Below are 70283 nucleotides of genomic sequence, written 5' to 3'. Positions count from 1 at the left end.
TCTGTACTTCAGGCATTATTCTTTCAGGCATGTATATTCTTGGCTGCAGAAGATTAAAGCAGACATCCTACCAGAAAAAGATTCCATAGGTATATCTAAACTAACTTTGTAATGTAATCCAGGGAATTATTCCTATCCATTCAAGCCATTAGTCCAGAGAGACACAAATCCATATGATTCATGGCTGGTACCCCCTAGAATACACTGTTGTCTGCTTGCAGTTGACTAGTGTTTGGAATAATCCCTGACTCAACACTCAACACCTATACCATGTTGCCATACCTGAGCTTAATTCTTTACCTACTGAAGTCCACAACACTATTCCTTACCCATGCCCAACTTCTTGTTTCTAGCATATTAGGCACATCACACAGCCTTTTGCTCTCCAATTTCACCACATGAATAGGCAGGTATACATGCAAGTCAAAACTTTTGTCATTTTTAGTTTTCATTACTTCAACTGGAACTGCTCAGAGCTGCACTTATACAATCCACCCCACCATGTCCCATAGGCAGCCACAGAGAGACTTCTACACTAAGGAACTCCTCAAATGTCTGGTAGGCCAGGGTAGCTACAGCACACTGCTACAAGAGAAGGCCACCTTTTTGGCTTGAAACATTCTAATTATTTTCTTACTGTTCTTTAAGAATTAGTATCTTTTTATACTGTGCCAAAATGAACGAGAAAATGGCTTTATTGCTCACTGAAATATGTTTTTGCAGCATAAAGCTCAGATGTGCACTGTTGAAACCCTAAAATGGCATGTTAAGGTACTAAACCTGCTGTGATACCATTGAGAGACTTAAACAAGAAAAGGAAAAAAGATCTGGAGTAATTCACTCTACGTTACTTATTGTAATAGTTATTAGAGCTTAGAACACAGATTCTCTCAAGTTCAGTTTAAAAGGACAACTAGAACCTTTGGAGTAACATAATATGGATGATCTGGGAAATGAACCTGGAAAGAAACAATCCAAACTGAGAGTATAATTGCCTCAAGGGAGTTACAGCCACTGACCAGTTAGCATGGACTGATAGGCATTGTCAGAGATGGAGAAGATGTGTGGAGGGGCCTCCTGGCGCTTCTTGCCTCGGTAGGCCAACACCACCTCCGGGTTGTACACCGGCAGCCACTTGTAGGGGTTGACAGTGACGCAGAAGAGACCCGAGTAGGTCTGCGAGGAAGGGAGACAGCACGTTGGCTTCCACTTAGCCTGGCAGAGCAGTTCCTCCTAGCTGCCCAAAGGAAGACTGCTGCTGGTACTTACGTAGATCATCCAGGCTGCATAACGCTCTTTGAGGTTGTACAGCACAGCGGGTTCGTGGAGGTGGGTCATCATGGCCATGTCCTCGATTTTATCATACTTGGGAGGGTTCATGGAGAAGATTTGATCTTCCTTCACAGTCAGAATCTGGCAAAGAAAAGAGAGATGCATGTATGTCAGCTAAGAGCTGAGATTGAGAATCAAATGGCGTCCTTCAGCCTTGTTTTTCTCTCACCTCTCCACCTTCAGTCTGGACAGTGACCTTCCCTGATTCCCTACTCTGGATTGTTCCTTTCACAAAGGATTCCTTAGGATGCACCACAAAGATGGATGTCTTGGCATCAAAAGGCTTGTTCTGGGCCTCGATTCTTTCCTCTTCTGACTTTCGGAGATATGCAGCTGCTTTCCCAAAGACGGCCATCTCAGTGTCCAAAGGCATGGCTGCAGTTTATTTGGGCTATGCCTGTAGAGAACTCTGATGGGCAAAATGTTATTTCATGACAATACTGTCTTCAAGAGGATTAAATCTCTCCCATCAGAGGCTTGCTTTATGATCAGTCTGGCGGCAACAGCAATTTAAGTTACTCCTGCCCTGTCATGCCATGGTGTGCTATTCCTTCAGCTGCATTAGCACAAATATTTTTTTTATAAACATTAACTGGATCCACCTTTAGAAAATAAAAGAAAAAGATTTTTTCCCATCAGCCAGTTCTAGGACAGAGTTCAGAAAAGGGTCTTACTAACAAGCAGGAACAGTAACTTCACTTCTAATGCCATGCTTCAGAGTGAAGACAAACTTTTCAGAAGTACCTATCAAAATGAAAGAGAGCGCTGTTCCTCACTCACTAGTCTGGCTTTAAACACCTAAAAGTTGTACAGGCTCCAAAGAGCATCTCTTTTTACATGCCTTCTTGGCAGATACTCTTGTATCTTTGTTGAAAGCCACCCTTCAAGCATTATAAATAGTTCACTTTGGTTAGCTTCTACCTTGCACTTCTTCACCTTTAGAAAGACACACACTGACATACAAGGTTATGTATATTTTATCTACTTCTTGTAAATCGAGCCATGATTGCCGTTCTAAGAGCTATATTCAGTCATTTCCTGGTTTTGAAAACTTGCTAATGGGGAAAAATAGTTTCAGTGGTGTGTCTCTAAATGCAGTCTGCAGCTCCTACCCAAGCAAAGTTATTCAAATTTATCAAATTCAATAAGAACACACTAATACTATTCTAACTTCAAAGTGGAGAAAAGAAAACAGAAAATGCTTTCTTTGTCAAGAATGTGGAAACTAAATGAGATGTGATTGGAGAAGCTAAGAAAGAGAAACTAAACAAAGTCCCTGGTGATATGGCCTCACCAGTCTTCCACAGGCGAGGTGTAGGATCCTCTCATTCCTAGCATCTTCAGACTCCCGTAAGAGTGCTCCATATTATCTCAGTGTGCATTTCTGATTGAGGTGCCTTCCTTGGTCTCCTAAAAAATTGGTTTATCAGGAGTTCCCCAGTTTTTTGCCTTGGTTTGAAGAAATTTTTTATTTATTTATTTATTTATTTATTTGGCAGTTTAATTTGGAGGTCCAGGGTGTCTCTACAGTTTCTGATTAAAAAAGGCACCTCCAGGAGTTAACCCCACCTTTTTTGATACATCTTTCTCAGAATGGCCTGAATCATTCTCTGTCAACTTCCGCTGTTCTCCATTGACTACAGACAGAATTTAGGTGACAGAGACTTAGAACAAGGACAAGTTTGTTCTTCTAAAAGTGATTTTTTTAAAGTTTAAGCTTACCACCTCAGCACCCTTATATAGTCAGTGAAGAGAAACAGACCCCTGCAGAAGGCAACTGTTGTACCCTCAGACAGGGAATATGGAGCACAGATCATTTCTGCAGTTCTGTATAAGCTGCGTAGTGTATATGAGTTAGCATTCCAGGAAGTATCAGGCGTCAAACCTGGAATGTTCCTTCCAGGAAACATTTAATCCAAAGATTAAATCCAAAGATCTGACCCAGCCTTTCTCTTGTCTTTTAAGACAGGCTGGGTGGTGGAGCATGTATTATATGATAGGCAAGTGAACCTTATCTAAGTACTGGCATCTAGTTTTGATTACCACCTCTTACAAATTCCACTGAAAGCCAAACAAAACACTTTTGTCCATTATTCCTGTCGAAGATGAATCCTTGTACAGAAAGGAATGCAAAATGCACAGGATAAGAAAGATGTCTGCCTGCAGTCTAGCTGTTAGGGAATTAAGCTACAAAAAAAAAAGCAGTTCCACTCTTCAGTCACAGTTCCCACAGTTTTTTTCTATATTCAATGAATGCTGAGTACAGATTTTGTCACTATTACCTGCCATGTATGCTAGGCTTTTGTGGCTCAGGCATTCTTGATTGTCTGGTAAGATAATTATTAAGTTATACCTTCACTTAATCCCTAATGGGATTTAAGCAGGAAGCACATGATTGCTCAGAATCCAGGGCACAAGCACATGGCAAAACTGGAAGCATCTCTGGGTCTTTAACATAATTGCAAATACCTTCAAGAGTTGCTGATATTTCTGTTTGGACTTTCATTCTTAAGGGTTTTGGACAAAAATTTTGGAAAAGTTAGGTCTTGAAGGGTTGATAGGAAGTGTCTCCCTGTCCTTCCTAGTCCACCCCTGCTCCCTAGGACAGGAACAACCTTACGTCAGGAAGTTAACAGCTGTATCGCCCAGCCAGAGGCAAAGTCCACCTGCCTAAAAGCACCACCCTGAGGTGAGACCTGGGAGCAGGTGAGTGGCAGCAAAGAAGCCATGGTCCCTCAAACTGTTTTGTTGGCCAGAACACAGGAAAACCAGGCTGGTTGCTGCTACATACAGCAGCATGGCCTCAGGGAGAAATGACTTCCCACAGCAGCCACCACTGCCTTCCTCAGTGGCTCCTTCTCCCTTGTGGAAGCAGGAGGACAGACTCCTCAAGGCAGTTCTTGCAGTGGAGCAGTGAGATCCAATGTGCCACCCAATGTGAACAGCACCATGCAGCCACTACACCCAAGAACGACTGTTTCACACGGAGATGCTGCTTAGCTGTACTCTGCCTCTGTGTGAAACAGAAATTCTGGCTTCTCTGAATCCTCTGCACAGCAAGATATGGGGTCCTGTCCCTGCACAGACAGGAGTGATCATCCAATGCCTGAAAAAGGCATCAGCTTCAGTGCGTGCAGTATTTCAGTACGACATATCTGATTTTCCACTGCAAATGGCCTTAGAGACAGGTTCCCACATATTCACACCATGGAAGATGGCACTGAAACTTTACATATGTAAAGAAGTTTAGGTCAAAAAGCTTTATACTTACAAACCATCTAGCCAATTAGATATATTTTTATTCTGAATCAGCCTGCTGATCTGAGACACATATACTGCACTTTTTAGACCTTTTTTCCCTTTTGACACTCCACCGTAAATATTGTGACTACCTGAACTTAAATCTACAGCACAAACATTTGGTGACTGATAGTGCTGATTTGAAATAACTTGTAAGTGACACAATTGCATGAAAAAATGTGAATTGTTAATGTTTATCACAGTTTCAGTTTAATGGTGTTTTGGTGCCTTGTAAATGTACTTGAAAATAATTAATAAGAAAATAAAGGTTTAAGAATTTCAAAAATTGTAGTGGAGTTTTAAAACCAGTTTTAGAATCCCAACATGATAATATATTTCTCATAATTGGAATTTTCAGAAGGCAAGGCTCTTATAGATTCTCAGCTAAGTCTTTAAGCACTAATTTTGGGTATTGGGTAACCAAGAGCAAAACATTAGATTAATTGCAGTTAAATGAGAGCTCCCTACATATTCAATAATTAAATTTCAGTTTGGAAGGGAAGAGAGATTTTCAGTTTTGTATGTGGAGTACAGGATGAGCATAATAGCACAAAGTCCTTAGCAATGTCATAAAAGTTCCCTCCTTGTGAGGGAATGTGAATGAGTTGCATAGGTACTCCTCTGTATGAATGGAGAAACAGCCACCAGAATACAGCAGGCAGAATAGAGAAAAAGTGCATGCTGTGAGAGTCTCCTCAAAACTGGTAATCTCTGCAGGCTAGTGGTCCTGATAAATCCTCATGAACTGCTAAACCCACAACACCAAGACCTGCTGAATCTGCCCAAGCCCACCGGCACACACCACCATCAACAACAGATTGTACAACTGGGATTACATTCAAGAGGTTAGTAAAGACTACAGCATTATACGTACCACCTGATGAAACCAGGAGCCCCTGAGGGTCTTTTTGAACACACAGTTGGAAGCCACTTGCCTGTCAGGATTGGCATCCTGATTGTTGCTCCTACTGGGGAACTGTGTGCATGAATGAGCTGTGAAGAAATACATGAATGTACAGTGTCCAAGGTTGCCTGGCATGAATAATAACAGCTTGAGTCTAATAATTGTAGCAAATTAATTAATGAAAGGTGTTCAAATAAACATTGGTTGTGATCTATGTCTTTACTTGACCCAAATCCCTTACCAACAACTACGGAATTTGCAACACTAAGAGGACACTGCATCACATTTCAAAGCTAATCAGCAGGACTTGTAGGTTTTTCAACACAATATATTTTAATAGAAAACATGGGATAAAGTGATAGACTGACTCACATGTTTTTCACTAATGAATAAAATATACAAGTATTTTCTTCTGATGTAACCTGATCAGTTTGGATACTGCCAAGTCAAAGATTTAGGGATAAAAAACCCACATGCTGCTTTCATCCACAATTAAATATGAGACATCAGCTGGAAGTGGGTTTAAGTCCAGGTCAGTGGAATTATAATTAGATTTTACATAATAGAGACAACAAACAGCTTGTCAGCAGGAAAGAAATTCTGCCTTAGATGGTCTCCTATGATAGGTCCACAGCACATTAGAAAGCACTATGCATTTCATAGTAGAACACTATGAAGTGTTCTACTTCTGTGCACAGAACGTGCACCGAATGACCATCATCAGCTCTGCAAGATCTAGTACTGGAAGCAGCCTAACTATATCAGTGTGCTTTCCTCCACCCAAGTTACTTCATCCTACCAAAGAGCAGAGCTTATTAGCAAAAGGGCAGCATGACACTGATATAGTCATACTGCTTCTAAGATACTTGTTATTTTTCTTACATGTCACTACCTTGTACTTCTTAGACACACTCTTTGGATGGCAAATGAACTCTCAGCATAATTTCCCTCTCTCTCCCTGCCTCCCTCCAGTAAATATGTATTTCAACGTAGAACTGCTAGACAAGTCCAAATCCTTTATATGCCCTTATTATACACAAGGAATGAATGAAACAGTGTCTTACCTTTTGTGGGACAGGACGAGTTACTTGCAGGCTGGGTGACTTGCAGGCTGGTAGTACTATGAAATGGAAAAAGAATTTCCCTTCTTATTGCTGTGCAGAAATTCAGAGTGAAGTTGCAGAATAAATATTTACAGATGCCTTGAAAGCATATTTAAAATATGAGCTGAGAAACAGATCACCTTCTGAAAATGAGGGCCAGGAGGAGCAAGACTGCAGTGTAACAGAGAATGCAAGGCTCTATCCCCTCTTTGCTAGTCAAGACACCCCACACTTACCTTGAATTTTTCTTTAAAGGCAAAGCTGTCTTGTCTCAAGACATTTTATACTCTTGTCTTCATATGGTACAGTTACCCTTTCTTTCTTCAGTCATAACATTTTTGGCAAACTTTCTTCCTGGCAAAGCATTGTTTGGCAAAGTCAACTAAAGGGAAAACTGTCAAGTGAGGTGACCGGATATAATTAGAAATTATTGATATCTCACTGACTGAATAAATCCTCTATAAATAATATGAGAAGGATCTAAAAGAAGGATTTGGACAAGTCCAGCAGAGACAGTTTGAAAGGACCCACTAGGCTTGGTGCGTTAAACACTGAAAATAATCCAGAGTGCAGGTTTGAGGACACAGAGGCCTTGCTCTTAAAGGAGAAAAATCACTGAATCATGGCATCCTGAAAAGATTTAGGTCAGCATGTTCTATAGAAGTTTGTCATACGATTTTCAAAGCAGAGCTAGATCAGACTGCTCAGGACCATGTATAGATGAATTTTGGAAATCTCTAAGGAGGAAGTTGCCACAATCTGTGTGGGCACATTTTCCAGTGCTTAAACATTTGTTTGTACTTCTCCTTCTCACAGCACAGTCTAAAGTTTATGAAGAAATGTGTTAAATGTTTCAAATAAAATATGCCATAAAGGAGCAAGTAATTTTTTGCTAAAACTACTTATCAGCTGCAATAGCAAAACACCTAAAGCAGAAGAGACGAGGTGTGCTACAGTCCAGGCTCCTTCCTGTGACAGTGCTGGCACTGCGGGTCCCTCACTATCTGAGTCCATGACCACACTGATTTTCTGAGCTAGAGCCTTACATAGAGTACATCATGTGAATTCTGAGGTAAGTAGTTAAATACATACATGAATGTACACATCCGTTTGCACGTGTGCACGCATGTACATTCAGCCTTCGTATTCCTCATAAAAATGGAAGATGCTGTAGAAATGCTGCTCTGTCCCAGCTGATCAGCTCTTTCTGAAGGAGCATGGTTAGACCTGTGCCATGTCAGAAGGCAGAGCAGATAGTCAGTGACATTCACAATCTCTGACACAGGGTCTACTCCACAAACACAGAGCAAGATGTTTCTTCTGACAGCTGTAAACACACCTACTTTGAAGTGTCACACACCCACAATTCTGCTCAGTGAATGAGCAATTCTTATCTGCACATAAGACTCATAAACACCGTGTCTGTCCAAGCCAACACATACTTGTTCCAAACTTTACCTCAGGACAGAGTCCCAGGCTTGTGCTACCCTGAATGCTTAAGACTTCCAGTACCTGCATATCTGAAGTCCAGGTTAGTTCACACATTTATGTAATCCCTCCAAAATGATGTGTAAATGTAAGAAAATATAAGAAAATATGCTATTTAGATGTGTCTATTTTCTGACTAGAAGATTCCAATTTACAGTGTCATGAATTTCAGTGTTGTGAAAAAGAAGTAACTTGCAGAGTAAGATTAAAGTGATTGTCATTGGGTTTTTAACAAGGAAATGACTGATACTCATCCTTACCTAGCACACATTGCACTGTATTAGCATGCAAAGACCTTCTGAATGGTTGCTTTCCACTTCCTTGCTACTCCCTTGTTACACAGGTTATTGTCTGAGAAACTGTAGAAAGGTGCTCAGATATTAGCTACTGTGCCAGCCCTGAACCCATCTTCATCAGATGTTAAGATTAAGATACAAAATTATATAGGCAGTGGAGAGGTGTGGGCACACATTTCCATCTGTTGACTCTTCTCTGCTACAAGGACCTGTGAGACACCTGGGAACAACATTCCTAAATTGCTGCAGCTAAATCCAACAGAGCTCATCTGTTGGACCTTACACATCAGCAGCTTTAAATGCTGCCAGATCTAAACACACTCTTCTCCTGGTCATTGGCATTTTGGTTATTAAAAGAGCTCAGTGGATAAAGCTCAGACAATAAATCAGCGGCAAGGTTAGAAAAACGATGCCTGTGATCCAAGTTAATATCCAACATTAGGCACTGACCTGAGCATGAAGAACTTATTCCAAGGAGAGCTCTGGCACTGCGGCACCCACATTTTGGGTGTCTAAGCCCCAGCCTGGAGCCCAAACCCAGAGCTCACTGCTGAGCTCCATGCTCAGGGCATGGGGAGGCTGATAGAAACACCCTGCACCCTGCCCAGGAGGAGCCCAGAGCCAGCCAGTGGGAAATGGTGAGCACAGGGGTGCATCTGAAGCCTTGCCTCTCTGGGGAGAAGGCACCAGAGGTGCTGGTGGGGGCACCACAAATGTGGTCCCCTGCGTGGGGCCAGCATGTATTGCTCTCAGGGGCTCTAGCAGCTGAGTCCTTAGGGTGCTGGGGTGCCACGTGGTGTCCAGCAGCCCAGTGGCTATTGGTCCTGGCTGAGGAGGGGACAGGAGGGCCTTGGCAGCTCAGAAGAATGAGTTAAGAATGGGCAGGAAGAAGCAGGGCTGCAGCTAGAGCCCAGGTGGCGAGGGCACTGCCTTGAACTGGAGCCCTGGTTCTCTCAATATATTTTCCTAGTTTATCAAATTGATATTTTAAATACTCTACATAAAGAACTAGTTTTCACACACTTAACTTCATGAGTAAGCAATACCTATAGTATTATAATCTTGCTCTATTTTATACATGATCAACATGCTGTCTCTGTACATCTTGACCTGACAATTGTGACATAACAACTAGTCACAACTACTAGAGGCATTGGGTTTTTTCTACATCTTTAGATCATAACTCTCTCAAATTTTCCAGCCTTTGCTTTTTTTAAAAGATCTGGTGGTTTACATCCTTTTATCCCTTCAGACTCATAACAGTTCAAAGCTAAACACTATTTTTCTCAGTGTGAAGCAAAGTTCATGATACACAAAAATGATTCAAGAGTATTAAATTAGGAAGTATAAAGGAAGTTGCAAATACCTCACAATCTTTCAAAATTTGCTACACATAGAATCAAAGGATTTGAAGAGAATAATATTTAACCACGATAATCTGAATTTGCACAAAGGCATGATGTCAAATTTAACTACTTGTTAATCCAAATGCAAGCATAAACATAGTTGCTGTCTATGCACTGCTAGTTCAACATTTAATGACCCTAAGCTCAGCTAAAAATACAAAGGTTCCTCATAAAAGAAGGTATTTAACTTTGCTTTTTCCAGAAGCCAAGTGGCCTATGGCAGAACTGTTCCACCTTCGGTCCACGACCTTGAATTGAAAGCTCAAAAGAGCTGAAGGCTCTTTCTGGCTTACTGCAAGAACAACAACAAAAAAGAAGTAGCGAGATCCACCTGCTGTCAAGACTTCATAGAAATCCAGTGACTAGATGGTAGAAAAATTTGCTGTTTAGTAGGATCTTGTTTTGACTTTTGAAGTTGTTCTCCGCTTCTGCCCTCAGAGTAACATTTAACTGACTTTCCTCTCCTCCATAGAAAGGTTTGCCTCATAGCAGGGGTTGCAAAGCTTCAGAAAAGATATTAGTATTGAACATAATCAGAGAAGTTAGTACAAAATCTTCAGCAACCACCTCATACTGAACTAAAGTGAAGCAAAAGTGAAGTAAAACAACATTAAAAATTAGCTCATTTTAGAAGACAGTTTTCTAAACCATGTTTAGAAAAAAATAAATGCACTGGCATGACAGTATTAGATAAGCTACTATTCACAGTACTGTGAAGGATCAAGGAGTCTATGACAAAATTAAACAGATGCAGAACTTATCTTCCCCTTAGGCTATCAATGACAGAGAGTTTCATAAGATCTTTAATTGGCTGGATTTCAACATGTATATAATACATGAGAAAATTTCCATTTGACATGGAAAATAAATGTCACTATCTGCTTAGCTTCAATGGGAAAAGACCGTCTTGCTTGCCTGTGTAGACTCAAACATTTGCAGTACAGTAGGTGTCACTGTCTAAAAATTCGACTTCTGGTCTAACTTGGTCTTCTAGATTTGTCTCCCTATGGAAAGAGATAGGTACCTCTGTAAGTGATAAACCCTTCTCTACAAAAGATGTCATGATCATGGAAAGAAGCCCCTTTCAGAGTGACTTACTTCTTTCCATACGCTACAGATTGAAACTCAAAATGAATAGCTTGAACGATGAAAATGACTGTTCTGGGTCAGACCAAACGTCAAGCCAGTCCAGAAGGTGCCTAAAGCAGTTTCCTAGTGTAGTCGCATAGCATATTACCTTTTCTGTTGCCATTTCTATGAGAAGGCCAGAAGCCTTGAGCTAGTTAGCAATACAAGGACTCATCAGAGTTTGCCTGGACTTGTTGAGTCTTGAGCTTATTTAGCTTTGTTTAGCTGAAACAGCAAGTTTCCCAACAGTTTGGAAATGAATGCCTAACTTGTTTTTAGCTTTAGCCTAGTTTGCACGAAGAAATTATACCCTATATGTTAATTTATAAAAAAAACAAGTGATCATTTAGATCATAGATTTATGGACTAAAAAAAAATAATATTAGCAACAGACTGTTCAATAGCATATAAAAGTAATGCCAGAGGACCCAAGATGGAGGATGAAGAAACACCACCAGAAACATCATACTCTTCCTGGCAAAGAACTCAGAATGCTGAAGACTCACTTTATTGGGAAGGACCCTTGACCTCAGAAGACTGGAAAATTGAGAACTCAGCATTTTTACAAAAGGAGAAGATACTATTAAATTTGTGATTTATTCATTTTAACTGTATCACTAAGCACCACTGGGAGAAACAGGGTGATTTAGATTGTAAGTATTAGTGACTGGACAAGTAATATGTATTGTATTTTGCTCAGACTGTTGAAACACTGATTAAACTAACAATAAACTTTCTTGGATTCGTGTGTGTCTCACCACTGACACCTGGGGATGCACTGGTTGTGTAGGTCATGGCGTGGTCCATTGCACATCCACAGGACAGGGAGTCACAGATCTCATTACTGCTCTTATTCTCCCAATAGCTCCAGCTATATGGGGAGTATTTTTCCCTGCCCATGTCCCATACACAGTTGCTCTTGCAGATGGTCGCCATGTACCCTGTGTCCTCTGAGGACCAGGAGCTGCTCTCATCCCTTAGGTAGCAAGAAGACTGCGGGATGGAGGAGATGCTGGACTCCAGGGAGGAAACCTCTACCTTCTGCACTGAGGTGGGACCAGCACTTTACCTTGCTGGCGTGGTAGGTGACACTGGTGGGGTCAGGGTCCTGTCTTGCTCATGGCACCTCTATCCACAAGGAAAGCAGCCCCAGACTTTCTGCTGCCAGCTTAAGGCCTCAGTGTGGTTCCAATTCCTCAGCTGCACCCTGGGAGTTCGCCTTGTGGGCCCAAATGATGACTTTTTCTCCCCAGGAGCTTCTCTCTCCTGTCTCTCTTCACAAGACCAGCCTTGCCAAGTAGCAGGCTCCATGCTGTTCACCCCTGGCCAAAGGCACATCTCTGCTGCCTTCTTCCTTAGCTACTGCCTCAACCACTTTGTCCTGCAAACAAGGGAATCAGTTGTGAGCCTGGGCTTAGCACCACCTCTCCCCGCTATCCTCCCCCAGGCATACTGGGACACTGGCTGGCAGTGGAAGGAGCCATAGCTCCAGAAGGGCGTTCTTTGGCTTCCCACCCCCAGCCAAGCTCCTGCAGATCTGGCTACACACTCATGTTGAGTTAATGGACAGGATGCTTAGGTGATTTTTCTGCTCTCCTCACCTCACTGTTCTACCTGCTGGGCAGCAGAACTGCTCTGCTGGCGTCCCTCTCTTCTCCAGCACAGGGACAGCAGGTGAGGAAATGATCCATATGGCCTGTGAAAACAAAGGTAGCTCTTGCTCACAGGGGCAGAAGGCCTTCTAGCATCCTGCCATCACTGCTGGTGCTGTGCTGGGAGGGACATGTCCCCTAGCACCTAAGACCCTCCTAGGAAGCTGCCTGGCTGTGTGTCCTCTGTGTTGGGAACTGGGACTGAGGGTGGGACACAGGCAGGAACATATCAGAGGGTGCCTCCCCTCTGGAAATTGCCCCCACCCCTGAGGGGATCAGGAGCCAGAAGGCATGGGAGGGCCCTCATACACCACTATCCAGCCTCTGGTCTGTCCTCTTGGGCATCTCCAGTCATCTCTCTGAAAAGCACTCATTTCCTTACCTCATCACAGCACTCATAGTTGCCCTGGGACCAGAGTCAACCCCCAAGGGCTGGTGCCAGAAAGAAGGGGAAGCAGATTCCTGTTCAATACTTGCCCACACTGGCCCTGCCAGGTACCAGCCCCCACCATCCATGAAGCTGTCCTGAGCATTTCCTGGGGGTTTTGCACTGGGACTCAGATGATCGAGGGCTGCCCTGGTCACAATGCAGCTCCCTCCAGAGCAAGTACCGTGATCTTCTCCTCACCCTCCCTCAAGCCTGTCCTCCTCCAGGAGCATTTTGTGCTGCTGGTCTGTGCCCGGGCTCCCAAGTCAACCCAGTCCCACTGCTGCAGCCCTGCCACAGATGTGCCCTTGCAGTTCCCTGTGCCCCTTTCTGAAGCCCAACTGCAGGAATGACTCCTTGCCTCCTCCAAAGTCACTTGGGCCAGGTTCATTTGTATTCACTGTTCATCAGGTATTCACTGTTCCAACCCAGGTTCCCTGAAGCCCTCTTTGTCAGCTCTGGGGAAGGGAACAAAGAAAACAGCTCTTGTGCAGCATGCCTCGCTGCTCCTCTTGGGATACTGCTTGAAGGACAAGGCTCCCACCTTGCCCGCAGCCCGGGTGGGGGCCCCTGTGCAGAGCTCCTACCAGGAATCACCCTCTGGGCTGAGGCTGAGGCAAGCTCCTGCCCATAACACCTTCCCCATGCAGGGGACCAGTAGTTGGTCTGCACTCCTCCAGCTCGGTAGTGCAGTGGCACCTCGCCAGCAGCCGGCACCCCTCTGTTGTTTGCACAACCTGCACAGGGCCAGAGATGGGGCCACAGCACCCCTGGCCCAGGGGTTCCCTTGGGAACAGCAAGGCCCTCACAGTGGCTACCCTCCTTCTCCTGGCCCTGCGGGAAATATTATCCTTATCATGCTGGAGCAGGCACACCCTTATGGGACTGTGGCCCATGGATACACCTATGCAAGGGAAAGGGCAAGGGCAAGGGCAAGGGTAGGAGTTCATTGCAAATGTTAAACACTCATCCAAAGGGTCAAGGGGTGGAGACTGTAACAGATATACCTTTAAATTGTTGTAGACCATGATTTGCATTACATGTTATAGGAAGTATTATAGAAGGAACCACACAAACCAGTGGAAGACTAGCCTCACAAGAAGACATGCAAATGCAGCAGTGAGACAACCTGAGCTGGATTTGGTGCCAAATAACTCCAAAAAACACACCGTCTCTCTTCTCCTAAGTGACCACCATAACAGATGGAACCCAACTAATGGACTATATGAACTCAATGGACATTTTATGGGCATTTTATGGATATTTTATAGGGGTGGCCCATAGACCACACCTGTCATAAGAAATTACATTTGTGTATATATCAAAAGATGGGGAGGGGGGTAGTGGTTAATAAAGATGTATTGGATAGTGTGAGACCAGTGCATGACTTGCTTAAATGGTATGGAATAAGGAGTGGAAATGGTACTGCTTTTGGCTGGGATGGTGATAATGGAAGCTCTGATGAGCTCATCATTCCAATATTCTTTGTGCATTCACCAGCACTTTGTATAGACAATGCAATGGAGAAAGACCTCGTTGTACTAACAGATTCTATTTTGACAAGCCAGCAATGTGATTCTAGCATGAAGGAAGCAGAGGCAGTCCCTAGCTGTATCAATCAAGAAATTTTACTTAATGCAGTAAACACTGAATAAGCATGATGTTTCATGCTATAATTATGACTACAGCCTCCTGTGAACCCCAGAAAGTATTATCTTGCTACATCTGTGCCTATGAATCCATGTTCACTGTCTGAAAGAGACACTAGTGTGCTTTTGATAGATGTAGGAAGTGGTCTTGTCTTAATAATCTAGCAAAAATTAACTCTGAATAGAGATGCTGTTTAAAAAAATAGGACTAATTTAAGAGAAAATAACTCTCTGAGCTAAAAGAGAGAAATTTAACAAAAGGGTTCTGGATCAGAATACCATTACCAAAAAGGCAGAGAACAACGTATTTTACACATGAGTTGTAGTCCCTGATGGGCTCCAGCAACTTTGCTGTAAGCCCTGCTGGTGTGTCCCCACTGCCTGTAGCGCCCCGTGAGTAGGATTTGCTCAGCTGTGAGCAGGTCCAACTGTGCTGCAGGTCACACCTCGGCATCTGAACCCAGTGAGCATCCAAGGCCATGGCTCAGCAGCTGTGGGATGGATGAATGGAGTGCCATGCACAGTGGCTGCATCTGAAGCTGCCTGTGCTCAGCCTGCCTGCCCATGCAAACAGAGGGGCTTCCTCCCTCCCATGGAGCAGAGCCTGCCTTGGCTCTGGAGCAGCAGCACCTGGGCTCCAGGCTCTCTATGGCACAGTCTCTTCTCAGCTGATCCCGAGTGGGACCCATAGCCATTGGTCAGTAGTAATAATAACAGCAGTCATTTTCAAAGAAAGTACAATTTCTCAGAGGCTCATGTCACATGTTTACTGTAGGCAGAAGGTGGGAAGGACATCTCTTGGAAATGCATGAAATATCAGTAATTTTGAGTTGGGAGCATACAGGGACACAAGATAATGTTGCTCCTTTCCCTACCACATGTGGAGTGTGCAATGACTTCTTAAAATGGACCAAGCTGAAACGGGGGCCCCACAGGGTCTGACTTGTTATGAAAATGGCTGTTCTATACTGGGGTCAAGAATCCAATAGCAAACACTTCTCTAAGGACCCCAGCCCAGACAGTTATTTTTACGGATGCTAGTGTCATTGCTCCTTGGAGTTGGGTTTCAGCAGAAAGCAGCTAGTGTTTCGCTGACATCTTAAGATATGAAGGAGAGCTTTGAGCTCTCTGAGGAGTGAGTGAAACATTTGGCTCTACCAGCTGCACAGAGAATATGATCTGAGCCAAATATAAGAACTAAGGGATTTATACATTTGTTTCAGACATTGTAAGTTCATTTTAAGAAATTATTCTCCCTGCACACACACATACTCACTTACACCTGCATGTACCCACACACCACTTACGGTGCTCTAACATTTTCCTTCAGGGTTAGTCTTACTGTTGCTGTGCAGAGCCTGAAGCCTTCCTGGGAAGAAATCTCTACGTGATGTACAGAGTAGCTACGTTTTCCACAAACTTTTCTGAACATGACCTTCATGATCATCCTCTTCTGCCCTGTTTCATCACATCCCCAGCTCTCTTTGGTAAGAAAATAAGTTCTTTGGTACAGGAGACTGAAAACTTCTCTCAGCTGATCAGATAAAATAGTGCCTGGGAAAGAGGGACTATTTCCAACAAAATAAGTGTTCTTCAACACTTATTTTGCCCCGAGATGTGAATTTCCTTCCTCAGCAGCAGGTGATAGATATGCTCTCCATACACACACTTCGTCCTCTCTTGAATACTGCTGGAGGGAGGTCTCATATGTGGCATCAATGCTACTTAGGGAAGCAGCAGCATCATATGGTAGGCAAAGCACAGCTACTACTGATAAAAGGCTGCAGCCGTTTCTTTGTCCCTTCAGTCTTTAATACCAAAGGCCTTACAAGCCTTAACTTAGCAAAACTATGACGGAAATTTTACTGAATTTTACAATGCAAGATATCACTTATCAACATGGTCCATGCTCAGAAGTGCTTTGCTATCCTTCCATTACAGCATTACCAATCAGTCCTCAGATCTTTTAAGAAAAGGATAATGTGAGTGCAGTTGTAGTTTTGGTTACCTATCCCTACAGGAGCATCAGTTGTGGAAGAACTACCCCTTCTCATTGTCCATAGCAGGAACATTATGGGTGGTCTGAACAGCTATGCTTGCTGAGTTCCCAGTATTTGTCCACAAAGATGTTGTTTTCTGATCAGGGGAAGCTGTTACTCCCTTTCCTTCAAGAGATACTAAACTCTGCAAAGTCGTGACAGCCAGCATTGTGGAGAACATTGCATATCTCCTTTTACCCTGAGTTATGTGGTCATAATCTAACACCAAGAACTACACACATTGCTTCTGGGATGTCAGACAAGTCTATCTACACACAAAATCACGGATAAGTCCTTCACAGGCCAACAAAGAATGCTTAGTCTGCATTGTAGTAGAAAGATGTACAGACTGTCATTTACCTGGAAGTGCCCAGTGAGAGTGAGACAGATGTCTCCCCAACATGGGACAAAAAAAGAAACAATTTTCTTCCCATCCAAGTCTTTTCTTCACACACAAGGTATGGAGAGCAGAATAGCAAACATTCCCAGACTAGTATCTCTGTACTGTTCTCACGCCAGCTCCATTCCAGACCTTATTGCTGGGACAGAACACAGTTTTGTGCCATCCCCTTGTCCACACAGTAGTAACCCAGCAGAAGGAAAGAATATCAAAGAGCTACATAATGCTTCAGAGGAAACAGCAGAGAGATGAAAAAGTACTACAAAATATATGTAACTGTCAGAGACAACCAATGACATGCAGGCCATCTGATTGGAAGGGGAGCAGCCTTGTCTATGGCTGCCTTGGGAGTGCACGGACTGGCAGGGCTAAAGGCATCAGATATAAAAATTCGCCATAAGGGTGACTTGCCCCTGAAGAAAGATAAGAAGGGCTGTTCAAACAGGAGGCTTCAGAACACTTGTGTGTGTTTCCAAACAGATCCTGAACAGTCAGTCCTGCTGCTAACCCATTATTTCTTGCTTCCCAAATGCTGTGCAGAGCCCACCCTAGAATTGCTTATCCCACCAGCCTAAGTGCTTCCTAAAGTACTTCCTCTCTATCAGCATGCTTGTTAGGAACCGCTGCCTTGAACTATACAGCTGGTTCAAGCCAAAATAATCACCACCACACGGCCTGTAGCAATAGGACAAGGGGTAATGGTTTTAACTAAAAGAGGTTAGATTCAGACTAAATATAAGGAAAAAACTTTTTACAGCGAGGGTGGTGAAACACTGGAAAAGGTTGCCTAGAGAGGTGGCAGGTGCCCCATCCCTGGAAACATTCAAGGCCAGGTTGGACAGGGCTCTGAGCAACCTGATCTAGTTGAAGATGTCCCTGTTCATTGCAAGGGGGTTGGACCTTTAAAAGTCCCTTCCAACCCAAACTATTCTATGATTCTATGATTCTATAACACTGATGATTGTCTTGTACTTTCTCACTTTTTATATTGAGACGGCACTGCACAGCACTGTGGCTACACTGTGTAGCATTGGGCTAAAATGCCACCTCTTTATAGCAAATCTGAGAAATTGTTGGTGAATCATAGGACTGGGCCAAGTCCTGTGGAAAACTGACTTTTTGTCTCCTCAATTATAACCTGGAAAGTGCCAGACTTTTCTCAGTGGTGCCCAGTGACAACATAAGAGGCAATGGGCAAAAACTGAAATACAGGAAATTCCTCTAAATATAAGAAAAGACTTTTTGCTGTGAGGGTGGTGAAACACTGGAGCTGGGTGCCCAGAGAGGTTGTGTAGTCTCTGTCCTTGGAAATATTCAAACCCAACTGGGCAAGGTCTTGAGCAACCTGCTTTAGTTCACCCTACTTGAGCAAGGGGATTGGACTATATGATTTCCAGACGTGCTTTCCAATCTCAAGTATTTTGAGATTCTACATGGAATGTAGAATGGAATGTAGAATTCTACATGGAATGTAAAAACGGACCACAAAACTGGAAAAACAAAATTAATACATAAAATAACCAAAGATCAGGAACTGGTGTGAAAGTTAAAAGTTCAGAAGGAATATTAATATGAGCAATTCTGATAGCCCCTTTCCTCCTCAAAGCAATAAAGGACAAAGGCAAAAAATGGAAAAGTTCTCTGCTGCTGTGTCATTAGAATATTATAGAATAGAAGGTACATGACGCTAATCTTGTATGTTATTCTAGCCAGAACACGCTAATGTCTGTTACTGTAACTGCCCTTTGAAAATTAACAGTGATCGCCCTGAGGTTTTTTTAAGAAGTCTTCTGACACTTAGATCCAGACTCATTAGGAAAATCAAGATAGATTTTCTGTAAATTTGACTGTGGATGAGAATTAGAATTAGACTAGACTAGACTAGACTAGAATATTTTTAAAATTATGTCACAATAATTGTCCAAAGAGGACTATTGTACTTAATTTGTGCAAAGAAATGGAGTTCATTCATGATCAGACAGACATTGCCTCGTACTGGCATCTCAGAATTTCTGTTGTACAGAAGACAAAATGCTTGAGAATTTAATGAAGTTTTTTGCTTGAGTTGTTTCTGTAACTCAAAATAACTCTTGAATAGAAAAGAGCTCTTCTTGACTACATATGTGTCTTTTATGAGCCAAATGCTCTTTAGATGTCTTCTCCATCTGCACTGATACCTGAGGGAATGGTTTCTAAATGTGTCTGAATTTGTCTTAATAACTCCGATTCTATTCAACAATTTGCTTTCCTGAATCCTATTTTGAAGGGTTCTTCTCCCTTCTTCTTTGACTGATTTACTTTCCGACAAGCTTCCTACCTGTCAACACTGACTGGTTAATTAGTGTGTTTAAAATAGATGAGAAATGTTAAGATTCATGTCTTACAAGCCAGTCAGACTCTGGAGCTTTCCAAACATGCTTGTCATTCACTAGTTATCTAAGACACTGCCAAAATATCTTTAGTCGTGGTTATTGTGCTTCTTCCAGTCCAGCTAAGGCCAGCTAAAAGGTTAGCTTTATCATAAGAGAACAAGCCTAGAGGAAGCATGGCATAGGAACACTGAACAAGCAGTGAGTCTCACCCTCTGCTATTATAAGCCTCAACATTGCAAATAGAGGAAAATGGCAACTTCCTAAATTCTATTAAATGCAACAACCCTGACTGACTTCTCTGTAGCACCAGTTAAACTTCTTATTGCCTAAATAAGTGCCAGCTGGAACTGTTCTTATATGTTCAGTGTTAGGTGTTATGTTCACTCAGAAGCAGCCTCAACCTGGGGAGACAGGTGCCTTTTTGCTCCCTAAATCTTTTGGGATCTAGGTTAGACAGAGCGTTATCTAAAAATCTCTTTCAGTTTCCAGGATGTGTAATCAAATGTATGGTGCAGGAATGCCTATGGTGCAGGAATTACAGCACATGCTGAGATAGTAAAATAGCTGTGCTGTGGGCTTTCATTAGCCTGAGTGACCAAACAACATACTATGACAATGCTGTAATCATTAAGATATAGGCCACTACATGTAGAACAGTATTCAGCTTTAAAGATCTGTGGACCGGAAGAACAGCAGACAAGAGAATACAGTTAGCAGACCTGGGTCTGTTTCCTGCTAAGATGTGACTTCTTAGCAAGATATTGTGAGGGAGACCTGAACCCTAACGATGTCAGCACATTTGCAGCTGCAGTACAATTGGCTGATTCTATATCAGCTTGTTTGGCAGTTAACTTGAGCCAGTTTGTTTGTGACAAAATCAAGGGTGTTAGAGGGTATAAAAGAGAAGCATTTTGGGATGGGAATGGTGGAAAAAGGAAGAAAGATAAAGTACTATTCATTTTTTATATGGATAAGATAGCAGGAAGTACAATGATTTCAAGCACAAAAGCAGAGTAGAGTGCAACTTCACACATAGTCCCTGTGAAACAGAAAGACATTGCTCAGTAATGAGGCTGCACAGAAAAGTGGTTACAGATATGTTAGGTAAGTATACTCAGGATGAAAGATTGCTCGGGCAAGACTCGTTAGCCAGGAAGTAAACTTCTGCTTCTAGACATTTTCTAAACAGGTTTGGTATGCATTCTAAGAGCACCAGGACAGAATGTGAACACTCTTGTTCATAGAGAAAAAAACAATGTGATGGAAAAATTCTGAAAGAGACACAGATCAATGTTAACACAGCATGACGGAAATAAGATTGGAATTATTAAGTACTTCCACTTCAAATCATATGAACCCAGACTGGCCAGGCACTGGCAGTCCATGTAGCTGAAAGCATTCAACCCAGCTCACACTGCAAACAAATTTTTTAGAATAAAGACAGAATAGCAAAAGCTATAGTTGAAAAAAAGACAAGATAAAGTCAGAAAAGTACAGGATGCAACCAGAAGTAACTGAAGACATGAGGAAGCCACTTAAAGATCATCAAAGGAGATCCGAATCTTTGAAGCAAGAATTACAGGCCATTATCTCCAGAGATTTCTTCAAAGTACAGGAAGAATGGCTCTACACCAGTTTTTGAAGCAAGCTCATGGGCCATAAATCTATGCCTTTGATTGTCATATAAAGTTAACTAGTCTACTGGTAAAGAGGGGTTCCTAAAACATCCTATCTATCCTCCAGCAGAATGACCTAAAATCCACATGAAAGCCAGGTAAATGTCAGGATGCTTTGTTAACAAAAGGTTCAGGAGCCCAAGTCTTTGCATAGAGAGAAGGGTAGATCTGAAAGCAGGATATACTCTCAAAAACCCTTGTGTAAGAGTCATTGCAATAAAGAAAGGTTAAAAGACCCATTAACCATGGCTCTAGCAGTACTACAGTTGGAGCACTTCTTTTTGAAGAAGAGAGGATTCAGTTACTGATGGGGAACTATATTATTCTTCCCAAACAGTCAATCCAATAAGCTGTACTGTAGTTAAGAGCCAATGGATATGAGGTGGGTCTCTGTTTATTCACCAGTGAGTTTCTGCTATTTGATTAACCACATGGTCAAAAAGATGCAAGGTCAGAGAGATCCACAGATCTTGTTGGCAATTTATGGGAAGGCAGTCCTAAGTCTCATGTGGATCAAGTCATGACATCTGTTCAAACATTATGTAATGGCTTAAAATTCACAATGGATCTAGTACAGCAATATGTGCCCAAGACCTGTAAGTTTCAATTAAGTGTTGTATGATAAAAATACATAAGTGTTATAAAAATGTGAATGCATCCATTTAAATGGAAAATTTGAAGGCCTGAGACATGAAGGGGGAGGTTGAAATAAATAATAATGTTGCCTATGATATTAAAAATCCTCAGAGCTAGGTCATTCCGCTTTCATGGATTAGTAGGTTAACACCTTATTGTGGCAGGGGTAAATAGAGTAGGCAGTAAGGAGATATTACAGGCTATAGACGTTGCTGGATCCGTGTAGTGACAGTTCAGAAGAAATCATCATGAATTTATAATTTGAGGAAGAATTAAATAGAAAGAGGAACCATAAGTTTTGCAGAAGGACGAGAAGACAGTTTTTTCTCAAGCCAGGTTTAACGGATAAGAGGTTCATGCTATTCTCATCAGAGACAGCCAACAGACATTTAAGTGTACCTAGCTGAGGTGATTTTGAGAGTAGCTCTGTAAAGAATGTTGGAACTAGAGATTATGTCTACTTCATGCTTCCTCACTCGTTACAGTATCTAAGAAAAATGGGATGCTAAGGTTTTGAGGACACTGCAGAAAACTTAACAAGGTGGCTCTGCCCAATCAGTATCCCATATATAAAATAGACTCATTTATCACTCTAGGCATAATACTTCTCTATGTGGGGTTTAAGACTATTGACAAATCGCACTGAAAAAAGAATTTTCAGAAAAGTAGTCTGCATTTACCACTGACATGGGACAATGAGTCGAATTTAACACAATTCTTTCTGGATAAAAAAAGATAATTACATTTCAGAGATCAGTCAGCTGAGTGTTTGTAGAGTACTTGTTCTTGCTACTCCAAATAGTTCATCCACAAAATGCAGCCTACCATTTTTTCCATAAAAAGAGATCTGGAACAAAATCTGCATTTTCTTGAGCTGATTGGTACACTCATTTCAAAAAAACAATCTTTATGTGATCTGCAAATGGCAAATGCTGTTGTCAGCCATGCTATCAGAATTAGAAGAGCATGCTTAGAAAGATCAATATGGCCTGTAAACCATCAGTGTACATCGTATGATGCAGGAAGCGCTGCCTCATTCTGCTGTTCCCTGGGTAAAAGGAGAGCTCCAAGGAATGTTGGCAGATGATAAACAGAAATGCCAGAACACTAATCCTTCAGAGCAAATCTTCTCATTGCTACACTTTGACTAACATGTTGCTGTGAGTGGGACCTGGAGATGGTAAGGACACACTTTCTTTATTAGATTTGATAAGTATTGGATCCGATTAAATTAATTACAGGGAATACCTTCTATATCCCCCATGGAACTTGTCTGTTAAATATGGAGCTTAACATGCTGTGTTACCTTCTTAAGATGTCCTCTAAGAATCTGTTTGAATGTTCCTGATAAAGACTTTGTGTGCTGGGGCGGGGGGCTGGAAAATGGAATTTTGAACTGATTTCTTGAGATAACCCAGTAATTACCATTACTAATGTGAGTTGTGGAGTAATTCTCTAGGAAGAAAAGCAGTTGGGACCAATAATTTATATACATATGTAAAAGGCAATGTTTGGGGCTAAATGCAAATCTCCCCAGAATATTACTGATGAAGACTAGCTTGTGCTACAGTTCATGCAAGGCAGCAGCAGAGATATCCATCCTCTTTCCTAATCCTGCTCTTGCCTTCAAGAACTAGTATCTGCAATGCATTGTGCATTTGTAATTTAGCCTTACTACATAAAAAGGGAAGCAAACATTCCATGTCTCCACATAGGGAATTTAGAAAATGGACTTTCATACATATGAAGTCTTCTTTTTCCAGCAGTAACTCTGTTCCACATGTAGACTAAAGCAACTTAGTCCCTTGGAAAGGTCCTGAAGCAGCCAACTGAGAGTAGAAAGGTGGGTAAATGTGCAACCTGTGATTGAAAATGGGCAGTACTGAATATGCAGCCAAGGTGAACAATGCACACATCCCCTATTTCCACAGAAAATATTAAGTAACTCTTAGGTGACATTCAGAATGCCATTTCCTTCACACATTTAAGCAGCTGAGTGACTCCAGTTACAGAACAGGTGAGTGAAGTAAAAAGGCTTAGAAGCCTCTGAGTAAGGTGCAGAAAGCAGAGGGACAACAGGTGGCAAAAGAGTCAGAGAAGGACAAGGAGGTGGATGGAAGGGAAATTAGGGTTGCTAGCATGATATTAATATTAGGATGCAAATGACTCAGAAAAAAAGCTTAGGTGGCATGTTCCTTAGCTGACCCTCCATCTGTCACAGAATTGGAGAGGTGTCATGATGCAGGCACATTATCATAACTCTGATGTGTGACTCTCAGACACTATAAATGGAAAGTACAACTAAACTATGCTTTGCCCGAACTTTGTGTGAATATTTCCTATCTATCTTAAGCTATAAAGACCATTTCACTCAATCACTGCTTTCCTAAGCATGCAGGCGTAACCTTTGCCTTCTGCATCCACGTTGTCAACTCCCTGATACTCCCTCGGGTATTTCCCCAGCTGGCCTGTGCCCTCCTGGATCAGGGTGACCTCTAGGGGCCTGCAGGCAGAGCTGGCATGGAATGAGCATGTCAGTGCTCTGCCCCACACTCTGCCTTGCACATTTGCAAACCTTGGACTTTGCCTATTAGTGCCCCCAGTCTGACGTCTTTATGTATGTTGAATCATATATTCCCAGCACTATTGTCTTGTCTTCCAAAGGGCTACCCAGGTAAGTAGAATAAGACACTTCAACAGACTTCTTCCTTTCTTTCTTTCGTGAGAAAGACAGGATGTTTTTCAGCTAGTAGTTTCTTCTGGGGTTTGAATAGACTTGTAAGTCATGAAGAACTGAATTGATAAATTTGGTTTGTCAGAATTCACTGAGTAGAAGTTTCTTTCTGCAGAACAGGAATATTTTTAGTTAATGTTCTTCTGTCAATGAAACAGTGCTTATTTACTTAGGAGGCACATCACTGATGTCCAGATTATTATAGCTCTAAGAGTCTTTGCAATCCAAGCAGCTCCACTGGAGTACACCAGCTGCATCTATTTTAAACTTTCTCTCAGAGATGTTCCTTTATGGTAATTATGGACCAATGCTTTTTTTCAAGGTCAGTGACCTTTGCATTATGTAGCAGCTAGTAGGCAGTCTGACTACACAGGGTGTTTATACAAGCCGATTCTAATCTTCAAGGTATGGCATCAAACTATAAATACATGAGAAATGAAATATACTTTCATTTATGTGAATGAATGAGAGATATTTTCCCAATATAAATAAGGAACATTTCCAGATTCACAAGAACTAAACAAGTATTTAAGACATAATGTTTATTATTTGGCTTTTTCAGGACATATGCAGCCTAGTGGCATATGTAGGTTGAGTTGTTGCTATTAAACACCATCACCACCATAAATGTTCAGCATGTTAATCACTAATGTAGTTTAATATTTTACTTTTTAAAAAGCCAATAAGAAAACATCTATTTTCATTATGGAGTACTCATCTTCTATTCAAAGAAATAATCAGATCAAACATGTAAAGTCTTTGTAAATTTCATTGCAAAATACTACCATGGCTCTGTGTATGAAAGTTATGAGGTCTGCTTATTGGATTCCACCAATAAAATTTTTCTGGTCACTGAACAAATGGAAAGCAGACAGAAAACAAACAGTTTTGTAATAACAGCAACTAAACATGTTTTAGTTCAGTTACTAAAAAAATAATTTTGGACTGACATAGGCATATAGTTTTCCCCAAAATTATACTGACTGTATACAGATTTTTCTTTATGTCTTCAGAAATGCCAGCATAGAAAATGTTGGCCAGGAAAGTATTTTCAACAAAAGAAAACTGAACTGACAGTATTTTTCTTCATAGACATCTTCCTCTACCCAAGAAGCTTACAGTGACCTTAAATGTTGTTTAAAAAACCAAAGATATGATCTTCCTTATGTGATGCCATTTGCTCAAATTGTATTTTACTAGTAAACCAAATGAAACATATAGTTATAATAATGTAATAACTATGGTTATAGTTGTTCATATAATCATAATTAAAACTATTTTACACATTTAAAGACAGCCTCAAGCCTATCAATTCTTACAATAAAAAGGCAGCAAATGTTCTCATCACTTTTTCCCACCTCTAACTCCTATTCCTTTCTCTTTGGTGTCACCATTACCTGTAGCACTCTTCCAAGCCAAACTTCTATCAGTTTTTCTTCCCCAAAACTAACATCAGTTTGCTTCTTATTCCCAAACGTCCTCATCCATTTTTCATATCCTTTCCTTTCACATATAACCACACCTTTGTAGCCCATATTCCAGGTATGTGAGCCATTGTCAATTCTCTCCTTATCTCAGACCTCATATGTGCATGTCCAATTCCACACAACCATTATGGTTATTTCTGCCCCCACTCATTTCTCACTCTATTTTTACATTTCCATCATGAGTCAGATGGACCCGATTCTGGCTCTTTATGTTCATATACCCTAACTCATCAGGACCTAACATCTACCTGAGGATGCCCATGGGAAAATTTTGATTGTGCTTATATTATGCCAGACTCTTCTGCCCCTGGAGACCTAGATGTCTGACAGGCTCATGCTGGGACAGCCCATTACCATCTCAGTAGCTGTATCATGAAGGAAATGTCACATTCTGGCCACAGATGACTCCTTGGAGGGGGGATCCATTGAGCCAAGGGCATGAAGTGCAGCTCACCTAAATAAGGCAAGTAGCTGTTCTTGGCCTTCCAAAGCCCTCTCCTCCTGCAGTCGTGGCTAACTCATTGCCACAGGCCAGGAAAGAAGCAGAGAAAAGACTTCAGCCCTGTCAGCAAGAGGAAGGAGAGGATTTTAGGGCACTGCAGCCGGAGGGCACTCCTGTGCCTGCAGCCTTGGCTGCACAGAGACTCCCAGACTGGACCGTCCCCTTTGGGACAGGGACAACATCTTTGGGGCTGGGTGTCCAGGCCCAGCCCCTGCCTCACCTGGGGTCTGCACGTGCTGCCATGGTGCAATCAGCATTAAGTGCACAGGGAGTCTTTGAGCACATCTTCATTAACGCTTAGTGTCAAACAGGAAAATGCTATTGAAGCAGATCTCCCTGTTGTCCCACACTTTGGTTTGCGTGACAGGTGTGCTCCAGGGCCACATCTAATGTGCTCTGTGCTGGTTTTGGCTCCCACCTCAGACAGGCATTCAGCTCTTGGGACTCCCACCCTTTCCCCCTGAAACCCATTTAGTCTAGGTGTCAGGTCCTCAGCACTTGCTGTTCTGCCCCACTGATCTGCTGTTGTGCCGCTCTAAGGGAGAGACAGCCTGTGTTTCAAGTGTGTGTGAGCGACTGACCCTGCCTCTCACAGCAGCCCTGGCTCCCAGGGAGCTGGTCCTGCTGACATGTCCCAGAGGGAAAGGGGATTGTCCTCACCCCAGACCCAGGCTTCCTCTGCAAGAGGAAACCTCAGGACAGGAGAGGCAGACGAGGGAAATGAGGGGCAGGGTTTCTTCTTCCCATTGTAGCCCTGCTCTGCTTTTGTGTGTGAACAGTGAAGGTAGGCTTTGCTTGGGTTCACAGTGCCATTTTCACATCCACTTCATGGGGAAGAATATTGTGATTACTTGTGTGTTTTGAGCCAGCATAAAGGTAGACTATGGGAATGACTCATCTACACTTTAGGTCACAAAGGGCTTTCTCTCCCGCCCTTGCTGGCCTAAGAGTCTACGAGGTCCTCATCTGTGGAGGCTGGATCTCATGGTCATCCTAAGATGAGTGAGGGTAATCCAGAGCCCTGGGCCTCCCCTGGTACCTGCACTGTGAAGGTCCAGCCAGATCAAAAGAGGTGCTGCAGTCGTTCTCCTTAGGCTGCTCTACCAGGTGTGTTGTGGAGTTGGCAGGGCCATTGATTCCTCGTGTTGGTCTTTCAACAGTCACACGCTTCCAAGCGCCTATGTGGTGCCCTGTCTCAGCAGGGTGCCCAGTGCAAATGAGGCCCTGCACACTGACCAGTGGCTGCTTCTGTCAGCTCAGGGCTTTTTCTTTCAGCATGGATGACCTTAACATTTCCAGGCCTTCTTTGGCCCATTCCACCTGTCTTTGTTCTGTTCCAGGGGTGAACACATAAGACTGGCTAACCCAAAGGGTTGGATTTTAACCCTTCTGGTGCGATTCGATTGTAATACATGGGCCAGGAAGTTTCAGCAGCTTTAAAAGCACCTGTTTTTACGTGAGACTTCTCTGTTGGTCTGTAGCAGACCAGCCACCCAGAGGAGGGTCCGGGTCCACCTTGACGGCTCCATGCTGCCACCCCCTGGCAATGGGTGCCTTGAGCGGTGAGGCCGGTCGGCTGCTGCCTGGCTGAGCTCCCTGTGACTGACAGGAGCCCGCTGGAGCCCCAGGCTGAGAAGAAAGCTGTGCCCTCATAGCGACAGCCCAAATGGCAAGGCGAAAGGCACAGCCACTGTCCCAGCTGATGTCTCTGGGCCCTACACCAGCACCCACCCTGGGGACTCACCAAAGCTGGCTGCGCTTCCTCCATATGTCGCCACCGCCTGGGGCAGGTCTCAGTGTGGAGCAGTGGGTTGCTGCCTCATGACACCCACGGTCTCTCCAGGGCCTCTCCACCTGGGGGCGAGCAGGCAGGCAGTTCCCTTGCAATCCCTGGCAGCACTCACCCCATGGGCTCGGCCTCCACAGAGCTGGCAGGGTGCCTACCTTCCTACCCACTCCCCACCACATTGGCTTCGACCTCCAGCCTGGAGCTGCCCTCTCTGATGGGTTTTGCCTCGTTTGTACCTTTTCAGCCTGGGAGAACAAGGGAAGCCATGAGAATCTCACTGGGATGAGAATACTGATTGTGTGGGTGCATGGCACAGTAGCTTGGCATCACAGTTTAAGACACAGAAGATCATTTACCTCCAGCCCAGGTTTCTAAGGGAATAGGATAGCTAAGGTAAGTGTGATCTGTCTCAGCAGGTTGTTAACAATCTGTCTCTCCAAAAGACTCTTCACAAGTACTGAGAAGAGAGCCAAGCACATGCCTCCTGGTAGTACAGCCTCTGCTCACTCTCACCTGACAGCTGTGCAGGAGGATGTGCTTCATACCTCAAAATGGATTACATTTTTCCACTAGGCAAAAATATTATTGATGATGGCTCAGTGAAAAATTTTTCAGATCTGATTTAAGCATGCAACTAAAAGTGGCACACTGGATTTCTTCTGGCCTCCATTTATAGACTGGAGATGTGCTGCTGAGGTAGAACCTCCATGTATACATTCCAAGATTTTAGGTCCACCTGCAGGGTTCTAATCCGTATGGCTAGCTCCTGAGATAGGAAAGGATCTGTTAAGTCATTTTACACATTTCCAATAAATAGTGCATCTTCTTGCAGAAGTGCATCTTGCCCTTTTCCTTCTATACAAGGTTATCTTAGACAGTCTCCCAAAAAAAAGAAAACTGCATTTGACAGAGGCCCAGACCATTCTGTCGTGCACTTCTTTCTAATAGGGAAGGTCCCTCATACTCAGCTGGTGCTGATAAATGATAAAGATTTCACAGTAACTTGTGCATTGTCTGTTGAGTGTGATTTTGAACTGTCTCTAAAATCTATTCTACATGGAAATTCACACATCCTGACTAGTGGGAACATGGAAGGAGATATTTCCTTGCTATGGGCAGTTTGGTACATACCATATATGTGGATCTAAGTTCTCATTCTAAGTCTAATAATAAAAATCATCTCATTGATATAGAAAAGCCTCATTAATAAAACAGTTAAAATTTTTATACAAAATACTTTCTTGTAACAGCCTCTTTTGTGTGATATTATACTTACCCTCCTGATGTTACTTTCTGTCCTAAGGTTGAGTCTTCAGTCTTTCTTAAGAATGGTGGTATGGCAAGGAGGGAGCCTACTGTGAGTTATCAGCATCCTCAAGTCTTTGCCAGGAGGAGTATGGTATAGCAGGGATTTCTTCCTACTTGGTCTTGAGTTTGCTTGGGTTTATTTTTATCTATTTCCTTATCATAGTCTGCTTCCCTTTCACTGGTTCCCAATTGAAGTTTAAAAGGTGCAGAGTAGCTTCTCCTGCCTCAGTTATCATGAAAGGTAATTCTTTATTATGCAGTGATCCCCAAGGCTTGTAAGACCTCTACCATATATGGTATTCACAAAGCTTAATCTAAAACAGGTTAGGTAATAGTTCTTTGACTACTACACAGTTATTAAAACAACCTAAAGCCACTTCAGGCCCAGACAAGCCCTAAGACCATGCACTGTCAGGTCAATACAAATTCTCAAGCCTCTTGCTATTAATGGAAAAAAATCATATTTACTGCTCTCCAGTAATGGAGATTTTAAGGAACTGAAGCATCTTAGTATAGACAGAGAATGATCAGGTATTCAGAAGGAGGAGTGAAAAGAAGATAAACTAGTGGCAAAGACAGTATCAGAAAACAGAGTCAGGCTGGTCTCTGTCATGGAACATGAGTGCAGAGAATAAAATGGAGTGAAAGAAATCTGGAGACTACTAGGGAGCCATAGGAAGCCTTCTAACATGTCATGGGAAGGAAGAGCTAGGCTGGCATCACTGCTAGATGTTAGATGGATTTCTTAAGCTCTTTGTGGCTGAAAACTGATCAGCTCTGAAAAAGCTCACTCTCATCGCTCTTTCAGATGGCAGTGACAGAGATGTCTGGGGTTTCTGCTTTCTCATTCTCACTACTGGCAGCAGGACAACCTCAAAATTACTGGTGTGTTGGTGAGTTTGCATCTGGGAGACAGATAATTAAAGACTCATTTTGATAATTCTGTCTTAGTCATACAGACATGGAACTGTTGGCTGGAAGTTTCCAGCAGTGTGAGCAAAGCTCACTGGAAGCTCACTTTGCTCTTTGGAAGCAAAGCCCAAGCTGTGACAGTGGTTTCTGCACACACTGACTGAGGGACCACTGTCAACCCTCAGCACTTCCCAGGTAACCGCAAGAGCTCGATGGCAGTCTCTCCTTTGAAAACTTTGTAGATGAATAGGAGGATAGTTTTTGGAGACCACAGACCTCAGGCCTGGGGATAGCCATGGTCTGCATGCCATGCCTGACCAAGCAGGTAATAGTCAGATTCCCCTCCATTGCTTGCTCCTTGACAATGAAGCTCCAAGGCAACCACAGTCATAGCTATTTTAAGCAAGACCTAAACCAGGCATTAGGCATCCAGGGAGCAAGCTATGGAGAACATAGACTGTAAACTCATAAGAGCAGCCCAGAAGCCTCCGTATCCTTCCCAAATCATATGTTCATCCCTCTGTCCCTGACTGGCAGCCTCATTTTCCACCCCCAAATGAACTTGGAGCAGAGGATGCCCTCCCATCCCCCAAATGGATTTGTGCTCTGCTGCCAGTAGATAAGCTTGTAAGAGAAGAGAAACCAAGCATGCTGTTACCTTCAAGTGCTCTCTGAACGTCTGTCTTTCTGTACAGCCCTGAGCCTTTACACCATGGACAGGGTTTCTCTGTAGTTACATCCAGTAGATTTTTCTCTCCATGAACACAGCCAAGTTTCTTTTGAATCCATGTAATCCTTTAGTTTGCAGTGACAAGGAGTTCCACAGCTTAACTGCATACTTTGTGAAGAACCCACGTGTCTTTGTGGTTTTGAATACCTTGCCTCCAGGTAGTTTCATTTGATTTACACACACACTCACACACACACACACAGTCCCCCACCTTCTGCCCTCTGCACTCTCCTGTTTCTTTTAGTGCCAGAGCCAGTTAGAACATTGATCCCTGCCAAGCTTCTCCACACTGTGCTGATTTTATAGTTCTGTCTTGTATGTCCTCTCAGCTCTCCCCTTTCCTATCTTAAGTGTCTGGGTTTGTTTAATTGGTCCTCCTATGGAAGCCCCTCCATGCCTCTGATCAACTCTATTGCCTTTGGAATCATAATTCCTTGCAAATTCAGTTTGTCTCATTTTATTTTCTCTTTCGCTACCACTGCTGAGAAATGAGTGGATATTTTCAGACAGTTATGCAGCACATGTGGAAGACCTTGCTCCTGAGGCGTAACTGTCAGCTCAGAGTCCACCTTTTTATATGTGACACTGCATTATGTCTCCCCACATGTATAGTTTTGTGGTTTTAACTGTACTGAATTTTGTATGCTATTTAATGGCACTGTTTGCTCAGCGTCATGAAAGCTTTCTGCATTTCTTAGGCATCGGTCATTGTCCTTACTGCCTGGAATAGTGTAATTTCATTGGGAAACATTATGTTCATTCCTGTTCAACACCTCTTCAGCTTCCTTTATCAATAGCTTGAACACCACAGGCGCCAGCACAAATAACTTTTCTCCTTCATTCTGTGTCTTTGAGAGTTATTTATCTGAGTGAGAAGCTTCCTTTTTATCACTCACTAAAGTACTATAGAAGGGTTAAGTAGGTAGGAACGAGGTGACAAAAAGCTGTACCATGACATAGGTACACAAAAGTTATAATCCAAAGCTGTGCCCAAAAGCTAATGATGATATAGACCTCACCAGTAAAAAGAGAAACAAATGAAAACTGGTGCTCATGGTGCGTATGCAAAGGAATCTACGGTCTTTATTCTCTAGACATTGACATGGTTACAAAGACTCATTGCAGAAGAAAATGACCAAGAGGTTCACATTTTGTGCATCCCTCAGGTCACTTTGCTGCTTCATGACAGCCTCATTCTTCCTCTTCTATCTTCTTGCCATGAAACTCCCGGCTCTTCACCCGGAGCTTGTTGACCTGTGACTCTGCAATGTCAGCCCGCTCCTCAGCTTCCTCCAGCTCGTGCTGGATCTTGCGGAACTTGGAGAGGTTGACATTGGACAGCTCCTCCTGTGTGGGGAGAGGGAGGCGGTGGTGAGGAGCCCAGGGCAGGGGTTCCACGCCTCCTGCGCCTCGGCCTTGCGGGGTTGCGGCTCTTCCCTGGGGAAAGGCACAAACTTCCATCCCTCACCCACCACTGCTTACACATAAGCCTCACACAGACCTCCTCATCCTCCCTTATTCAGGACCCCACTGTGACAAGCTTCACCAGTACTGTGTCACTCTTGAGGAGCTATGTGTGCACTTATTCTCCCATTACTTGCTGCCCAACTATCAGTGTGATTTAGTAGGTTGAGAAAGACCCTGAAGCATTCTGCTGTCGATCAGCAGCAGAGATTCAGGAACTTCTCAGTCAGTGGGTGTGGCCCGGGTTTGTTGAATCTGACCTCCTGTATAAAACAGGCTGCAGAACTTCCCTCAGTTCATCCCTGACTGCAGGGTGCCCTAAACTCAGCAAGGCCTCGTGACACGATAACAACATGGCATGGCCAGGACTGTTGTGTCTTGGGAGTTTCTTTCATGCTCCTTTCCTGGTATTCATACTCATCTCAATGAGCGTGCTGCCCCGATGGAAGGTAGCTCTTGCCCATTCTCCAAGCACTACTTACAGCCTCCTCAGCTTGTCTCTTGTAGGATTTCACCTTCATTTGCAGCTTGTCCACCAGATCCTGCAGCCTGAGAATATTCTTCCGGTCTTCCTCAGACTAAAACAGTTGGCAAACAGGAAAGAGGGTGAATTATTGGTTTCCCACCACGTGAGGTTAACAAATTCCCCTTGGGAGTGGTGTGTGCAAAATCTGACTTGCTGTGAGAAAACTCTGTCAGCCCAAGGAGGCTTTACCTGGTAGGTCAGCTCCTTCACCCTCCTCTCGTACTTGCGCACACCCTTCACGGCTTCAGCGCTGCGCTTCTGCTCAGCATCAACCTCCCCTTCCAGCTCCCGCACCTGCAATGAGAAGCCCATCTTTGGAGCTTCCCTGCTATCTCTCCAAGGGATGTGCTCATTCATGCACAAATACCAGCCCTACGCACTCTGGCCTCCAGCTTCTGGATTTGCTTCTTGCCTCCCTTCAGTGCCAACTGCTCAGCCTCATCTAGACGAAGCTGCAGGTCCTTCACCGTCTGGTCCAGGTTCTTCTTCATCCTCTCCAGGTGGGCGCTGGTGTCCTGCTCCTTCTTCAGCTCTTCTGCCATCATGGCTGCCTGAGGAGAGCAAAGGGTCAAAGCCATTTTGGGGCTGGAGACAGTTTTGCGGGGAGAATACATCCACCCTGAGCAGTGAAAGGAGCCCCCGACTCACATCTGTGATGGCCTTCTTGGCCTTCTCTTCAGCATTGCGAGCTTCCTGGATCGTCTCCTCCATTTCACCCTGAATTTGTATGATGTCTGTTTCCAGCTTCTTCTTGGTGTTGATCAGGCTGGTGTTCTGGGCAACAGGAAAGACATGATTTGTACTTTTAGACCTAGTGCCTCCACATCAAGAGTTGAAAGTGTGAGTACTGTTTGTGAAAGTCTTTAACGCAGGAGTCCTCTTTAGAGCCATAGCAGCAACCCAGACACGGGTGGCTGGCTAGATTGGCCATATCACAGCGTGGCTGTCCACGTGTTTACACAGTAATCACTTACAAGATGCATAGCAATCTCATTCTGTGTTATCCCTTGCTGATGGGATTAATTTCCAGCAGAGTGCCTGACCTGGGTATGGAGGAGCTGCACACGTTCAGTGGCATCCAGAAGCTCCTGCTCAGCCACTTTCCTTGACCGCTCCGTCTGCTCCAGGGCTGCCCGTAGCTCCTCAACTTCAGCCTGCAGCAGGTTTGCTCTGCGCTCCACCATGGCCACCTGCTCCTTCAGGTCCTCCTGTGTCCTGAGAGCATCGTCCAAGTGTATCTGGGTATCCTGTAAAAGAGACAAGAGAAATTGCAAGGCGACAATTTTGAGTGCCAAAAAAGTCAGGGATGTCATTTCTCTTTCTGTAGCTTTGCTGAACGGACCTTGAGCACTGCCTGTGTGTTTCTCAGGTTCTTTTGTGCCTCTGCAGCCACACGGTTGGCATGGCTCAGCTGGATCTCCATTTCATTCAGGTCTCCCTCCATCTTCTTCTTCAGCCGCAGGGCTTCATTCCTGCTCCTGATCTCAGCATCCAGGCTGCTCTGCATGGACTCCACAATTCTGAGGTGGTTTCTCTTCATCTGGTCGATCTCCTCATCTTTCTCTGCTATCTTCCTGTCAATCTCAGACTTCACCTGGTTGAGCTCAAGCTGGAGGCGCAGGATCTTCCCCTCTTCATGTTCTAAGGAGGCCTGGACAAGTCAGCAGGAACAGTGACTTAAACTACTGCTTGCTTCCTAAGTAATCTCTTATGCAGTACTTCACAAAATCTAGGCTTGCTTTCCTGCCATCTCTGCAGATAACTATTCCCATATTTTCAGTCTGGACACCATTTATTAGCACTGTGTCTACCTCAGCTTCCTCCAGGGAGGCTTGGAGTTCATATTTCTCCTGCTCAATCTGCTTCTTGATTTTCTCCAGCTCATGAATCGCCTTTCCTCCCTCGGCAATCTGCTCCGTGAGGTCGGAAATCTCCTCTGTGGGAACAAAGACCAATGGCGTGGTCAGGCACAGAGCAGAATGGGAAGGGCCCTGCCACAACAAGGTAAAAGGCACCTTTGCCGACCTGCAGGCACAGACCCATGTGGAGCGGTGCATAGTGGGGGATAGCAAGAAAGCCCTGTCAAGGATAGCAAGAGGAGCAGAGGGCCAGGGACTTACGCTGCAAGTTCTTGTTCTCACGCTTCAGCGTTTCCAGATGGTCCAAGGACTCCTCATAGGCATTCTTCATCTTAAACAGCTCCGTGCTGAGAGAGCGAGACTCCTTCTGGGAGGCTTCCAGCTCAGCTTGCGTTTCCTCATACTTCTGCTTCCATTCTGCCAGGATCTGCAGAGAAATGGGACGCGAGTATGGATGTGGCAATCACGAGGGGATGCTCTGCCCAGGAGCCCCAGGTCTGGAGCCCAAAAGACCTTGTCAAAGTTCTTCTGCTTCTTATCCAGAGCAGTGCAGGCAGCATTTGATCGCTCTACTTCAATCATCAGGTCCTCCACTTCATTCTGCAGCCTCTGCTTTGTCTTTTCCAGGGAAGCACATTTGGCATTAACAGCTTCGACATGTTCCTCTGCATCCTGCAGGCGCTGGGCCAGCTTCTTCCTGGGAGGAGATAAGCACAACTCCAGGTTAGATCTAAAGGGTCTGTCACTTCTGTATCCTAGCGCCTACTGAGTATTCGGCCTGTCTGAGGATTTCTAGCCCTAAAGGCTACGTTTGTCCTTCCAATCTACACTTTTTCCACAGCACACTTCTCCTCTCTCTCCCTCTCTCCCCTCTACACAAAGACAGTATATGCCTGCCTTCATCCCACCCCTCTCCTAACCCACGTTCAGAGACTCCAATTTCCAGTTTCCCTTGATAGTCTCAGTCTTCTCCAGCTATTCGACACCCCACTTCCCACGTACTTGGCCTCCTCCAACTCCTCCGTGCGCTGAATAGCGTCCGTCTCGTATTTGGTTCTCCACTGGGCCACTTCGCTGTTGGCCTTGGACAGGGCACGCTGCAGCTCCCCCTTGGCTTCCTGCTCCTCGTCATATTGTTCCCGGAGCAAGTCACAGTCATGGCGAGCAGACTGCAAGGCGTGGGCCAGGGCGTTCTTGGCCTGTGGGGACATTGGGATTGGTAATAACCTGAATACTTGCCTTGAGATGCCTCTTGACAGTGAAACTGACAGTGAAATTAGAATGAAACTCTAATTAGGCAAATGCAAAGCCTGGAGCTGATGAAGCCTTCATCAATGTGTTCTGGAGGGTCAGGATGTGTTACTGGCAGGTGCTCTGGGGACAGTAATCTGCTGTTTCTGTAAATGTTGCGACATATGTGTCTGGATCCTGTCTTAGAGAGTATCGTCAGAATCTCAGGAAAGCCTTGTGCATTACTTCCTCCAGCCTCAAAATCATTATGCTTCCTTCCCTCTCTAGCTTATGAGTGGGGGTATGTGCATTACTGGTATTCCCTCCAGTACCACATGTGTTTGGGGAAAGAATATTGAACCAATCTTGGATCAGACAGGATTCTCCGGATGCTTTTAGGGGTGATGTAGGTTGTGGACAGTAGGGTACTTCCAGACCTTTATTTCTTCCTCTAGGTGTCTCTTGAGTTCCTCAATCTGTTGGGTAAATCCTTGCTTGCCCCTAGACAGCTGAGAAATCAGAGCATCTTTTTCCTCCACCTGGCGTGAATATTCACCTGGAAGGAGTGAAATGCAAAGAAGTCACTAGGCTCTTAATGATATGACGGTTTCTGCCTGTAAACCCACGTCATCAGGAGAGGTCATACCAGTTATCATATTACGCCCTGTGGTATGCTCATGGCGTGCAGGTCCTCCAATTGCACCTCACGAATGAGGATGTCTCACCTGATTCTGTCTGCAGACGAGCTCTTTGAGTATTGAGGTCATTGATCATGCGCTGATTCTGCTCCTCCTTAGTTTTAATCTCACTCAGCTGGTCTTCCAGAGTGCGGCACATCTTCTCCAGATTTGCCTAGATAACAAACACAAGGAAGGAAAGGAAATGAACACCTGGACTCTGCCTTATCCTCACAGCAGGGATTTTTTTTATGAGAAGGTGGCTGGTAGATGTAGCCTATGTGCCATACCTTGGCCCTGTGAGCATGTTCTACGGCAATTCCATACCTTGGCCTTGGAGACAGACTCCATGTTACTGGCCAAGTCGTCAATCTCCATCTTCAGCTCACTCTTCTCCTTCTCCAGCTTCTGCTTCACTCGTTGCAGGTTGTCGATCTGCTCCCCAAGCTCAGCTGTGCTGTCTGCGTGCTTCTTCCGCAGGGTGGCAGCCGTGGCTTCGTGCTGCAGTGTGGCCTCTTCGAGGTCACGACGCATCTTCTGGAATTCTGCCTCACGCTTCTTGTTCATCTCAATCTGAGCTGCGGTAGCCCCTCCCGCTTCTTCCAGGCGCTCGCTGATCTCCTCTAGCTCCCTCGAGAGGTCAGCCCGATGCTTCTCTGCTTTTGCCCGAGAGGTTCGCTCTGCCTCAATTTCCTCCTCCAGTTCCTCGATACGAGCCTGTGGAACATTAGGGACCCTTCACACCCATGCCCTCCTCCTACCTCATGTCTTTCTGAAGGGCAGAAGAGAAGGAAGAGAGACTTGCCTGCAGCTCCTTGATCTTCTTCTGTAATTGGATGCCCAGGGCTTGCTCATCCTCGATTTTGCTCTGGATCTGGCTGATTTCAAAGTCTTTCCTTTGCACAAAGCAAACCGTGTTAGAGCGCAAAGAAAAAAGACAAGTACACCAGCCCAGCACTCAGGTGCCCCACAGCCACACTTACTTCTTCAGTTTCTCATCCAGCTGCTGCTTATCGTTTTCCAAATCCATTATGCTGTCATGGGCCAGCTTCAGGTCTCCTTCGAGTTTCCGCTTAGCTCTCTCAAGGTCCATGCGCAGCTTCTTCTCTTGCTCCAGGGACCCTTCCAGCTATAAAGAACAAGACCATCAGTGCTCTGCCAGCCAGCTTTAACTCCATCCCTGTCCTTTCTCTTTCTCTTTCTTACATCATCCACTTGCTGCTCCAGCTTGGTTTTAGCTTTGGTCAGAGTATTGACTTTGTCCTCTTCTGCCTGCAGGTCATCCAGTGTCTGCTGATGGGCCTCTTGGAGGGCTTTCTTCTCTTTTGTCAGCTTGGCAATGGTCTCGTCCAGGGCTGCCATCTCCTCTGTGAGGTTTTTCACCTGTTGATTGTAAGAAAGTGCCAAAAGTCTGTGTAGAAGACTTGACTGCTAGTGCAGTGACCTTTTCACTTTGCAGTGCTTAGCCAGGAGCTTGTTTTTTACTTGGGCTGCCTAGCTGCCCCACTGTGATGCTCCTGGTATGTTCCAGACCTAGCTTGGTTCTGAGGATACCAGGATGATGTGCGAGGTATCTGTCCCTTCACCCTTTATGTGACTCCTTTTGTGGGTACCTTGTTTTCTGTGGCATGCTTTTCCTTCTCCACTTTGGCCAGCGTTAACTCGAGGTCATCAATATCTTTCTTCAGCTCTGAACATTCATCCTCCAGTTTTCTCTTCTTGGCTGTCAGCTCGGCATTAATTTCCTCCTCATCCTCAGCCCTTTCAGTCACCTCCTTAATTTTGGCTTCCAGCTGGATTTTGGTTTTGATGAGCTGGTCACATCTTTCCTCAGCATCAGCCAAGCTATCTGCTTCCTGGTGGGGAGACACAGATTTTTGTGGGTTGTAATGGATTGAAGTTTCTCCGCTCTGTCTTTTGTATCACTGAGTAGGCATGTGTTAAAATGGGGGCTGAACCTGGCCTTCCACTCCAGCAACTGGAAGATCTGGCCTGGTGTCTACTGGGAAACCTTGTAATCTCAAATCAACATTGATTCCCAATTTTTTGTGTCTCTTAAAAGTGCCTCACAGAGAGCGTCGCTGTGAGACTACCTCAGGCACCCACAAGCATGACAGAACAGTGGTCACTTCAATTGCTAGTTTCAGCAGGAGCAAGGGCTTGGAGTCTTTTTTCCTGACAGAAACAGTATTCAATAGCTTCTTCTCTTTAACTGACTCATCATGAACATCATAATATTTGGGGAGTAAAGGCTTTGTGAGAAGAATTTAGTGGAGCAGGTGGTGTTTGGTTTGGTGTGAAGAGCCTGCCTTTTCCTAACTGAGTTTGAATGGGAAGTATCCAGGTTTCTGAAAGTACTCAAGGCCTTCTAGTGTAGCTGTAAGCAGGAAAAGTGGGTCCTTCTCAGGTTTGCCTTTCCTTTGTTAGACAGATACATGGCTTTGAAAGTTGAGCAGATGGAGATACTTCCCTTCCAGTTCAGAGCTCTCTGCTGTGGATTACACGTTGGCTAGTGTTACATGGCTCCTTCCTCAGAGAGCAGGAATGCCGAGTCTCATGTGGGGCTGCCATGAGACTCACCATGCCCCTGCCAGTGCCTGTTTACTCAACATTAGAGTGTGTGATTTACGCTGTTTCCTACTGCACCTTAGTCAGCTTTCTGCAAGTCTCTGCTTAGGGTAAGAAGCATTCTGACTGTATATCGTTCTTTTCCCAGGGGCAAATGAACGGTGATACTCACCGCCTGTACTTGGAGCTGCAGGTCATTTTTCTCCTGCAGTAAGGTCACCATTTTCTCCTCCAGCTCTTTCCTCTTTGCCTCAGACTTTGCAAGCTCCTCCTTGGTTTTCTCAAACTCTTCCTTCATGTTGGCCATCTCCTTCTCAGATTCTGCACTCTTCAGCAAGGGCTTGATCTTGAAGAAGAGCTTCATCCAGGGCCAGTGCTTGACGTTCATGAATGCACGAACATTGTACTGGATGCAGAAGATGGATTCCCTGAAATGAAATTCATATGGCTATTGCATAGCTTCAGTGTCACAAATTTAAACTTCATTAGTCATGTACCATGAGAACAAACTAAATATGAGAAATGTCTACCTCCTCTCCACCATTCTCCGATACTCCACTCTCATCAGGAAGCCCCTGCACCTGGCTTGTGTCATGGTCATAATGGCTGCTAGTTTCTCATCTCTCATCTCCTCTAGGAGTCCCAACAGTCCAGCTTTGAAGAACACCTTAAGAAAATAAATTTGCAGCACGTCATTGTCAGGTACTACAGAATAGAGGAACAGAGTCTTTCAGGGTTCTGAAGTAGACTTTAATGGTCGTGACCAGCCTCATCTTAGGCCCCATCCCAAACCCCCTGCCCAAGGGCCTACGAGTTTGCTCTAAGCTCAGCCCTAAGCATTCAGTCCCTGTCTGAGCTATGTGGTATGAGTTATGGTTTCCAGTTCAGCCGCAGCCTCAACCACACCTATGCCTGGTCATGGACCCCAATGAGCTCTACTACGATCTGTGGAGTTACTTCCTGGCTTGATGTTAGACCAATCTCATTGCTGTGGATCTGTCCAGGAATTAATGAATAGCACCTGGGCCTTGTTAGCCTACCTATATCAGACCCTGACCAATCTCGAAAACCAAGGCTTTATGGCTTCACTTCAGACCTTCCTTATTGTCACAAACCTGCCTGATGATCTGGACTCTTGGTTGAACCTGACTACGATTCCAGAATCTTCCCAACTTGCCTTGCTTGGGTACTGTGGGGCTGGGCAGTTGCTGATTGAGGGCCCTACCCTGCCAACTCTGTTATTGTGCTGTGCATCCTGCCTGTGATGAAGCTGCCCACCCTTACCGCTCCCTGACAAACTTTTAACACAGGTCTTGTTTCTACCTTGGTGTGACCAAATCTGTATTGGGTGTGGTCCACATCAATGGACCCAAGGAGCTTTTCTGAAGCTTTCTTGCTGTCCATGAACTGTCCCTCTGGGATAGCACTTGCATTAAGCACTCTGTATCTGTAGGAGAAAGCAGAACATGAAGAAATCCCCATCACTAAAACCACCACTGTGACTGAACCCCATAACCTTCTCAGACTACCTCATTGAACCAGTTTCATGCCTGGAGACAGTTTATCCTTTCAGAATGGAATATGGAGAGTGTTTTTACTATTAACTTTAAGTGCAAGAGAATCCTGATCTCAGCAATGTCATATCATCATGAACTGATGGTGAAACATTTCTATATTGCTGGTCAGTACCAATTTAAAGTATAATGTTTCAAGTACATTACGATACTCAGGCTCTTCAGCTTGGTCTGAATGGGCAGAAAGGTGGAGCACTCTCACCTTTGTTTGAAGTCAGCATACAGGACTCTGCTGGGGAATCCTTTCCTGCAAATTCTGATCCCTTCCAGCACACCATTGCAGCGCAGCTGATGCAGCACCAGCTCATGCTCCATGGCACCTAACAAATACCACCATTAGTGACTACCCCGCTGTTTGATACTCAGGAGAAGAGCTTCTGCCGCTCAAGTTTTCCTCCTATTGGACCCCCTTACCAGGTGTTTTTGTTTCATTTGGGATGATGCATCGTACAAAATGAGGGTGAGTGCTTCTCAGGTTAGCCATCAGCTTGTTTAAATTCTCCTGTGAGAACATGAAATGAAGCTTATATTATTAAGGTTAAGGACTGGAAGGTTAATAGTGCTTGTATCAAGCTGAGTGTTTCAGGATGCAGACATGTCTTCTCTAAAACATCTTGCAGAACTCCCAAAGGGAAACTGAAGGCTCCCAGATTTTTGGTTTTGAAATTCTTTTGTAGAATAATGGCTAGTATTACTTTTCCTTGATCTCCTTATACAAATACAGAGCTGCCATCTCACAGCTTTCCTTCCAGCTGGTATTTCTTGTGGTATTTAGTTGGGCATTTTAAGTGGATGACATGTAGTCTTGGCTAAGCTTGACTAGTGTCTGATTTGGCAGCTAAATAAGTTGTTTTTAAATGGATGGAATACATGTACAGCCCATATAAATTGACATTTTGGTAGTAATTCAATCTCCCTAAATATCTCCACCTCAGCCAAATGGAAACATTGAAAACATAACTGAAAACTGACCTCAAAATTCATTACCTTGACATAATTTAACATTCACTCTCTTTCCCCACTGAAATGAAAACATTGCCTTACAATCTTACAATCTCAAGGCAATTTTTCTGCTTTTGATGTTTGATCTATTATTTTTGAATTCTACAATGTGTCAATACTGAAAACCTTCATAGATACGTAAAACAGGTATGGGAAATATCTCTTAAGTCTCCAAAGAAGATTTTAAGGAAGTTCAGCTGATTTGTTATTCACACCCAGTGTAAGTAAGTAGGTGAACTTCATCCTTTGGAGATTTTTGTAGAATATTCAGAGAAGGTAATAGCAAAACTAAGGCAGGTGGAAGAAATCAGCCAAAATATAGGGATGCAATATCAATAGTTTGTCAGAAAAAAAAGTCTAAGACAATTGCCTAGGCAGTTCCAGGAGGCTGACAATATCATTCTGTCTCCTGAAATAAAAGGAAGACCATACACGCATTGAGGTAGGGATTTTGTGATGTTCTAAGGGGGGAATTCTGCAATTTGCAAGGATGGAAAGGGAAGGATTTTCAAGGATAACAAGAGCTATGACCAAAACTGAAACAGACCTTTCAGATTCAGGTTTCCAGATGCTTTCTATCTTCAAAGAGATAATGATTCTGTACTTACCCGGAAAAGAGCTGAGACAGTCTGGAAAGAAGAACCCTTCTTCTTACCACCCTTCTTGCCACCACCAGCCTCTGCAATATTGAAGAAAATGAGCTGATGCCTTTAACATTGCCTTTGAGACTTCCCTTTGCACAGTATGAACACATGGAATATGGATTTTACAGAGCTTACCTGCTTCCCCACCATAGGTGGCAAAGAGTAAAGCCAGTGTCTTCACAGATGATTTCTGATACAGCCCAATGACAGTTTCGTTCAAGGGATCTTTGTTCTTCTCAAGCCAGCCAGAGATGTTGTAGTCTACTGTACCAGCATAGTGCACCAGGGAGAAGTGGGCCTCAGCCTTGCCTTTGGCAGGCTTGGGCTTCTGGAAGTTACTGGACTTGCCCAGATGCTGGTCATAGAGCTTGTTCTTGAAAGAGGTGTCAGTTGCCTTGGGGAACATGCACTCCTCTTCCAGGATGGAGAAGATGCCCATGGGCTGGAAGGTACCACAAGAAGTGACAGAGAAAGACGATAATGATGTGAAGCATGTGCTATGAACATCAAAGATACCAATATGTTGCTGGTAGCATCTCAGCCTGGATAAGGGCCTAAGTTTGTCAGGAGCTGTTCTCAGCCAGGGAGCTTATTTCTGCCCTCCCTTACCTTCCTGCAGCCTGTCTTCACAGAACGGGTAAGAAAGTCTGTCTGGTTCAGGTTAGAATTGAGAGTAGCATTGGAGGGAGCAGTGGTAAACAGAAAAATAAGTGGGAAAATAGCTACAAGAGGCCCAGTTGTTTTGGGAACTCTGGTGAGATGATATTTATTTCCCAAAGTTATGTGTGGAGTTCTGATTTGAGTCTTCAGAGGAGAAAGGAAAGGAGACTGACTCCAGTTTGCTTTAAAGAAGTCTGTTGGTGGGACTCCAGAATCCCTTTTCCCATGCTTGAAGACCAAGTAATGCAGGACTGATGACACAGATTTGCATTTCCTAATTTCTCTTCCCCAGACTAAAATAAATTTCAGTGCAAAGTATTTTGTTTAAGTGACACTGAATGCCTGGCCGTGAGTTCTTTCTGAGCTGAATCTGGCTCAGAAACATCACAGAATTCCAAAATATATCGTACACTTCTATGGAAAAGGTACCTTCTCAATGAGCTCAATGCAAGCAGCCAGGTCCATCCCAAAGTCAATGAATGTCCATTCAATTCCTTCCTTCTTGTACTCCTCCTGCTCCAGCACGAACATGTGGTGGTTGAAGAACTGTTGCAGTTTCTCATTGGTGAAGTTGATGCACAGCTGCTCAAAGCTGTTGAACTGCCCAAAGGAAGGAGAGGGGCACAGGTTCTCAAAGGGTGGCAAACACCACAGGGTTTTGCTAGCATTCTCCTAACGCTGTTTGAAGCTCCCCAGCTGAAACACTACTCCTAACCGTACTGTAACAGCATGTGTTTCCTTAGCAGGACTCCTATTGTAAAAGTCACTGTTCTCAAAGGATTTTATTATTATTACTTTTGGAATCAAGCTAAAATTAATATTTCTTTTTTTACTGTGCTACTCAAAAGCAAATCCTTCAGTAACCTTAGCTGCAGCATCGTGTAGGTGTCTCAACTCTCCAACCGCCCGGAGAGCGGAAACCTCCTCAGTGTCCCACCCAAGAATTTCTCTGCCCTCAGAGCAACAGCCCAGGGGTTTCTCTGCTTTGTCACAGGAGTCCTAGCTTCGTCACTGCATTCACAACACAGAAAACATGCTGTGAACTTTCCCATAGCACTACCCTTTCCTTGGCTCTTCCAAGAGCATCCATACCTTTGGCCCACATCTGTGTGAGCCTTAGTCCTAGAGCTGTCTCCTTGTTTGCAAAGCCTAAGAGCTTTGCAAGCTTAAGGGCCTCTGAGACCATTTGTCAGAAAGCAGAGCTTTCTTCTACCTCCTGACAACGTTAGAATCAAAGTGTTTGTTAGTAAAGCCATTTGAGGGTGCTACTGTGACAGAGAAGAGGGAGGGGTTTCTAGAAAACTGCAGAGCAGGAGGAGAAACTTCTGAATCTTCTTAAGCAGAAGCGTGTTTCTGAGTCCTCATGACCCCTCCCTGGCCCTCCCTTGACTATGGTGCCAAATCCTTGTTCCTTACATCAAAGATCTCAAAGCCAGCAATGTCCAGGACACCAATGAAGTACTGTCTGGGCTGCTTGGTATCCAGCTGTTGGTTGATGCGAATAACCATCCACAAGAACATCTTCTCATAGACAGCTTTTGCCAGGGCACCAACTGCATTGTTCACCTAAAGCAGAGAAGAAAGGACTAGAGTTACCTCCCAGGGTCAAAGAAGAATCCTCAAGTACTCTTTCAAGCCATGTATTTTCAACCTCCAGATTTTACCTGTTCCACAGTTTGACCTTTGGTCACAAATTCATTCCCGACCTTGACTCGAGGATAACACAGGGCTTTCAGCAGGTCAGCTGAGTTCAGGCCCATCAGGTAGGCAGCCTTGTCAGCCACTAAAGAGGGGGAGAGAGAGAGAAGCATTTGTCTGTGTGGGCAATGGCTAGAAATGGGCCAGTGTCAACAACTCCGCTGTTCACATTCTAGAAATGGAAAAGCATTGGTCTGGTCTCCCACAGAAGGTCTGGGAAGGAATGTAAATTCTGGAAGCTGATGATGGCCTTCTCTGAAAGCAAGACCAGGTATGGCTTGGATAGGAATAGCTAGAACCTGGAATTTCCCAGAAGAGCCCCAAAAGGCTCTGGGAATACATGAGGCACGCATGCAGCACATTCCTTTTCTGTGGAAAGTGCATGTCTGCTTAGCAAAGAATGCAGGATTTATTTCACCAGAAATGTGATTGCACATCATGGTGACTTAGTGGTTGAAGGTTTTACAGAGAGAGAGATATCCTGTGTTGAAGCTGAAGTTCCCCCTTTCAGACTGTGTGTGTTTGGGGAGTATCCATTGGATAAAATAATGGTATTTCCCATGATCAGGGAAGCACCTCTGCAGTTAGCTAGACAATGAACAAATATGCTTTTCCTCAGTGCTTTATGTGGTGACTCAGGCCAACAAAGTTAGCCTGTCTTTGGAGGCTAACTTATCATCTCGGCAAACAGAGAAGTTCTTTGAACAAGTCAGTTGCTGAATTTGCTGATACCTTCTGTGCCATCTGGCTCTGCCTGCTCCTCTCGTTGTTTCTGCTTGAACTTCAGGTTCCCGTAGTGCATGACAGCCCCTGTCAGCTTGTAGATGGCAGTCTTTTCATCAGCAGTGAAGCCCAGGATGTCAATGGCACTCTGCAGTCACAAAAATGAATTAAAATACGTGTCCTTAGTAGGTCACCTATGTCACCTTCGAGACATGTACAGTAGGTATCTTTTTGCTGTGTTACTTACATCTGTAGCCATGAGCTCCTCCTGGTCATCAATGCTGGGAACAGTCACCTCACCTTGACTCACATAGTGGAAATCAAAAGGGTTGGTGGTAATGAGGAGCATGTCTGAAAGCAGGAAGAGGCAAGGCACAGGCTTAGTTTTGCCAACCAGGTAATAGAGGGAACAGCTGCTCAGCAATCATCCTCAAAAAGTCGTAATGATCCTTCCTACCAATTAGCTCTGGCTTCTTGTTGGACATGATCTGATAAAATATGTGGTAGCTTCTTTCTGCCTTGAGCTGGAAAGTGACTCTGGACTTCTCCAGCAGATCTAGCAAGGAACGTAGAAAGAGTTAGGCAGAGGAACACACATGGAGGTGGGAATTTGGGAAAGAATGGGATCAGGCCAGGAGAGCCTCTTACAAGTTTCAATGTCAGCAGAAGCCAATTTGCCTGTGGCTCCAAAGTGGATTCTGATGAATTTGCCCTGTTAAGGAGAAGCAGCAGCATTTCAGCCTGGATGGGTTCTTTTGACGTCTCCTTTACGTGGAATAGTGCTAGGGCCATCACTTATCTTGTGATGAGAGGGAGAGATTTTGTCCAAAGCAACAACTTACAAAGCGTGAGGAGTTGTCATTCCTCACGGTCTTGGCGTTTCCAAAGGCCTCCAGCAGTGGGTTGGCGCTGATGATCTGATCCTCAAGCGTTCCCTGCAGGACAATAATTATTGCTGGTTATCCTTTCCAAAAATCATGTCAGGAATAGAGAAGAGCACTGATTCCAGTATCTATTAATTTACCTGCATTTTGCCTGACTGCTGCTCCTCCTTCTTCTTCTCCCCACTCGCTGCAATTGTTGCAAAGTACTGGATGACACGCTTTGTGTTCACAGTCTTCCCGGCACCAGATTCTCCACTGTCAAACCAAAGAGAGAAGAAGAGAGCGTGTGGTCAGGCAGGAGGTCCCTTGGCACTGGGCAGCCCTGCAGGGACCTGAGCAGGGAGTCTACTTACGTGATCAGGATCGACTGGTTCTCGCGATCTGTGAAAGAGGCAGAAACAAAGATGCTGTTTGTGGCATTCTTGAATAATATGGAACACTATGTGTGTGATAAATACAAGCAGTTCTTTTAGAGAACGTATGTATTATATGGAGAGAGCTGGAGTTATCAAAGTTTGGATTTCTTCAATGTTTTTTCATCTCTGAGGTATTAATTTAAACTCCCTTTTTGGTCATTGAAATAGGACATTTCTTGTTAATTTAACCTGTTTCTCATGTCAATCTCTGTATGACATGAATACTGATGCAAGAATGCCTGTTACTTTCCAGTGTCTTCAAGAAGTCTGGATTATTATTTTCCTCAGAGAAGTCTGTTATAGACATAGGAAGGTTTTGGTATGAAAGAACTCCCTGTAGAATCCACACAGATTAATATCAAATTTCTTGTGTGTCTTTTTAAGGTCCCAGGAAGTGTAACTATCTGCTTATACATTGGTGAGTCCTCAAACAATTTAAGAATCAGAGATCAGTTTATACCTGTTTTTCTTTAACAAAGAAAAACAGGTATATTTCTTTCCCTTTGAGAAATCTGATTTATTAGGACTCATCTCTAATTAGCTAGGGGTTGTAGCCACTAATTGTATGAGTCAAAAGAATTCTGATCTCCCCCTTACCTAACTCATTTGTAGAAGTAGAGGCATTTAATCAATGTTGGAAATATTTCATCAAGATCTGTTTTTTTTCCTCCTTTTCTTATTTTTCCTTTTCACCAGTGAATTCAAAGGAATGAATTCTTTCTGAGGTGGGAAAAAATGTGGGGTTTTTGTTGTTTTGGTTTTTTTTGTCTCAGATTGTTCCTGCTCACTTTTCGTTTATTTCTGTCTTTACAAGTCTGTTTTTAAAGGCACTACCTAAGAGAAGGAAGACAGAAGATAGCAAATGTGAAAAAAAATGCTAAAATACTTGTTATTGATGAACCTGCTCCAGTGTTAAAAGTAAAAGTGGAAAAGGAGAAAAAAAACCATTCAAATTATCATTCTATTTTTATTCAGTATTCAGGGACTTTTTTAACAGTCAACATTATTATTCTGTGATACTCAGTAATGTCCTTGTGGAATCATGAAACAACTGTAGATGTGTGACCATCAAATCATTGATTGCCTTCTGCATATTGCAGTTTTGGTGCACAGACTTCTAGTCCTTTCTGGTGAAGTAACTTTTATGCCTAAGAAGCAAATCCATAATACAGGAGTATTAACTAACAGCTAATTTGAAATGAAGGCATTTATCATTGTTTCCAGAGGGTGCAATTTTGCTGGGATTCTGGCTCTTGTTCTTTCCCAAGAAGTTATAAATATCAGAATAACACTTGAAATCAAATCATTTGCTTTTTCAAACAATGTCTTCATGAAGCCAAAACAGCTAGAAATTAACCTACAATATAGTTTTGGGAAAGATTAATTAAATTCTTCAGAGCTCTGTTTACTATTTTCTGTCACATTTTGAGCCAATCAGATCGCAATAATAGGTAGGAAAGAATTTTTGTTTCACCTGACTCAATTCATCCTGTTAATTATTCTTCATTGTAACTTTTTCAGTGCTCTTGTCTGCATGCTATCAATTAGAGTTTTTAAAATCATTAGGACAGAACTGTGTCTCATGCATAATATCCTCAACAGTTGAAATAAGATAATTAAGGGCTCATGCTGAGGTTTACATCTCTGCACACACAAATATTTAAAAAAAAAACAACCCAAATGTTGTATCACCATGAAGATGCTGCCATTGTCTCACCAGTCAGCATGAACTGATAGGCATTGTCAGAGATGGAGAAGATGTGTGGAGGGGCCTCCTGGCGCTTCTTGCCTCGATAGGCCAACACCACTTCCGGGTTGTACACCGGCAGCCACTTGTAGGGGTTGACAGTGACGCAGAAGAGACCCGAGTAGGTCTGCGAGGAAGGGAGACAGCACGTTGGCTTCCTCTTAGCCTGGCAGAGCAGTTCCTCCTAGCTGCCCAAGGGAAGACTGCTGCTGGTACTTACGTAGATCATCCAGGCTGCATAACGCTCTTTGAGGTTGTACAGCACAGCGGGTTCGTGGAGGTGGGTCATCATGGCCATGTCCTCGATTTTATCATACTTGGGAGGGTTCATGGAGAAGATTTGGTCTTCCTTCACGGTCAGCGTCTGTCAGATGAAGAAAGAGATGCATGTACGTCAGCTATGAGCTGAGAGTGGGAATTACATACAGTTTTTAAGCCTTGGTTTTTACTCACTTCTCCTGCTTCAGACTTGACAGTGACCTTCCCTGATTCCCTACTCTGGATTGTCCCTTTCACAAAGGATTCCTTAGGATGCACCACAAAGACTGATGTCTTGGCATCAAAAGGCTTGTTCTGGGCCTCGATTCTTTCCTTCTCTGACTTTCGGAGGTAAGGAGCTGCCTCCCCAAAGACGGCCATCTCAGCATCTGAAGAGGCCATGGTTGTACTTCTACAGGAGGCTTGGTCAGCAGAGTACTCTGTAGGAAAGAAGATATGTTGAGTCAGTGAGTGAACAGCATTATGTGGAAGAGCGGAAATCTCTTGCACTTTGATCTCTTTAAATATTTAAGTAGGTATAAACAAGTCAAAAGTTGAATTTAAACTTCCCAGTCTTGGCTGAAAATACTTGTATACTTTTCTGAAATTAATCCTTAGACATATAGCTATGTAACAAAGTATAGAACAGTTCTTTAATGTTGCAGAATTGTAGTACAGTTTAGCAGTATTACTTCAACTTTGTGTGCTCTAGTGAATTTGGACGTTGCCATCGCAGAGACTTTGTATTAAATAAGTCTCTGATTTTTTTTTAAATGCTACCTGAGAGTCTCTGAGAGACTTCCTTGTCTGATAGCAAATAGTGGCTTTTCACTGGAAAATTTACTTGCTATGGACAATTAATCTTGCATTATGACTGATATAAATGTCACTATAGCCTGTTCTGCTTTCTAGAAATCTTAAACTGCTGATTTTCTTCCTTTTCCTTAAAAGCTGGTAAATTTTTGTATTAATTCTGGTGGCAGAGGCTGGAAGTCAGTCACTGCTGTTTGAAAACATAGCAACTCATTTTGTGTTGCACAGATATCCAAAGCCAATATATAAGCTGAAGGAAAAAATGCTGCCTTCAAACCTAGAATAAAATTACTGGTGATAGAGACAGCCCCTGATATAAATGGATAGTCAAGACTTATAGGAAGTTAAATGGAATTTAAAGGTATATGCTTTGCCCAGAAGTCCACAGGAGCCATACACCTACCTTGAAATTTTCTGTCAAGACTGGGCACAGCACTCCAAAGAGACTTTTATAGAGTCTGGTATGCAGATGCTCTGGATGTTTCCTTTTCCTTCCGTCAAAATATATTTTGGCAAACCATCTTTGGCAAAACATTGTCTGGCAAACTTAACTAACGGCATAATTGTCATTTGATGTGACTAGATATATTTAGAAATGTTTTACATCTTACCATTCCTTTGGATACATTTCCTATAAATAGTCTGACAGGGCTATTAATAAGGGAATCTTGACTAGGCAAGGCACTTAAAGAACTTGGATGTAGAATTTATAGGTTCCTTTACTGTCTGTACTGATAACTTGATCTTTGACCCAGGTGAGATTCTTTGGCATTTCTGTACTGCAACTATTCCAGAAGTGAAATGGGAATAATACAATGTATCTTGTGCACATGGTCCTGTGAATTTAGGGGTTGCCTTTACAGCCTTAGAAAAGACAGTTCTACAAAAGACAAATCATGACTAAATGTTATTCAGTAATTCATTATGTGTTATATTGAAAAGGGGAAAACCAGACACATATTGTGGGCCAGGACTTTGACTGCAATAGCGCTAGATCCAGAGGGAATCCAAGAGACAGCAAGTCAGAACACAAGTTCAAGTTTGGACATGCAATTCACGCCTAGAGTGTGAAAGGTGACTCCTTAGCTATAAAAAGAAATCAATATCTATGCAAGCAAATCTGTACTTGGTATTTTGCAGAAACTGAAAAATTCTAAATGTGCATACTAGAGGAATGTTCAGTGTTGCTGTAGTCAGTCATAACTGATATTAGAGAAAAGTCTTACCTAGTCTTAAACAAATTACTCATGGTACCTCACACCTGAAAAAAAAATATTATATTGCTTTTTTTCAAAACATTTCTGGTTTTAAAAGATATAGTGCTTTTGTTACAGAAGTGATCTAGAAGAAATGTGTGACTAGCACTTTTATTAATAAGGAAGTTATTCATACTGAAACTTATTTATGTTTTCCAAACTTTATTAAAGATACCCTAAGGGTTAAGAGAGACAAACATGCAAAAATAACCTAAACCAGGAAATACCTTCAACCCCAAGTATATGCATACTCAATAAGTACACGGTGATACTTCCCATTTCCCCTCACACAAACAAGAAGTGTTAACATGCCTTAAAGAGCCTAAGTCTGTGTCTCCAACATGCATGTGCCTATTGTCAACATATAACAAGCAATGTCCTCAATGTAGTCAGGAAGCAGGGGAGGTCCCTGTAGCCCTTCATGACCTACAACTCCAAAAAAACCACCCCTCCACCCAAACACAACTCTATACACAATCACACACACAGCATACAGTCCGAGATCCTCTGCACTCTGATACATCCTCAGTCCAGCACTCCCATCCCATCACAAATATCTTGCACATTTACACATTCATACAGTTCCAGCAACAAATGCTATCAACACAGTGCAGCCTATATCAGAGCATTAGAGGTAGTAGGCAGTCCTGTACAATGCTGATACTCTGAGAAAGGGGGAATTTGCCGGTAGTCCTGGAGGGTGACTGATCTAGTTCTAGGAAAAGGGCACTGTCACTTGAGCTGCTTTAAACACTGTCAGATCTAAACACGCTCTTCTCCTGGTCATTGGCATTTTGGTTATTAAAAGAGCTCCGTGGATAAAGCTCGGTGAATAACGCAGGGGCAAGGTCAGAAAAATGATGCCTGTGATCTAAGGTAATATCCAGCGTCACGCACTGGCCTGTGCATGAAGAGCTTGTTCCATGGAGAGCTCTGGCATTGCAGCAGCCACTTTTCTGGAGTTCATACCCAGAGCTCACCCCTGGGCTCCCTGCGCAGGGCATGGAGAGGCTGATGGAAACACCCTGTGTCCTGCCCAGGAGGAGCCCAGAAACAACCCGTGGGAAACAGTGAGCGCAGGGGTGCATCTGAAGTCTTGCCTCTCTGGGCAGTCTCTGACTCCCATGGACATGCAGAAGTTAGAGGGCAGAATCATAGCATCATAGAATGGTTGGGGTTGGAAGGGACCTTAAAAAGGTCATCTAGTGCAACACCCCTGCTGTGGGCAGCGATACCTTTGACTAGATCAGGTTGCTCAAAGCCCCATCCAACCTGAGCTGGAACACTTCCAATGATGGGGCATTCCCAAATTCTGCGGCCAATCTGTTCCAGTGTCTCACCAGCCTCATCTTAAAAAATGTCTCCCTTAGATCCAACCAGAATCTGCCCTCTTCGGTTTAAAAGCTTTGCCCCTTGTCCTGTCGCTACAGGTCTTGGCACAATGTCTTTCTCCATCTTTCTGATAAGCCTCCTTTATATATTGAAAGGCTGCAATATGGTCTCCTCAGAGCCTTCTCTTCTCCAGGCTGAACAAGCCCAACTCTCTCAGCCTTTCTTCATAGGAGAGGTGTTCCAGTCCTTGGATCATTTCTGTGGCCCTCCTCTGCGCCTGCTCGAGCAGGTCCATGTCTTTCTTGTACTGTGGGCCCCAGAGCTGGATACAGTACTCCAGGTGGGGTCTCATGAGAGCAGAGTAGGAGGGGAGAACCACCTCTTTCTGCAGGACTGCTCTCAATCCAGTCATCCCCTGATATATACTGATAGTGGGGATTGCCCTGACCCAGGTGCAGGACCTTGCACTTGTTGAACTTCATCATGTTCACATGGACCCACTCTTCAAGCCCATCAAGGTCCCTCTGGATGGCATGCCTTCCCACTGGTGTATCAACTGCACCACTCAGCTTGGTGTCATCTGCAAACTTGCTGAGGGTGCACTCACTCCTACCATGTACAGAATCACACAATAGAATCATAGAATGGTTTGGGTTGGAAGGGACCTTAGAGACCATCCAGTTCCAAACCCTCTGCCATGGGCAGGGATACCTTCCGCTAGATCAGGTTGCTCAAAGCCTCATCCAGCCTGGCCTTGACCCCTTCCAGGGAGGGGGCATCCACAACTGCTCTGGGCAACCTGCTCCAGTGTCTCACAACACTCACAGTAAAGAATTTCTTCCTAATATTGAATCTAAATCTACCCTCTTTCAGTTTAATACCGTTATCCCTCGTCCTATCACTACACTCCCTGATAAAGGGTCCCTCCTCATCTTTCCTGTAGGTCCCCTTCAAGTACAGGAAGGCTGCTATAAGGCCTCCCCGGAGCCTTCTCTTCTCTAGGCTAAACAACCCCAGCTCTTTCAGCCTGTCCTCACAGGGGAGGTGTTCCAGCCCTCTGGTCATCTTCGTGGGCCTCCTCTGGACCCGCTCGAGCAGGTCCGTGTCTTTCTTATGCTGGGGGCCCCAGAGCTGAACACAGTACTCCAGGTGAGTGGAGACTCGCGAGAGGGGAGTAGACGGGGAGAATCACCTCCCTCAACCTGCTGGCCACACTTCTTTTGCTGCAGCCCAGGATGTGATTGGCTTTCTGGGCTACTAGCACACATTCTTGGCTCATATTCAGTTTTTCATCCACCAATACCCCCAAGTCCTCCTCCACAGGGCTGCTCGCAATCCACTCTTTGCCCAGCCTGTATCCATGTTTGGGATTGCCCTGACCCAGGTGCACGACCTTACCCTTGGCCTTGTTGAACTTCATGAGTTTTGCACGGACCCACCTCTCTAGCCTGTCAAGGTCCCTCTGGATGGCATCCCTTCCCTCTAGAGTATCAACCACACCACTCAGCTTGGTGTCATCTGCAAACTTGCTGAGGGTGCCCTCAGTCCCACTGTCCATGTCCCCAACAAAGATGTTAAATAATACTGGCCCCAGTACGGACCCCTGAGGGACCCCACTCGTCACTGGTCTCCACCCGGACATTGAGCCATTGACCATCTGGCTCACCCGGCCAATGTGAACATCCGGCCAATTCCTTATCCATTGAGTGGTCCACCCATCAAATCCATGTCTCTCCATTTTAGAGACAAGGATGTTCTGCGGGACAGTATCAAATGCTTTGCTCAAGTCCAGGTAGATGATGACAATCACTCTTCCCTTATCCACCAGTGTGGTAACCCCATCGTAGAAGGCCACCAAATTCATCAGGCATGATTTGCCCTGCTTAGTGAATTCATGTTGGCTGTCACCAGTCACCTCTCTGTTCTCCTTGTGCCTTAGCATAGTTTCCAGGAGGATCTGCTCCATGATCTTGCCGGGCACAAAGGGGAGACTGACCAGCCTGTAGTTCCCTGGGTCTTCCTTTTTTCCCTTTTTAAAAATGGGGGTTGTGTTTCCCCTTTTCCAGTCACTGGGAACTTCACCAGTCTGCCACGACTTTTCAGATGTGATGGATAGTGGCTTAGCAACTTTGTCTGCTAATTCCCTCAGGACCCTCGGATGCATCTCACCAGGTCCCATGGACTTCATTCTCCCAGTCCCTGTCTTTGGATTCTGTGAATTGGGCAGTGTGGCAAGAACACGTGCTGGTGAAGACCGAGGCAAAGTAGCTGTTGAGTACCTCAGCCTTCTCCATGTTGGTTGTAGCCAGGTCTCCTGTTTCACTCGTCAGGGGGGTACAGTTTCTTTCATCTTCCTTTGTTGTCCTATGTACCTGAAGAAACCCTTCTTGTTACTTCTCACATCCCTAGCCTAGTTCAACTCCAGCTGTGCCTTGCCTTTCCTGACCCCTTCCCTGCACTCTCGGGCCATATCCCTATAATCCCTATAATCCCCCAGGATGTATATCCCTGCCTCCACTGCCTATGCATTTTGGTTTTGTGTCTTGACTTAGCCAAGCTGGCCTCCTGCCTCCCTGCCCGACTTCTAGTACACTGGGATTGAGAGCTCTTGCACCCTAAGGAAAATGTCTTTAAATATCTCCCAGCTCTCATTCGCTCCTTTGTCTCTGAGGGCAGTTTCCCAAGGGATCCCACGCACTAGCGCCCTAAACAGATGAAAGTTTGCCTTTCTGAGGTTGAGGGTCCTGACTCTACATTTGTCCGTCCTGTACCCCTCAAGATTGAGAATTGTGCCAGGGCATGATCACTGCAGCTCAGGCTACCCCAGTCTTGACCTCTCTGATAAGTTCTTCTGCGTTAGTGAGCAACAGGTCGAGCAGTGCCTCTCCTCTGGTCAGGGTCTCCAGCACCTGTACTAGGAAGTTGTCCCCAGCGTACTCCAGTAGTTTCCTGGACTGCTTGCAGTTTGCTCTGCTGCTTTTTCAGCAGGTGTCCAGGTGGTTGAAGTCCCCTATCAGGATCGGGGCCTGTGAGCATGATGCATCCTGCAGTTGAAGACAGAACTCTTCATCAACCTCCTCTTCCTGATCAGGTGGCCTGTAGTAGACACCAGCCACAAAGTTCCCTTTGTTGTCTTGGTCTCTAATTCTCACCCATAAGCTCTCGACGTGTGCATTGCTGTTCTTCAAAGATAGCTCCGTGCAATCAATCCCGTTTTGGACATAGAGGGCCACTCCCTCACCTCTCCTTCCTTGCCTGTCCCTTCTGAGTAGTTTATAGCCATCAATCACAGCACTCCAATCGTGCGGTTCATGCCACCACGTTTCTGTGATAGCAATCTGGGCAGCGGCTACCAGCTCCTCCTGTTTGTTTCCCATGCTGCGTGCGCTGGTATAGAAGCACTTCAGCAGGGCTATCGGCCACATGCCCTTTTTAGAGGAGTTCGCCCTAATTCCCTTGAGGCAATTCACAGGTGTTTCCCTGTTGCTTCCTAATGCCTTGGCAGCCCCTGGCTCTTCTCAAGTGCTTAGAGCTCTATCCCCTTCCCCCACTAAATCTAGTTTAGTATGTCATTAATGAAGATACTAAATAGTATTGATTCCAATACGAACCCGTGAGGGACACCACTGGTTTCCATTTGGACATTGAGCCTTTGACTGCAACTCCTTGGATGTGGCCACCCAGCCAATTCCTTATCCATCTAACAGTCCATCTGTCAAAACCATAACTCTCCAATTTAGAGGCAAAAATGTTGGGGGGGACCGTATCAAAGGCCTTACAGAAGTCCAGGTAGATGACATCAGTTGCTCTTCCCTTGTATGCTGATGCAGTCACTCCATCGTAGAAGGCCACTAGATTATTCAGGCACAATTTGCTCTTGGTGAAGCCATGTTGGCTGTCTGTAATCACCTCCCTCTTTTCCACAGACTTCGACAGAAATTCCAGGAAGGTCTGTTCCATGATCTTACCAGTCACTGATGTGGGGCTGACTGGTTGGTAGTTCCCAGGGTCCTCCTTATTACTCTATTTAAACAATGAGAATAATTCCAAGAGAATTCCTGTATAAGTCATGTGAGCCTAACTGACTGTGGGCAGAGTCAAGGAGAGGTAATGAGCTGACTTCCGTTCAGATTTAGAAGGAAAAACATTCCAAGAGAAGACCACTTGTAGGTGAGAAGAAGACTAGGAGATCTGTAAAGGAGAACCCAGAAAACTGCGGACAGCAGCTTCCAGAAAGGAAGATGCGGAAGGCTGCCTGACTGCTCAGGGTGCAGAAGAACTGTAGCACGCAACGCACTGTCCCACCTAACCCCACATGTAGCTGGAAGGTGTTGGAGGAGGCTGTCCTTTGACAGAACGTTTCCCTCGTCAAATGCTACCAGCAGATACAAATCCACAGCATGAATGTATGCGCTGGCTACCTCTTGAAGAAGAAACTGCAGTCACAGTGGAGCTCTATCTGGAATTTCTGTGCTCAGCACAGAAATTGACCTCTGCCTATTAAAAGCTTGCATTGATACCTTAGTCCCCAGATACAGGCAATGGAAGTCAACATAAAGCAGTTACAGATGTGTGGGCTGTGTTTGGTGTGATGGAGGAAAACATACCTTGAACGGTGACTACTGTTAATCAAGTAAAAGTCAGGAAGATTATTGAAAGCAAGCAAAATTCTCCAAACTATTGCATATAGAGGTTCAGTCTTCGCACTGAGAATACTTCCGCTAGTGAGTTCAGCTAAAAAACCACAAAAACTCTCCATCAAACAGTGATATCCCCACCATTGTGTGACTTCTGAAAGTGGCGTCAGATGTGTCTTCTCATCCTTCTCTCAATTGTCTTGTAGCGCAAATGTGGTACAAGCTTGGTAGGTCAGGCCCAGCGGTGGTGGTGACAGGGTTGACGCTATTCCAGGCTCAGCTTTAAACATTTCACTGTTACACCAAGCAAACAGAAACGAACGCTGGAGAAGTCCCATTCCCGGTCATGCTACCCATTCAGCGTGCCCGCCATTCATAACCATAAGCTGTAACTTTTCCTTTTGGAAATTAATGAGAATTAATTCTTAGAGCAGCAGCAGCAGCCTCGTAACCTGTCTAGTTAGAAGGAAATTCCAGGACCAGTATCTCCATGTCATTGTCATGGAACCACCTCCAGGCCTCCTGCGTAGGTCCTCCACTCCTTCCACCCTGGACTAAGCCAGCCAACGAAGTTTTAGTCAGGCCACTAAGAAGCAGCCAGCCGGCTGTTCTTCCTCCCAGAAAACATCTCAGCACAGCTTGTGGAGGTGAAGTCCCATACCTGTTGTGAGCCACAATGGATGGCATGGCCTAAACTGAGCTGCCCATTTTTCCAGCTAGCTGGTCCTGCTACCCTGGCCATTCTCATTAGTTTCTCCTTTCCCAGTACTTCCTCCAGATAGTTACTCTTTCCTCCACCAATCTCTCCAGCCAGGCCTTCCTTCTTTACACTCCCACCCCCCAACCGCTTGTGCCCTGCTAACAGTTCTAGATAGCTGCTAGCTGAAGGGATTACCTTCAGCACTGACGAACGAGCAACTTCTTCCAAATCTTCTGCCTTTAGCGATACCCCATGGAGCAACCGGAAGGCATAAAGTCTGTGCTGCTGAATGGGCCCAACTGAAAGAAACTGATGTGCCTGTGCACAACAGTAAGGTTTCCTTCCCATTCTGGCATGCCTGTCATTTTGAGGGACATGCCCCTAAATACAGTCAACTGCAAAGCACAGATCAAACATACTTTGGGCCTGCCCATTGGTTCCTTGTGTCACACCATGCTTCCTGTTGGCACTGAAGCCCGTGACCATCTGCAGGCAGGAAGGTGTCTGTTGGCCCTGCACACTGCAGGAGGGATACTGAGTCATACCAGCCAGTGGACATGGCTGCCAGACCTCAGACCTCAGCTAGCCCTTTGAGACTTGGCAGAAAACTATTCCTTGACCTGGGCCCCACAGTGTTTGTTCCCAGCCAATGTGGGCTTTTCCCCCAGTTGCTGCTGGAACCATTGTTTCACGTAGGTATTACACATACTGTTAAGTTCAATACTTATCACATCCCTGGTAAGGTAAGAAGCCACCCCCAGAAACATCAAAGGCCAGGATGGAGTCAAACCCTCTCTCATCTGTTTCCAAAAGCTTCTGTGAGACAGAGCTGAACCTACTACTCTTCTGCTAAGCCCAGAAAGGTGGGATAGAGTTTGCAGTTCTGGTAGATGACTTTGAAAAAGCAGTCCCTGTGGGATTTGCAGCATGCTGGTGGTATCAGCCATGCTGTCTGGATTAGCAGGGCATGCCTGCAGGGATCAGTGCACCTTGTGAATCACCAGTGGATCGTGTGACATGGAAGATCTAGCTTCAAGCTAGTGTGTAGCAAGGCAGACTTGAACACTGATTGCTGAAGTGGGAGCTACAGCAGAGGCGAGATGTCAGTGTGTCACCAATGCATCCACAACTCCTTCCTTCCTCTCTTCCTTCCTCCCTTCCTTCTTTCCTTCCTTCCTTCCTTCCTTCCTTCCTTCCTTCCTTCCTTCCTTCCTTCCTTCCTTCCAGATTTTTTAATTTGTTTCACAGAATGGATTTCCTGTTCACAGGGTTAATGGGACGGTGTCTCTCATGAGTGTTGTTGTATGGCACTTCTTAGGTGAAAAAATAAAGATATTGTAAACCTCCATTCAGTAATGGGTAGGGTTTGCATTTGTTCAGCACTGAACCCAAGGTGCTTAGAGGTGAAGCAAAAGCTTTTCCAGCATGAGCAGAGACAAAGGATGTTTGAAAACATCCACTGTAAGAAGTGCAGCTTTCAAATGGTGTTGTCAGCTATGCTGCAATTATTTGCTAAGCATGCTGAGAGAAACGTCACCAGACCCGATGGGCAGTCTGACAGGGAATGCCCAGCCTCCACTTCAGCCGTGTTTCTTCGGACAGCAGTCCTCTGTGTAAAAGGAGAACTCCCAGGAATGCTAGCCCAAGCTGAACAGAAATGCCGGCACCCTAATCCTTTGGAGGAAAACTCCTCTTCCCTGCCCTTCTGCTAAGACATGGCTGAGTGCTGGAGCCTGCATATGGTACGGACACCGTTTCCTCATTAAGAAGTGTGTTTATTCTGCTGATGGGCATTGAGTCACATCAAAGTAAATATGAGGAGTGCTTTCTCCATGCCTGGCATACCATGTCTACTCCACGTAGGTGTTTGTGGGTTATCTGGTTAAGATATATCCTATCTCAGGATAGCCATGAAGAGACCGGAATGGCCTTTTGCCGTCTCCTCATGCTGCTTCTCCACTCAGGGACCGATTTCTCAGATCTTCCCTGACCTCACAGCAGGGAAAAGGGAATTGAATGCATCTTCCCTTTAGGGAGTTTGAGTCACAGCTTTTTCTATTGGTTGTGTCTTCTCTTTCCAGTGATGACATTCTTACGTGGCTTCCTGCAGCCTGAAGAAGACTGAGCATCTCAGTGGAGAAGGACCAGATTGTCTAACTGAAAAGGTAAGCAGAGTGGCTGGTAGGACAGACCTGTCGTTTGAAGTTGGGCTGCACTTGAATGAGTGCCCGAGTTGCACAGTTACTCAGACGCCTCTAATGTTCTCAGCTAATATCTCTGGAAGCAATCGCTGCTGGGCAGTGGGTCCTGGCTGAGGAGGTGACCTTCTGAATGCCCTTTCCATCACCCGTCACCTTCCGAATGCCCTTTCCATCACCCATCAAAGCAACTGGAGGGCTCCTGCTACCGGGCAGGTGAGGAGGGGAACAGGCCTCTTGGGTAAGAACAGGGAAGGAAATGGGTCAGAAATGAAGCAATGATGGCAATGTGCCACCACATAGCCAGCGCCCATAGTGTCAGGGTGCTCTAACAGTGCTTGCATCCCCTGTCCTGAGGAGATTTCCTGCTCACGCCACTAAAGGCTGCTGGGGACACACCTTTCTCCCCACGAGGCTTGTACTTGGCAAGGTCTGAGTTTAACCCGAGAGATGGGGACATTGTTTGAGCTCTAAGCAAGTAGATTTGGGAGAACGTACCTCATACCCTCTCCAGCTCAAGCTGCAATGGCCATTTCCCTTGGTCACTGCTTTGCCAGGCAGCACAGGTGTATATTGCCTTCCTTCTAGATCAGTCTCTTCGGCTCCCTGAGAAGTGCCTCCAGTTAGCCAGTATCTTGCAGGGTGACTTACAGGGTGTCAGAGCAGAGCCACCCCATGACCCCACACTGTTCTCGGCCTCACATGTTAGCTAAGCTTGGACTTTGCGTCTTTGGGCTCCGATTCCAAAGCTTTCCTGTGTGCTGGACTGTGTTTCCCCAGCAGTCTCATTCAGTGGTGTTTCACTTGGATGCTTATTATTTGCTACGCTCAGTGGGCATTCTCCATCACAGCTTCATCAGCAGAGCTGATGTACATGAGTACATGAGACAGATCAGAATCTGCTGACAGTGGCATTATAAGTAACACGCCTTGGGATTTATAGTGTAAGTTTAAGCAAGTACGTGGTTATAATTGATAAGACATTCCTCAGAATCTGTCGCATAAATGCGCCAAAGTTGCTGACCAGCCTAGGAGTATTTTCAGGGCATTTCAGTGTGAGAACAGCTGTTGGATGTTTTTCTCCAGTCTGTCAATTTCATTTTCTCCCATTTTATTTTTCATCCTGGTGGCGTCCTCTGAAATTGCTTGGTTGCCCTTTCCTCCACTGGTTCCTGGGCCCTGTGTTGTTTTCAGTGAGTGTAATCATAGTATCGTGTGACCGTAATCATTAAGCTGTGCAAACAGGCAGTGAGTGACATGGCAGCTCAACAGCAGAAGGCCTGCTGTCCTTGTGTTTCCTGCCTTACCCCCAGTCACTGAAGCTCAGCATTCCCTAGCAGACTTTGCTGGGCAGCTCTTCTCCATACTTGCACATGTCAGCACTTTGGCTGCTGGTTGATGAACATTAGTATTCTGAGTGAGCAGCATACTCACTGCCCCTTAGAAGTTGCTTCACATCTGTAAGGGTGGATCACAGCACAGATCGATTTTGTTCCATAATAACAACTAGGAACACTGGGTTTTCCCAATGAGCTGCATTCCCAAGAACACGGCGCTGACAACCTTCCAGGTTCCCAGGCTGGAGGGGTGAGGGGCAGAATGTCATCATCCCACTGTAGCCCTGCTCTGCTTCCGTGTGTGAACAGTGAGGGCCTAGGTGGGCTTTGCTTGGGTTCACAGTGCCATTTTCACATCCACTTCACAGGGGCAAACATTGTGATTACTTGTGTGTTTTGAGCCAGCGTAAAGGTAGACCGTGAGAGTGACTCCTGTACGCTTCACTGTGCAGAAGGCTTCCTTTGAGGCAGCTGCTCTGTTCCTCGTGGGAGACCATGTCCCAGGAGAGGATGGTGAGAACCCAGGATTCTGGGTTCACACAGTGTCGTTCAGCTGACGTCACACTCTTCCAGCCTGATGAGGAGAGCACATCCAGGCCCGGTGCTGATTCTCAATGTTTGAGGCAGAAAAGGAAATGTGCCTGACTGAATCTTTCTGAGAGAAGAGCAGCATCTTCTAATTTTAGATGTGGGCAACTACTCTGTGCCCTAAGATGGCAATTACAAAGACATTGCAATGCAGCATGAGGAAGATTCAGTAGTCCATATGTTGAATCCCATTATGGGTTATTAGAGGAAGGTTATCCCTAGAAGGAGACATGATCGGGGTGCAGGAGCTTTCCTAGGGAAGTCCACTCCATGAGCAAAGCACACTCTGCTCAGCCTTCACCCAGTAGCTCTGCACAGCAGTGTGTCTCAGTGTCAGCATTCTGAGACGTTTTTCCCATGGCACATATGTTGGCCTTATGTCAGGCCCATGAGTAGAATTTTTTGGCCAGCTGGGTAAGGACCTATATAGTTTGAAGGAATAAACCAGGCTCTTTCTTGGCTGCCTCTCACTCCAAGGTAGCTTATGATTAACCTCCTGAGCCGGTTACTTTGTGCTCACCAAGAGTGGTGAACCAGCAGAAATACGCACATCGGAAGAGCACCCAAGGCAAGGCAAGGCCACAGCACATCAGTTTACTTGTGCTGTTGGAAAGTCCTGACTGAGAGCATGTGTCTCCATTTCTTCTCAGGGACAGAACAGGAACTGAACAGCTTCCAAGACGCATTCCAACAAAGCTACTGCCTGTTACACTTAGGAGAAGAGACCCAGTAAAGGACCTGGTATGTCGTGTAGTAGTCCTTCTATGAATGCATTCCCTTTGCTGCAGTGTGGTGTGCACCAGTTCCTTCGTTACAAGATTATCAGAGAAAGTGTCTACTATTTTGCAAAGGGAAACTCTGCACCCTGCTTCACATGCTCAGGCTTCCTTGGCAGAGGACAGTGCAGGGTCTGTAAAGCAAACTTATGCTTGTATGGAGTAGCCCTGCCATTACATGTAAGAGGGATACTCAGGAAATGCTGTGTGTCATCTAGGCTTTACCCAGCACCACCTGAAGCTTTGGAGATGTGGTTGTGGATGGGGATTTGTGGTGGGGTGACCTTGGCTGGATGCTAGGTGCCCACCAACCACTCTATCACTTCCCGCCTCAGCAGGATGGGGCGGAGGAGAAAATAAGATGGAAAAAACTCGTGGGTCAAGATCAATGCAGTTTAATAAAGCAAAAGCAAAGGCCGCGCATGGAAGCAAAGGAAAACAAAAGATTTATTCTCTACTTTCCATCAGCAGGCACTGTCCAGCCACTTCCTGGGAAGTAGGGCTTCAGTACGCATAGCGGTTGCTCTGGAAGACAAACGTCGTAATAACGAATGCGCCCCCCCCCGCCTCCTTTCTCTTAGCTTTTTTTGCTGAGCAGACGTCATATGATATGGAATATCCCTTTGGTCAGTTTGGGTCATCTGTCCTGGATATGTCTCCTCCCAAGACCTTGCCCACCCCCAGCCAGTGGTGAGGGAGGAATGTTGGAGAGACAGCCTTGATGCTGTGTGAGCACTGCTCAGCACCAGCCAACACACTGGTGTGTTATCAACACCTTTCTAGCGACCAATACAAAGCATAACGCTATGAGGCAAAAATAACTCCATCTCAGCCAGGCCCAATACTGGATTCTAGAGTCATCCAAGAGTAGCAGTGATCAGAGTAGCAGATAAGCATGAACAAGCAAAGCTCAGCACAGAGGCGCTGCTGCCGTGGTAGAGCCATTCAGCAGGCCAGACTGCCTGATGAGCCCTGGTTGTTGATGAGGCTAGACCTGGAAACCAGGTAAGGTGAAGCCCTTTGGATAATGCTGTCATAGGCATGCAGCTATGGAGCTGTCAGTTGCAACTGGTCACTGCTTTGCCAGGCAGCACAGGCGTATATTGCCTTCCTTCTAGATCAGTCTCTTCAGCTCCCTGAGAAGTGCCTCCAGCTAGCCAGTAATTTGCAGGGTGACTCACAGGGTGTCAGAGCAGAGCCATCCCATGACCCCACACTGTTCTTGGCCTCACATGTTAGCTAAGCTTGGACTTTACCTCTTTAGGCTCCGATTCCAAAGCTTTCATGTATGCTGGACTGTAATTCTCCCAGCTTTCCTAGGGAGGTCCAGTAGTGCTGCTGCTGTTGCAATCCACACATCTCTCGCAGAAAAACACTGGGATTCAACAACTATGTGTTTACACCTGTGTCTCCTTGGGGTACCTCATTTGGTGGTGTCATGGTTTAACCCCAGTCGGCAACTTAAGCACCACACAGCCGCTCGCTCACCCTCCCCCCTCCCGGTGGGACGGGGGAGAATCTGAAAAGCGCAAGTAAGAACACTCATGGGCTGAGATAAGAACTGTTTAATGATTTTTTAAATAATAATAATAATAATAATAATAATTAAAAAAATAATAATAAAAAATTGTAATGAAAAGGAAAATAACGAGAGAGAGAGAGAGAGGAACAACACCCAGGGAAAAACAAAAAAATCCCCAAGTGATACAAGCGCTCACCACTCACCGACCGACACCCAGCCAGTCCCCAAGCAGCAATCGCTGCCCCCCGACCAACTCCCCCCAGTTTATATGCTGAGCATGACGTCATATGGCATGGGATAGACTTTTGGCCAGTTTGGATCAACTGTCTTGCTGTGCCCCCTGCCAGATTCTTGTGCACCTGGCAGAGCATGAGATGCTGAAAAGTCCTTGACTAGTGTAAACATTACTTAGACACGGACAGGGTTTCTCTGTAGTTACTTCCAGTAGATTTTTCTCTCCATGAACACAGCCAAGTTTCTTTTGAATCCATGTAATCCTTTAGTTTGCAGTGACAAGGAGTTCCACAGCTTAACTGCATACTTTGTGAAGAACCCACGTGTCTTTGTGGTTTTGAATACCTTGCCTCCAGGTAGTTTCATTTGATTTACACACACACTCACACACACACACACAGTCCCCCACCTTCTGCCCTCTGCACTCTCCTGTTTCTTTTAGTGCCAGAGCCAGTTAGAACATTGATCCCTGTCAAGCTTCTCCACACTGTGCTGATTTTATAGTTCTGTCTTTATGTCCTCTCAGCTCTCCCCTTTCCTATCTTAAGTGTCTGGGTTTGTTTAATTGGTCCTCCTATGGAAGCCCCTCCATGCCTCTGATCAACTCCATTGCCTTTGGAATCATAATTCCTTGCAAATTCAGTTTGTCTCTTTATTTTCTCTTTCGCTACCACTGCTGAGAAATGAGTGGATATTTTCACATAGTTATGCAGCACATGTGGAAGACCTTGCTCCTGACGCGTAACTGTCAGCTCAGAGTCCACCTTTTTATATGTGACACTGCATTATGTCTCCCCACGTGTATAGTTTTGTGGTTTTAACTGTACTGAATTTTGTATGCTATTTAATGGCACTGTTTGCTCAGCGTCATGAAAGCTTTCTGCATTTCTTAGGCATCAGTCATTGTCCTTACTGCCTGGAATAGTGTAATTTCATTGGGAAACTTTATGTTCATTCCTGTTCAACACCTCTTCAGCTTCCTTTATCAATAGCTTGAACACCACAGGCGCCAGCACAAATAACTTTTCTCCTTCATTCTGTGTCTTTGAGAGTTATTTATCTGAGTGAGAAGCTTCCTTTTTATCACTCACTAAAGTACTATAGAAGGGTTAAGTAGTTAGGAACGAGGTGACAAAAAGCTGTACCGTGACATAGGTACACAAAAGTTATAATCCAAAGCTGTGCCCAAAAGCTGATGATGATATAGACCTCACCAGTAAAAAGAGAAACAAATGAAAACTGGTGCTCATGGTGCGTATGCAAAGGAATCTACGGTCTTTATTCTCTAGACATTGACATGGTTACAAAGACTCATTGCAGAAGAAAATGACCAAGAGGTTCACATTTTGTGCATCCCTCAGGTCACTTTGCTGCTTCGTGACAGCCTCACTCTTCCTCTTCTATCTTCTTGCCATGAAACTCCCGGCTCTTTGCTCGGAGCTTGTTGACCTGTGACTCTGCAATGTCAGCCCGCTCCTCGGCTTCCTCCAGCTCGTGCTGGATCTTGCGGAACTTGGAGAGGTTGACATTGGACAGCTCCTCCTGTGTGGGGAGAGGGAGGCGGTGGTGAGGAGCCCAGGGCAGGGGTTCCACGCCTCCTGCACCTCGGCCTTGCGGGGTTGCGGCTCTTCCCTGGGGAAAGGCACAAACTTCCATCCCTCACCCACCACTGCTTACACATAAGCCTCACACAGACCTCCTCATCCTCCCTTATTCAGGACCCCACTGTGACAAGCTTCACCAGTACTGTGTCACTCTTGAGGAGCTATGTGTGCACTTATTCTCCCATTACTTGCTGCCCAACTATCAGTGTGATTTAGTAGGTTGAGAAAGACCCTGAAGCATTCTGCTGTCGATCAGCAGCAGAGATTCAGGAAGTTCTCAGTCAGTGGGTGTGGCCCGGGTTTGTTGAGTCTGACCTCCTGTATAAAACAGGCTGCAGAACTTCCCTCAGTTCATCCCTGACTGCAGGGTGCCCTAAACTCAGCAAGGCCTCGTGACACGATAACAACATGGCATGGCCAAGACTGTTGTGTCTTGGGAGTTTCTTTCATGCTCCTTTCCTGGTATTCATACTCATCTCAATGAGCGTGCTGCCCCGATGGAAGGTAGCTCTTGCCCATTCTCCAAGCACTACTTACAGCCTCCTCAGCTTGTCTCTTGTAGGATTTCACCTTCATTTGCAGCTTGTCCACCAGATCCTGCAGCCTGAGAATATTCTTCCGGTCTTCCTCAGACTAAAACAGTTGGCAAACAGGAAAGAGGGTGAATTATTGGTTTCCCACCACGTGAGGTTAACAAATTCCCCTTGGGGGTGGTGTGTGCAAAATCTGACTTGCTGTGAGAAAACTCTGTCAGCCCAAGGAGGCTTTACCTGGTAGGTCAGCTCCTTCACCCTCCTCTCGTACTTGCGCACACCCTTCACGGCTTCAGCGCTGCGCTTCTGCTCAGCATCAACCTCCCCTTCCAGCTCCCGCACCTGCAATGCGAAGCCCATCTTTGGAGCTTCCCTGCTATCTCTCCAAGGGATGTGCTCACTCATGCACAAATACCAGCCCTACGTACTCTGGCCTCCAGCTTCTGGATTTGCTTCTTGCCTCCCTTCAGTGCCAACTGCTCGGCTTCATCCAGACGGTGCTGCAGGTCCTTCACCGTCTGGTCCAGGTTCTTCTTCATCCTCTCCAGGTGGGCGCTGGTGTCCTGCTCCTTCTTCAGCTCTTCTGCCATCATGGCTGCCTGAGGAGAGCAAAGGGTCAAAGCCATTTTGGGGCTGGAGACAGTTTTGGGGAGAGAATACATCCACCCTGAGCAGTGAAAGGAGCCCCCGACTCACATCTGTGATGGCCTTCTTGGCCTTCTCTTCAGCATTGCGAGCTTCCTGGATCGTCTCCTCCATTTCACCCTGAATTTGTATGATGTCTGTTTCCAGCTTCTTCTTGGTGTTGATCAGGCTGGTGTTCTGGGCAACAGGAAAGACATGATTTGTACTTTTAGACCTAGTGCCTCCACATCAAGAGTTGAAAGTGTGAGTACTGTTTGTGAAAGTCTTTAATGCAGGAGTCCTCTTTAGAGCCATAGCAGCAACCCAGACACGGGTGGCTGGCTAGATTGGCCATATCACAGCGTGGCTGTCCACGTGTTTACACAGTAATCACTTACAAGATGCATAGCAATCTCATTCTGTGTTATCCCTTGCTGATGGGATTAATTTCCAGCAGAGTGCCTGACCTGGGTATGGAGGAGCTGCACACGTTCAGTGGCATCCAGAAGCTCCTGCTCAGCCACTTTCCTTGACCGCTCCGTCTGCTCCAGGGCTGCCCGTAGCTCCTCAACTTCAGCCTGCAGCAGGTTTGCTCTGCGCTCCACCATGGCCACCTGCTCCTTCAGGTCCTCCTGTGTCCTGAGAGCATCGTCCAAGTGTATCTGGGTATCCTGTAAAAGAGACAAGAGAAATTGCAAGGCGACAATTTTGAGTGCCAAAAAAGTCAGGGATGTCATTTCTCTTTCTGTAGCTTTGCTAAACGGACCTTGAGCACTGCCTGTGTGTTTCTCAGGTTCTTTTGTGCCTCTGCAGCCACACGGTTGGCATGGCTCAGCTGGATCTCCATTTCATTCAGGTCTCCCTCCATCTTCTTCTTCAGCCGCAGGGCTTCATTCCTGCTCCTGATCTCAGCATCCAGGCTGCTCTGCATGGACTCCACAATTCTGAGGTGGTTTCTCTTCATCTGGTCGATCTCCTCATCTTTCTCTGCTATCTTCCTGTCAATCTCAGACTTCACCTGGTTGAGCTCAAGCTGGAGGCGCAGGATCTTCCCCTCTTCATGTTCTAAGGAGGCCTGGACAAGTCAGCAGGAACAGTGACTTAAACTACTGCTTGCTTCCTAAGTAATCTCTTATGCAGTACTTCACAAAATCTAGGCTTGCTTTCCTGCCGTCTCTGCAGATAACTATTCCCATATTTTCAGTCTGGACACCATTTATTAGCACCATGTGTACCTCAGCTTCCTCCAGGGAGGCTTGGATTTCATATTTCTCCTGCTCAATCTGCTTCTTGATTTTCTCCAGCTCATGAATCGCCTTTCCTCCCTCGGCAATCTGCTCCGTGAGGTCGGAAATCTCCTCTGTGGGAACAAAGACCAATGGCGTGGTCAGGCACAGAGCAGAATGGGAAGGGCCCTGCCACAACAAGGTAAAAGGCACCTTTGCCGACCTGCAGGCACAGACTCATGTGGAGCGGTGCATAGTGGGGGATAGCAAGAAAGCCCTGCCAGGAGCAGAGGGCCAGGGACCTACCCTGCAAGTTCTTGTTCTCACGCTTCAGCGTTTCCAGGTGGTCCAAGGACTCCTCATAGGCATTCTTCATCTTAAACAGCTCCGTGCTGAGAGAGCGAGACTCCTTCTGGGAGGCTTCCAGCTCAGCCTGTGTTTCCTCATACTTCTGCTTCCATTCTGCCAGGATCTGCAGAGAAATGGGGCGTGAGTACGGATGTAGCAATCACGAGGGGATGCTCTGCCCAGGAGCCCCAGCTCTGGAGCCCAAAAGACCTTGTCAAAGTTCTTCTGCTTCTTATCCAGAGCTGCGCAGGCAGCATTTGATCGCTCTACTTCAATCATCAGGTCCTCCACTTCATTCTGCAGCCTCTGCTTTGTCTTTTCCAGGGAAGCACATTTGGCATTAACAGCTTCGACATGTTCCTCTGCATCCTGCAGGCGCTGGGCCAGCTTCTTCCTGGGAGGAGATAAGCACAACTCCAGGTTAGATCTAAAGGGTCTATCACTTCTGTATCCTAGCGCCTACTGAGTATTCGGCCTGTCTGAGGATTTCTAGCCCTAAAGGCTACGTTTGTCCTTCCAATCTACACTTTTTCCACAACACACTTTTCCTCTCTCTCCCTCTCTCCCCTCTACACAAAGACAGTATATGCCCGCCTTCATCACACCCCTCTCCTAACCCACGTTCAGAGACTCCAATTTCCAGTTTCCCTTGATAGTCTCAGTCTTCTCCAGCTATTCGACACCCCACTTCCCACGTACTTGGCCTCCTCCAACTCCTCCGTGCGCTGAATAGCGTCCGTCTCGTATTTGGTTCTCCACTGGGCCACTTCGCTGTTGGCCTTGGACAGGGCACGCTGCAGCTCCCCCTTGGCTTCCTGCTCCTCGTCATATTGTTCCCGGAGCAAGTCACAGTCATGGCGAGCAGACTGCAAGGCGTGGGCCAGGGCGTTCTTGGCCTGTGGGGACATTGGGATTGGTAATAACCTGAATACTTGCCTTGAGATGCCTCTTGACAGTGAAACTGACAGTGAAATTAGAATGAAACTCTAATTAGGCAAATGCAAAGCCTGGAGCTGATGAAGCCTTCATCAATGTGTTCTGGAGGGTCAGGATGTGTTACTGGCAGGTGCTCTGGGGACAGTAATCTGCTGTTTCTGTAAATGTTGCGACATATGTGTCTGGATCCTGTCTTAGAGAGTATCGTCAGAATCTCAGGAAAGCCTTGTGCATTACTTCCTCCAGCCTCAAAATCATTATGCTTCCTTCCCTCTCTAGCTTATGAGTGGGGGTATGTGCATTACTGGTATTCCCTCCAGTACCACATGTGTTTGGGGAAAGAATACTGAACCAATCTTGGATCAGACAGGATTCTCCGGATGCTTTTAGGGGTGATGTAGGTTGTGGACAGTAGGGTA

General features: G+C 45.1%; 3 protein-coding genes across 3 annotated transcripts in view; all 3 read right to left on the bottom strand.

Annotated features, from left to right (window-relative positions):
- The window catches only part of LOC140660555 (myosin heavy chain, skeletal muscle, adult-like), an 11468-nt gene extending 9763 nt beyond the window's left edge, over positions 1-1705 (bottom strand). The window contains exons 1-3 of the mRNA XM_072881533.1: positions 1502-1705; positions 1270-1413; positions 1020-1176 (exon numbers count right to left, since the gene is read on the bottom strand). Coding sequence (XP_072737634.1) covers positions 1020-1176; positions 1270-1413; positions 1502-1705 — 505 coding nt within the window. The remainder of the gene's footprint in view (positions 1-1019; positions 1177-1269; positions 1414-1501) is intronic.
- A 30756-nt stretch (positions 1706-32461) lies between these two features.
- Positions 32462-49602, bottom strand: LOC140660592 (myosin heavy chain, skeletal muscle, adult). The gene is made up of 38 exons (XM_072881573.1): positions 49396-49602; positions 49163-49306; positions 48913-49069; positions 47133-47160; positions 46920-47034; positions 46738-46830; positions 46544-46607; positions 46353-46451; positions 46143-46246; positions 45905-46043; positions 45139-45257; positions 44891-45040; positions 43904-44074; positions 42950-43256; positions 42779-42849; positions 41583-41670; positions 41371-41488; positions 40918-41041; positions 40125-40261; positions 39767-40022; positions 38640-38882; positions 38233-38409; positions 38010-38155; positions 37832-37922; positions 37354-37743; positions 37075-37201; positions 36787-36905; positions 36122-36318; positions 35633-35816; positions 35381-35546; positions 35072-35196; positions 34603-34911; positions 34304-34507; positions 33909-34034; positions 33641-33811; positions 33450-33554; positions 33217-33312; positions 32462-32617 (listed from the first exon to the last, which is right to left on the bottom strand). Exons 1-38 carry the CDS (start codon positions 49600-49602, stop codon positions 32462-32464), a joined length of 5823 nt encoding a protein of 1940 aa, XP_072737674.1.
- Positions 49603-65979: 16377 nt separating this feature from the next.
- Positions 65980-70283, bottom strand: part of LOC140660591 (myosin heavy chain, skeletal muscle, adult-like) — a 17354-nt gene continuing 13050 nt past the window's right edge. Inside the window, exons 28-38 of the mRNA XM_072881572.1 lie at positions 69628-69824; positions 69139-69322; positions 68887-69052; positions 68590-68714; positions 68121-68429; positions 67822-68025; positions 67427-67552; positions 67159-67329; positions 66968-67072; positions 66735-66830; positions 65980-66135 (exon numbers count right to left, since the gene is read on the bottom strand). Of these exons, the coding sequence (XP_072737673.1) occupies positions 65980-66135; positions 66735-66830; positions 66968-67072; positions 67159-67329; positions 67427-67552; positions 67822-68025; positions 68121-68429; positions 68590-68714; positions 68887-69052; positions 69139-69322; positions 69628-69824 (1839 nt within the window). The remainder of the gene's footprint in view (positions 66136-66734; positions 66831-66967; positions 67073-67158; positions 67330-67426; positions 67553-67821; positions 68026-68120; positions 68430-68589; positions 68715-68886; positions 69053-69138; positions 69323-69627; positions 69825-70283) is intronic.

Source organism: Ciconia boyciana, chromosome 16 (assembly GCF_034638445.1).
Source record: "Ciconia boyciana chromosome 16, ASM3463844v1, whole genome shotgun sequence".
Classification (NCBI taxonomy): Eukaryota; Metazoa; Chordata; class Aves; order Ciconiiformes; family Ciconiidae; genus Ciconia; species Ciconia boyciana.
The sequence above is the reverse complement of the archived record's forward strand: the minus strand, read 5'-3'. Positions and strand labels throughout refer to the sequence as shown.

Excerpts from the sequence above, each read along its gene's own strand:
- LOC140660592 (XM_072881573.1), bottom strand. The coding sequence starts at position 49,602 with ATGGCCTCTTCAGATGCTGAGATGGCCGTCTTTGGGGAGGCAGCTCCT. Across the intron at positions 49,070-49,162 it reads ATGCAGCCTGGATGATCTAC|ACCTACTCGGGTCTCTTCTG; the intron begins GTAAGTACCAGC and ends CCTTCCTCGCAG. Across the intron at positions 36,906-37,074 it reads TCGTCTGCAGACAGAATCAG|GTGAATATTCACGCCAGGTG; the intron begins GTGAGACATCCT and ends CACTCCTTCCAG.